The sequence below is a fragment of the Excalfactoria chinensis genome, chromosome 6 (genome assembly GCF_039878825.1).
Source record: "Excalfactoria chinensis isolate bCotChi1 chromosome 6, bCotChi1.hap2, whole genome shotgun sequence".
NCBI lineage: Eukaryota > Metazoa > Chordata > Aves > Galliformes > Phasianidae > Excalfactoria > Excalfactoria chinensis.
The window spans coordinates 4,297,562-4,369,650 of NC_092830.1; positions in this window are offsets into that span (position 1 = coordinate 4,297,562).

Consider the following 72,089-nt stretch of genomic DNA (forward strand, 5'->3'; position numbering starts at 1 on the left):
TATAAAGGTCTAGTACATGTAATGCATTTCAAGAAGCTCTCAGTAATTGCATGTGGCACTGTACAGTAGCCCACACTGTGTTGTCCACTGACAATGAAAGCATAGCCAGGAAGAGGGATGCCAGATGTCCCTGCTAATAGTAGGACTGTGATACTCCTTGCAACAGCGTGAGGCCTTCTGGAACTGGAGAGTTGGGCTCAGTTCTCTCTATTGTCATTGATTTTATCTGCCATGATGGGCAAGTCAAGTCTGTATGTCTATACCTTACTTTGTACGTATTGTAAGATGATGGTAATAGCACCTCTGTTTCCCATTCATCCCTTTTTCATGTTTGTTTTGTTGTTTAACACGTCTATTTTGAAGTTTTGTAATATGATGGGGAAAAAAAGACTATCAGGAATCTGCAGACTTCGTAGATACTGCAGAAAAAGTGTAGGTAAAGAAAAATTCTGCCTTGTAAGAACACAGTTTTTGAACAGTAGACAATTCCCGGTTGTTCCTTTGTGTTTATTTTTTCCATCACAATGACTGGTGTTCGAAGGTCTTTAGTTTTAATCCCTGCTCCTTCTGGTCAGTCTTCTTGTATGAGTTTTAAATACACAGTTGACCTATTTTTCCACGCAAAAGGAACGTGCAGCCTCTCTGAATGCCTCATACACATGGCTACATCTCTCTTTCAAGAACAGAACAAAGCACAGTTGTGTATCGCTGAGAACTGAAGTTTTAGATGTCGCTCTTTCAAGAGTCTATGTACAAAGTCCTGTGTTTCAAGAGGCTCAAATAACAAAAGAAGTGACTGTTGGGTGTATCCTTGAAATCCTAGCAGATGGCTGTATCTGGCTTGATATAATTTTGTCTTATCAGTGATTTTTGAATTATCTCAAATGCCATCATCTATGGTAAATTATATATTGCATCTGCTGTGCAGGAACAAGTGAGATCAGGACCGAAATGATATTAAGCACTCTCCCATCTGCCAAAACCAAGGGGTGCGTTTAATGAGATCTCTTTTCTTCTCTGCTTCCATTGCACCAAATGGAATTGAGGATGGCACAGAGAATTTAGTGGTTTTTTTCAGGAGATGATGCAGATTTTTAACAGTTGGGCTATAACCCTTTTTTTCAGCCACTCTCAAAATGCCCAATAAGGATGGGTCTTCTTTTCATGGAAGTTTCTGGAGTTTTTTTGTTTTTATTCTGTTTTATGTTAATTTAGAGCACAGATTATTGCATGGGATCTCTGTTATTGTCAAAAGAGATACTTGAATTTAAAATTCTTCAGTTAATCTCCAAACAGACCTGTTCCAAGCAGAAAACTGACAATATGTAATGCTTTTTATGACTTCATAATATTCCATAGGATATTGAATGAAATAACTCTAATACTAGTAATGAATATTGTGTGCCTCCAGTGGCGCACAGTGTTAGAACCGCCGCTTGCAACACTGGAGGCCCGGGTTCGAATCCCCCCTGTGGCGCAAGTGGATAACTGCTGCTCTGCTACACTAGAGGGCTCGAATCCCGGGAGTTGGACTCGATGATCTCTAAGGTCCCTTCTAACTCGCACGATACTATGATACTATGATAATATTAACAATGAAATAAAAGTATATTCATGAAATAACTCAATAGTGGTCCCCACAGAACATTAGGTACCGTGAACCTAAATAGTATTAATGGAATGCTTTGGAAGCTAACCTGTGAAATTGTGTTTTTCATTTAATTAGTACAAATAGAGGGTAGCCTAAGTTGGGAACTTCATTATCAACTGAAACATCTGAATCTCAAAAGCTATTCTAAAAATCACGGATAATTCAAGCTTGCCCTTATACCTTTTTCCTCAATGGATGTAGGGGATCTCAGAAATAGGAGATTCAACATTTTCTCACAATATTCAGGCACTGTTTTTTTCTTCCCCCAGTGAGCTCAAATACTGTCAGTAGATTTCCCTATCTAATTAAGTGGTCATTTGATCAATCCTCAGGCAGTAGTTTTTCATTTTGGAGGACCCTGTCAGGGAAAGGCTAAGTGTTCCTTTAAGGCTGAGTTAGCTTTCCTTGCCACTGTTCAGAGTTTTGCTACGGCAAAATCTATTGCAGCCAAGTTACTAAACCTCCTGATAAAAAGGAAGCTGCATTATATGTGCTCCTTCAGGAAGAATTTTGTTCTGGAAAAGAAGTTGTTGTTCTAAACCCATACATTGGCATGTCTTTGGACCAAGAAGTTAGGTAGGCTACAGTCATTTAGTGGGAAGGGACCATCAAAGATCAGCCAGTCCAACTGCCTGACCACTTCAGGGTTAGCCAAAAGTTATTGCATATTCATTGTGTCTTGAGCATCTCCCTTAGGACATGCCTTCCAGCCCTGTCACCATGTCTGGGCACTTTCAAGGACCCTAGCATCCTTTTTGTTTTGTGGTACATAGAACTGCACGCAGCACTTGAGGTAATGCCTGACACTTTATGTTCAAAGCTGCATTATTTGATAATGTCTTGAGCTGGAGCTTGGGTGTGTTGTTTTGTTTTTTAAGACACTTTGTGTAGCTTATTGCTCTGGTGACAAAGAGAAGCTTTTCAGTTTTTCTACTGAATACCAAAATTCAGTTGCTTATGGTGTGTGCCACTTAGCTCTGTAAGGACTGAATTAGGAGGCCAGATCCTTGCCTGGCAGCAGCCTGCAGTTCCTGGTCCCCATGTGGCTGCGGCAGATGCAGCGCATCTTGAGAAGATCTGTAGCACAGCGCTCAGGTGCCTGGGCAGGCTGAGCTGGGCTTGTTCTCCAGAAATATCGCACCTCTTCTTATTGTGTTCTTTGTTAGCAAGCAACTACCTAGAAATAGCAAGGTGTGCTCCTAAGTGATTGCGATCTTGTCAATTTTGTGTTAAATTTATAAAAATGATCACTATTTTCAGTTGATTCTTTTTTGTTTGTTTGTTTCTTTGAATCTGTCCTTTTTTTTCTGTGAGGACTTCCTGATTGGCACTAGTGATAGTTTTTTAGGCTCTAAAAATTGCTGCTGTCTATTTTGATTTTGCATTTTCTATCTCTTGTCATATGCCTTCTTTGGCAATGTATCTTAGTCTGCTGAACTGTGTGATTTGTCCAACATCTGCCTGCCTTCTCTCACCTGTTTGCTCTTGTAATTTCCTCATGCCTAGCTCATTTAATGCAGTCTGTGCCTATTTTCTTCTGCTTTTTCTATTTTCTTGATGTTCTTTTTCTTTGTGAACTGGCCCTTACATATCTGGTTTGATTGTTTCCTGTTTTAATATAATGTATTTATAGAATCATTCAATGGCCTGGGTTGGAAAGGGCCACATTGCTCATCCAGTTCCAACCCCCTGGTATGTGCAGGGTCGCCAACCATCAGGCCAGGCTGCACAGAGCCACATCCAGCCTGGCCTTGAATGCCTGCAGGGATGGGGCATCCACAGCCTCCTTGGGCAACCTGTTCCAGTGAGTCACCACCCTCTGGGTGAAAAACTTCCACCTAAATAGAATTAATTACTGGATGACTGGCTGTGGGTGCAGCAACAAACAGGGGAGTGAATGTGAACTTGGACCAAGCATGTGAGATTTTCTGGGGGGAGAAGTACAGTTGATGAAGGTGTCAAGACAGAAAAATCAGAACGTAGCCCCTTGGATCAGGAGTCAGTGCTGCAGACCAAGTCTCAAGTATAGGATTAGCAGCTTCGGTGCAAGAAGTGGGATTTGCAGTAAGGATTTAGGAGGATTGCAGAAACGCCTCCAAGTTAACATATTATCAAGAAGGTAACTAAGTGAAAATGGGACAGTTTCAATGGTGTACTCTTACAAATGACAAAGCAAGAGTTTTTAACTAAATATTAAGTAGAGCGGCACTAAAGGCATTTCAAGAAATACCCACAGTACATCTTGGCTTACATTGCAGATATGGTGTTTCTATGCATGAGGGAGCAGAAAAAGAGGTGACTGGAAACGCTGTGAGTTATGGGACACCAGGCACCAAGTGACAGTTGTCATTCTGCATGTTGAAGAACGCTGGCGTGACAGTGCGGTCCCATTGCTTTTCTGGCGCAAGTAACAAGTAGGTCATCTGCAAATGTGTCGCTTGGGTCTGCACTGACAATTGAAAGATGTATTTGGTTTGCACACAAGTCTCCAGGCCCCCAGAATAAACCAGGGTTTTTTAAGTGGTGGTCCCATTGTGACAGAGCTCTTATAAAGGCAGTAATATGTTTCTGGAATATGAAGCGCTGTTGGGATTAAGTGGCGTTTTCCCTGTTTAATATAACTCAGGCTGTTTCCAAGCTCCGGTGAGCACAGCAAAAATATGCAGTGGCTACTAGAAAAGGCCTGATCAGAATGGATCCATTAAAAATCTCGTGCTGGTACTGGCTATGCACACCTTTTATTTTTTATATACATATACATGTGTGTATATATGTATTCTTTTTGTCAAGAGAAATACCCGTGGCAGCTAGCTGTTATTTCTAGACATCTGGCTTAACTTGAGCACTGTGCTGGACTCATGATCTGAGAGTCAGGCCAAATACTCTGGGAGTCCATCACCAGAACTTCACAATAAAATAGGAACTGCATATACAAAGCAATTACCTTTCAGTAAGCAGTTTGCAGCCTTCCTATCTCTTCACACAGAAAAAAAACAGAGGCAGAATCTGTTATGTAGCATTAACCTTGAACCTCATGCAAACAATGCAGTACTCTTCTTAATGCTATCAGAAAATGAATGATAGCAGTAGCGTATATGATAGCTTTCCATATGAATCATAAATTCTCCCATTTGGCAGTAATAAAGGATTTCAGAAGTGTCAAATCTCAAGGAAGGATATTAATCCCTGTTTTGTTTGATGAGTCTCTGCTCTAATAGTCTTACACTCTTACCTATAGACTGAAAGTGGTTCAGTTAAGCCGTGAATATTGAATTGTCATATATACATAATATACACAAAGCAGGATTACTGCAGGGAGAAAGGAGGGCTTTTGTCCTCAATTGCCTGGAAAATCTGAAGAATTTTAAGACTTAACTTTCCTCACCACTTTTTTTATTCTTTATGTTTTTCTCTTGAGAAGATTGGTGTTGTTTGTTCTCTGTTTTCTTCATCTCCCCAAAATGTTGGCATTTGGTGATAGAATAATTCAGTTTTGTAACTTCTTTGTTGTTCATTTTTTCTAGACAGCTTTCCTCTAGCCTTTCTATTATCATAGATATTCTGGCTAATTTTGTTGGCAAGTTAGGCTCTAATACCTGTCAGTAAGAAGAAAGATGTCAGATGGTTTTGGTTAGTGGTCAGGGAGCATCTTCCAAGTAATGCTGAGGGAAGGACCCAGCACTGAAAATCTTATGTTGTTTTGTAAAAAAGGCTCCTCCCCGTGTAGTTAATAGTAATTCAGAGGTTGGATTGCATAGTTTAGACAAGATTTATAATCATTGAAAGCAACAATATTGGATCTGGAAGACTGACTCATTTTTGCAGATGCTGTTTCAGCTCTTTGTTTTTTAAGATGTGAAATAAGCTTTACATTACGTTTCCATTACATCCCCTAACTCTGTGACAGATGTTAGCTTACAGCATCAACATATACAGGTAGGAGAGCAACAAAGTTTTTTCTTGCTTTTTTCATCCCAAGTCTAGCACTACTTGGTATTTTCGTTAGTAACTTGGATAATGAAATAAAGAGTGCACTTAATAAATATGGAAATGGTAATAAGCTCTAGGGAAAGGCCTTGAGTGTTCTGAAAAAGAGAGTATGATAATTTTAAGCAATTGGTGGAATCACCTGAAGGAAGAGGAATTACAAAAGTCTGAAGGCAAATCATGGTGTTTCACTGGGAGGAACCATTTTCAGTGGCATAAAACAAGGGATGGGGTGAACAGCTTTGGAGACAGGATTTGGACAAAAATCAATGGCTTCCTACCATTACTGGAAACTCTCAGATCCCAAATACTGTAGGATATAAAACTTTGTACCCTATTAAAAACTAGTGTGAGATAAGCAAAAACCAAAATCCTTGCTATGTTACTCAGCTGTGAGAGTATCCCGGTTCGAGTGCTGGGCTGGGTTTTGAGCATCATTCCTATTGCTTTGTTATGAGTTTATTTCTAAGTACCTTCAAATGTTTCTTCTTCCCAGTGCAGTGCAAAAATTACCAGGTTCCTTTTGAGTGGGGTATTTGTCATGTTTTTGTTCAAATAAGGCTCCAGGGAGAACTCTTTGTGGCCTTCCTATACTTGGCAGGAGTGCATAAACAGGAGGGGGGACTACAGTTTACATAGGTTGATAATGACAGGACAAGAGGGAATGGTTTTGAACTGAGACAGGGGAAGTTTAGGTTTGATATTTGGAGGAAGTTTTTCACTCAGAGGGTGGTGACGCACTGGAACAGGTTGCCCAAGGAGGCTGTGGATGCCCACGTTCCTGGAGGCATACAAGGCCAGGCTGGATGTGGCTGTGGGCAGCCTGGCCTGGTGGTTGGTGATGCTGCACATAGCAGGGAGGTTGAAACCAGATGATCGTTTTGGCCCTTTACAATTGAGACCAGTGAGCTTTGAGGCAATGACATAAAAGACTTCTTACAGACCACTCTGTGATTCTATAAACAGCATAAAAAGAGGGGGTGGGTATATACATACATTAGTTAAAAGAATGAGAGATATCTTCAGATAAATGTTAATTACATTATTGTTTAGTCATATTGCATAGTAAAACTTCATTACGAAGCGAGTTCCTGTTAGCTGTAAGAGAAGCCAGTCACTGTGATTTGCAAAGCTATCAGGACTCTGGAAATGCTTGCTTTAATCAGGACTGTAATTATAAGGAAATTTGCTGCAGGAAAATTTACTCACAGAATAAAGCTTGAAAAGATCTGGGTGTCATCTATCAAAGTGCTACAATTAAGTTTTCTTTCCAAGCCTGTGAGATTGTTGTGGAAGGAAAAAGACTTTTTTCTTTTTTTTCTTTTCTTTCTTTCTTTTTTTTTTTTTTTTAAATCTGTTTTTTCCTTACAGCGGAGAAAATAAACTGCAAATGTTACAGTAATTTTCTCAGATAGCAGTCAGTGAGTGTCTATGAATGTACGTACACACATGCAGTGAGTGGATTTATTCTGCTCTCCGAGGTTGGAATTGCCTATCAATTCTGCTACCTGTAATTAACTCTCTTGTGTTAAATAATTCTCTTGGCTCAAACAAAACAAAATAGCTAATCCGAAGAGGTGCTTTTCTCATTCCCAGTGTTCCTGTATCCCACATAGCAGCCATGTGGATGCCTGTAATATATCATGTACTCGTCTATCTGACAATTGCTATGCAGCCTTCTCCTCCTCTCCTCTCCTCTCAGGAGATCAGGCTGAGATGCTGTCATCCCATTGTGAGCAACTTGCCAGAGCAGGCTGTTCAGTGAAAAACGCAGCATGTGTAAAGTGAACTATGGGACCTGAAATCCATTGAGGATAAATGATTTTAAAAAAATTAAGTCTTAGAAGATTCCTCAAATATTTTCCTGCCAAAATCTTCCTTACTGCTTTTAATGGGACTAGAGTAAACATGCATATCAAAGTCCAAGAGGAACAATAGCAACAAGAAAGTCCCATGTATAAACCTGTTACCACAGTGCAGTTAGTTGTACTTTGACAACTTAAACTTGTTTGGTTGTTTTAATACTGGAGGGTTATAAGGGCATTCTACTAAACCAGGAATTGGATGTTGTTCTCCAGTTTCAAACAGAATAATAATACAGATTTGGAGGGAAAGAAGCAACTGTCTGACATATTTGTGGTTTGTACAAACCCAGAGAAGGATAGTGATAGTGAAGATAAGATTAATAATTCCTTTACAAAAAATAGGTTCAAATACAACTTACTACAACTGCAATTTCTTGGTACTGACGGAGATGTGTCTACATTTGTTCAAACGCATGGTATGACTGAGAGAGGGGACTCGGTCATTTCCAGACCATGAACTGGATTACAGTAAAAGCTACCTTTCAGAGCTCTGACTTAAAGTGTATTGAACAGTGCGGAAACCTTGGTAATTCTATTGCTTCCTTGCCAGTGCTCTCACACAAGTTAGTGCTGAGCAGGAGGCTGTCCCTCTGACTCAGTCAGCACAATGGAGATGTGCAGGTACGTGCGTATGTTGGAGTAACTTTTTCCCCTTTATCTACAATGAGAATAGGGAAGAAGAAATCTAATTCAAGCAAGGCTGAAGTCGGACACAGGATCAGCAGAGTAGACCCAGAAATGCTGTCTAGTTATCCTGTCAGGAGGAAGAAAGAATGACCCTATGAGGCAAAATTAATCACTTTTGGAACATTAAGAAATTGCATTCCCACACTTGCTGATGCGGCTGAATCACAGGGGCACGTGTGAATGGCACAATGCAGAACAGTCACTATGTCAGCTAGAGGCTTAGTGTGATCTAATTAACCCTGCTCAGAGGCAAGGTTAATGAGCCTGGATAAGGTCCAGTACAGGAGCTTGGTGGGGTTTTTTCAGCTTGCTTGGAGCTACCCTAAGGCTCTACCGTATGAGTGCAGTATAGGCATACAAGTCATTAAAATACTAATGAGTAATGTGACTTTGGGATTTTTGTGTGGTTTAATGCAGTGCTATCTCTTAATGAAATGGCACTCATGCTTCTAGGCTGAGTGACAATCTTAGAGCTATGGCTGGGAGGAACTAGAAGATGGGAGCGAGGAGCGAGGATGAGTGACCTATGAAGACCAAATTAAAGGCAGAGGAGTGAAATGGCATGTGGAGGTTGGAGTGAGATCATTTTGCTTGCTGTTCCACTGTAGGTTATGCTGGAGACTGTTTTTGCCACAGATCTTTTCTACATGTTGCTGGCATTAACTGATGTCTCCTTTCATACCCTGATCCCAGCCTCTGATAGAAACCAAGACATCTTACAAACACTTTTACACCATGAGTCAAGAGCGTGAACTCCATGAATACAGGGGCTCTTTCTGGTATTTTCTGTACAATCTCAGACACTTCTATACTCCCTGTATTCCAGGAATGTCTGCACATTACATGTTTCTGATCGTAATCCACAAATTATTTTCCAAAAGCTAAGCAACACAGACTCCAAGTGTAGATGGTATTTTTTACACGGCGTAATGGTATTATCTCCTCCCAACAAAAGCTTTTTCCTTCTCACTATCCCCACTGCCCCATGTTCAACAATCAACTATCTCATTGCTTTTATGTCTAACCCAAAGTAGTGAAAGGACAAGAAAGCATAATATCATTTTGTTATCTTTCCCTCATAGGTGGAACATAATAGCAGGTATTGAAAATAAAATGATAGTAGTTCTGTGGCAAGTAGAATAAAATAGATAGCTTGCCTTCTCAAGTGACTAGGATTGTTTTCTTGAGGTTGTTTTATTCAAAACAATGTAATACAATTCACATCAATTAAGATGTGTGAGTAATTAATGCCAGTCTTGTAAACTGTTTCCTCATAGAATATTAAGTTGTGGTCTTTTAGACTAGTAAATAACGAATGTCAGATAAGAGTTTAGCCATAAATTTTGAGTGTGTGATGTTCTGATTAATTTCTGTCATTCTTTCTTGGCGTGTGAGGATTTCTCATTATCAATTTACTGAAATTGCAAGAAAATAATAAATAATTTGTGGACTTCTCTGTTTCCAAAATCAATGTGCTCATACTGACCACTTTTTCATGTGGGATTACCTGCAACTCATAGTCCCAGCGTTCTTCCCTCTGATTCGATGCCTTATGTCTGTTTGTTAGAGTGGGTTATATTTCGCAAAATTCACATTTCGTACATATTTGAACAAATAAAATAGTTATTGAAATGCTTGCTGAAAGTAAATACAAAAATGGATACTGGTTTGTCCAAATAGAATTTCCAGTCTGTATATTTGCTATCAATTTATCCCACCATATGCTTTCATCTATGTCATGTACTTCTTAGATTAAATGTTTTAGTACAACGTGTTGCTAAATTAGTTTGCTACTGAAATGTCATCTCAGCCTCATTATTGAAACTCATATTGGAAACTGAGAGTAGTGGTAATAATACTTAATGAAATGTCATCTTAAAAGCTAAGCGATACAGAGGTACTTAACTAAGAGAATAGGTACTATTAATTTCATTTCTAGATGGGGGAAACTGAGGCCTAAAAAGATGGTAAATTCCCTGCCCGAAGTCATTCAGGACTCTGGAAGTAAATTCAGAATTAGAATCAAGGTTCTTCCAGTTCTGTTTCTCAGCTTATTGCTACAGGGCCCACTCTTTGGCAATCCTGAGCTTCGCAAGGAGAGATACTATAGCTGCAAGTAGCCCTTTAATAATAATTATAAAAAAGATTTATCACTACAAAAATGACACTTTCCACTAGTAAAAATGTTCCTTTAGGCTTATCAGTTGTAGTGCTACTGAATCCCTTCCTTGCTTTCAACTAATTTTTTAGCATATCCACAGTATGTTATTGTAATATCGGAGTGAAAATCAAGAAATTTAAAACAAAATAATAATAATAATAAAAGAATTCAAGGCTTCTTAATCACAAATAAAAGAAAAAAAATTGAATCACAACATTTCTGAATGAGTTTTGTAATCCAGTCCATTTCCACTTGAAATTAACACTAAGCTCACCCTGCTGACAGAGAGGGAAGCTGTTCTTGCAGCTTTGCCTCCCGCTTAGGTGGTTATTTTCCCAAAATGCCAACACATACAGAAGGCTTTGTAGTAAAATTTCATTTCTTTTCATTTACGAATGTGAGAATTGATTAATTCTGTTCTTGAGTTTGAATTTAGAGTTTGGCAAGTTGTCCATTACATCATTCAGTAAATCAGAATTAGACTCAGATATCTGACAGTTAAATAGTATCTGTATTCCCGCTGTATGAAGTCCTATTTCTTCTTTTGTTTCTAATTTCTTCACATCCTGATGCTCCTTGTCTTCTCTCAAAGCAAATTCAATTCTTTCATCCCAAGAGTCAGTTAAAAGATGTTTCACATGTATAATTATTTCTTTATTTTTTACTTAGAGAGAGTTTCTGCTCCTCAAGGGGATAAAAGCAAAGTAGACTTGTTGCAAAAGCCTTTTGTTTTGTTTAATATTATGTGTGTTTTTTCTTCTTTAAAACCACAGATGAAAGAGGTGCATGCATAAGTTCAGAGCGTCTCCTGCTAGATCAGCAATCCCACAGGATACATGGATGGCAAAAAGTGGATGGGAAAAATCTGGCTGGACTCACCTCATCAGCCTGGCTAACGGGAACTAATGAAAAATAGTTCTTGTAAGTCTTATTTGTTTACTTGCTTTCATTTTTATTCTCCTCTAGGCACAAAACAAGCAAACTGAGCTCTATTTAAGAACAGAGTGTGCTCCCACACATTGTCTTTTCTTAATCAGAATTGTGGTAATTTTGCGTATAGGTTTTTTTTTTGATGAGCTTTCTCAAGGAGGGAAAAAAAATGCTGAAAGAGCACCTGGGGGAAAATCTCTGCGGCCTCACAAAAGATAGTTTTCGACACGAATGCATAAATAAGAGCAAAAATTGGTGTGCTGAACTTCTTGTCTTTGTTAGCATTGAGGCCACAATTAAGATAATGGTTTTTCCTTGGAGTTGCGCTTGTGTCTGAGCTCTTCAAAGTACTTCATCCCTGTGTGCGCACTACATGATTGTAAAATGATATCCAAAAAGAACTGGAGTAAAATGACATTGGGTCTTACCAGTGACTTCAGGCTTTAGCAAAGTGACCTGGGTTAGATCCTTTACAGCTTTCTTCAGCCAGTGAGATTGCTTGATGGGGCTGCTGATATTGCGCCTCATGGGATAGGAAAATATCTGGCCAGAGACATGGGGAAGAAACTTCCACTAAATCTGCAATTGCTTGCCACGTGTTTTATAGTTCTGATATCAGCCTGGTGAACACATACTATCTCACTAAGCAGGTCAGTTTCTGGCTTTTGAGTGGTTCTGGGCATTCTGACACTCTTCAGTTCCTTTTCATAAATGTAGTTAACAGCTGTTGGAGCTCTGGATGGCTGGGTACACCTAGCAGAGGTGCAGACTGTGTGGTCTTAACAACGCACAGGTTAGAAAAGGAACCTCATCAGAAAATGGTTCAGTGCTTGTAAGAATTGCTGTATGATGAGATTTTAATTGTTTGTAGAGCCATAATGTAATTCCCTCAAATGTAATTTCTATCCACGTTCAGTACAGCTAAGAATGCACTATCATACTAGTTATATCCTTTGCCACTATTAATTCCATTAGAGGTTTGTTAGCAGCTGTGAGTGAAGTTTGGAAATTGAGATTGATGAAGTGATTCAAATATATCAGCGGTTCTCAAGTGAAAAATCTTCTGATTTGCAGGCAGGTTTTTTACCACGTTTATTTTTAATATTTGCTGATCTTCAAAGCAAGAAGGTAACTAAGAGATCGTTCTCCCTTAGCAGCATGGGAGGTCACACAAACTGACCTTCCTGAAATTTACTCACTGGTGCTTGATAATACCTGCACCTCTCATACGTGATGAGAATCATCACATACTTTTTGCCAGTTTACTAGTTGACTCTACCAAGCCTTGGAGTAGAAGTGAAGTTGGTATGATGATTAATGCTTCTGGTGTTTGTGTGTCTTTCTCACAAGGTCCTATACTTTACATATAAACTACAGAGGCAAATCTCTGCTACGTGTTCCTCTCAGTTGGGAGATAGGGAGATATAGCCAAGGATTTTTGAATGTGGATGTCACAGCTATGAAGTTGAAAGTGGGGTGGAGCTGTATGGTCCTATCTGTGACTCACAGCCATAGCTGAAGGGGCAGAGAATTAACATCCTGTGGGAGCTGTGATGCTCAATGCTGAACTGGTTCGATCAGAGCCACATGTGTACACACAAGCAGCGCTGCTGTACTGCTTTTTTCTTTATCACCTTCCCCCTTCAAGAAACTGCTAGGAGTGTAGTGACCCTTTGCTTAAAATGGGAAGCAACAAGGGACCCATTTCACTTTGCTTCCATGGCCACTGAAGATCTGCTTACAATCCAACAAGTTTCAACCTTGTTGCTGAGACTTCTTGGTTGCTTTCAGCCTCTTTACATTTTTTTCAGGATAGGTGAAATACTGTGATCTCTAGAAAACAATGACATATTCCCCATGACCTTTTACCTCCAGTACAAACAAAAAGGGTTCTGGAAAAGACCCTTGAAAAGTGTGAGTTTAATGCTTCTATGGAGGTTTTGGCCTTTGGAACATAAGATCAGGGATTACTTGTGTTATAAGAAACTGGAGCTGGGAAAATGCTTGTGAAGAGGAAGCATTAATTCTCAACCCCTAATTTTTCTTCTTTTTACCTCCAGTGCTGTAGAATAAATCAGATCCTGCTGATGTTGACACTGAGCATCTAATGATCTTTCCATAGGGCATTCCTGAGGACAGAAATCAAAGTGTCAGTCTTAAAAATAGAAGTGCTTACTTCAAACTCTATACATAACCAGATATTCTTTGCTATCTTCATCTGTCTTAGCATTTTATACAGTGAATTTACATGGTGACATGATGCTTCTGCTACCATTCTGGAAGCTGTTCTGCAGAGAGACCCTGTGACTGATGCAAATTCATGCATCTCCTCTGTGTTCAGGGGTAAATTAGGCTTAAACAGAGTCTTTGTCTATACCAGAATGAGACTGATGTCTTGTTGTATGAGGGAGCTGACTAACTGCTGGTTGTCTGCCTCTTCCTTCAGGTGTAGGTCTGAGAACAGCACTGCTGCCTGTAGACAACATTCAGTCCCTAAACTGAACATCACAGAAAGCAGAGCCAAACAAAATCACCTGCTCTGCACGCTCTCCCCATCAGTGTTATTATGTGCACCTAATCTGGTTTAATTTCTGTGTCATCTCTTTAGGGAAGGTAATCGGAAGTAGGTAAGACTGACAGTTTAATGTGTTGTATAATGCTGTATGTGTAATGCCAGAGATGTTGTGAGAGAACATAAATGAAAAGCTGAGGCTGAGTGGTAGCTTCAGTTTTGAATGACTTGTTTTAAGGGAGGGGAGGTAATTGTGACACAGCTATCAAAAATTTGTGCCCATGTTGTGACCTCGGTTTTTAAGCAGATTTCTCTTTTGAAATCAGTGGCGTCAGGTGACACCTGGGTTTTTATCAGTGCATAACAAGTTGCTAAAGATAAATGAACATTCACCTTAACAGTTATCCTGACATCCTCTCCAGAAAGAGCAATTCCTTCATAGTTTTTCCTTCCTGTACATAAAGAAGGACGACTTTCTTCATCCATCTCTTGTAAGATAAGGTATGCTGAGATACTGGAGAGAGAGCACTAACTTAGGCACTAACAAAAGGCTATGTGTATGAGATGAAAATCTGAATGTTATATTGTCCTGACCTGCACAGACTTATAGTCATTATTGTCAAAATAAATTTCAGCATCTCACAGAAAAAACAAAGAGGAAGGACAGCTTCCATAAACAGAAAAGTAAACATCAAAGCCAAATATTCTGCCTCATTAGTCCTTATTAGGATTAGGGAGGCAGGTAATATGTCACTGGGAATGAATAATTAAGGCACAATGAATTGTCTTAACGGCACTTGCTTTTTAGTCAGGCAAAGACCACTGATAAGAGGTGGGCTCAGTCTGTGGCTCCAGTTTCCTCTGTCTTTATTATTATGGAAATGTTTTCTGCCACTGAATGTGGAGTGAAAAGTTCAGGGTATGTTTGCAGGCTGGTGGACTAATGTGGTTGAAGTTTTAAGAGGGAATAGTTTAGTCCAGTACTGTATGGAAACAAAACATGATCCTGTTTTCAGTGACTGCATCCTTCCTTTCGCTGCTTGCTCTCCTTGTATAGTGCATTCGTTCATCTCTTTCAGTGCGGAAATGGCTCCAGCTGTTAAAAAATAACATAAAAATCCCAGCTAGTAGAACAGTGGTATTGAATTCAGTCCACAGCCTTTGCACGTATCTCTGCCCAAGTCTATACTGACTTTGCGCTTCTTGAACTAAGCTTGTAACAGTACTTTGTGCTCACCTGGATAGGACTCCAGCAAATGCCAATGAGAGCTTGGGTTTTCTCAAAATTATGATTAGAGTTAATGCTTTCAGAATTAACACAACATGCAGCTCTCTAGAGATTTGTGTGGCTTAAAAGCGCTATCTTGTATGTGACCACAGTAAGACGTGTTGCAAATTAGATTAATGCTTGTTCCTGTAGATCTACATAGGAAATGCTGGTAGCCCTAAGGGACAGCGCAGTGAGGTTTCTGTTTGTGTATTCGTAGAGAAACAGTAGTAGTTAATCTGCTGGTCATTTTGTGATGAAAATCCTGCTTTGCAATGCCTTTTTCCAGTTTGGTAAGATCTTTGATGCAATAGATTATTTTGTATAACATGTTTGTCCAATGACTTCATCCCAAAGAAGAATCAGAAATTCCATGGCAACGTGATGTTCCTCTGAAATAAAGGAGTGTGCATTTGTTGTATACACTAAATATATAGCTTTTTGTTTGTTTGTTTGTTTTGTGTGTGGGTTTGATTTCCTAATGGATCAGAGGGGACTTTGTACACATTTCTCCCTTCTGGAGTATTTAAGTCAGTACACAATTAATTATGATCCAGTCTGGGGTTTTTGCATAGGTCCCTGTTTAATAGTGCTTAGCAGTGCTTTAGGAAAAGTTGAAGTTCTTTGTTGTGTATTTGTTGTGTAAAGCCATTCTCTGTGTGTACTACCTGAATGCCCACAGGTTTCTAAGCAGCAACTACATATTCAGTAGAGATGACTTTAGATTTCAGTCACAGAGCTTCACTTCAGAGTTGGCTGCCTATTATCTTTGGATAGTCAAACCCAAACATCACTGTCATTCTTTGTGTAACAAATAGCAATGGCTTGCATACAGCTCTATTTTGTTGTAACTGATTCTGGTATTATACTGCAGTAAGAGCAGTATAGAAAAGAGACTAATTTGTGGGGAAGGGAATAAAGGGAAAGGACAGTCCACATCCATATTCAGAAGTGGTGGCCCTCATTCCAAACACAAATGTTCTTTCTTCAGATGAGATATAGGTCCACTTTTAACACTGTGTCAGTTTTGCATGACTAGCAGTTGATGTTTCAAATTCAAATCACTGGGTCTCTCTAGGCTCATGCTTATCAAGGCTTCCTTTTAGGCTCTGACGTGTTCTCTGTACGATCAAAGCAACCAAACATTTTTTGCTGTGCTGACCTGTGAAACATCAGTGAGACAATATATGGGCTGAGTTCAAACACTGGATTTATCACCAGAGTACACGTTTTCTGTGTGGAGAAATTGAAGTTGTGAGTATATTCCCTCACATGGGAAAACTCTCTCTTGATACAAGCAACAGAGGTGCTATTTCATCTGTGTATTGACTGGTGGATTTATAAGTTTATTTTGTGGGTTTTATTCTTGGTTGGTTTTTGTGTTTGTTTTCTTTTAATATATTTTCAGAACAAAGAGCATGATTACATGCCATATGAAAATTGTGTTGAATCTTGAAGCAGCAATATCACAGATCATGAACTGTTGGGAGACATCTGCACGGGCTGTGGGGATATTTTTACTGCCAGCAAAGCAATTCTTACTATTTCTTATTCATTCTTACTATTCTTACCGTTGCTAGTTTTCACAGGGGGACATCAGTAATTGGTGTAAGCAGTCAGTCTTAGCACAAACCCTGGCAGTTCTCACCGTACTAATTAGAGTATTAAGCTTGTTTAGTTGAACCATATGCAATACGTTAACTTCACCCAAGGTTTTTTCATGCATGACAGACAAACAATGAGGTATGTGTAAATATTGCCTAGTGCAGAATGTCACTGAATTTTATGATAAACTTTACTGTACAATACTATGAGGACAGCACAGCTCTATTGTCATACCATGACGAATAATTTGTTGCAGAAGTAATTCCCAGTGGCTACAGTTTAGGCAAGCTAATTTTGGTAGATAAATTATTGAGGCGCATTTGTTGTTATGGTCTGTAAATGAGCAAGCTTGGAATGTAGACATTGCCTTGAAGGACCTGGTGCCACCTGTTTCTAGCCTTGAGTTACTTCTGTGGCCTTTGCTAATGTCACCACTATTCTCTTCTATCAATTTGAAGGTTTTGGCCAATTGTGACTTTAGGTCAGACTAAGGATGTCCTATTTCTTTGCTTAAGCTTTACTGTGCTACTGTAAATGATACAGTTTACTTCCTGAGTTTCGTCACCGAGAGAACCTCACTTGCAGATCAATTTAAAGGCTCCCCTGCAGGCTAGGAAGCAAAAAAGAAACAGTAAAATGCTGACATGCTGATTCTTGTCTGCATGCTGTTAATAAAGCAAGCTGCGCTGCTCCAGCAGCCATGTGGCTAACACAAAGTTTGCCTGGCATCCCATGCTATAAGTGCTTTTGATGATAAATTTGCTCTGCTGCCCTCAGCACTTTTTAGTCTCTCAGGTACACTTCCCATCTCTGCTGAAATTGAAATTTCAGTGCCATTGGGGTTGTTCTACGCCTGGAGAAGGCTGGCTGAAAGGAATGGATGTTGCAGTTTCCTAACCGTGTGTTAAGAAAAGGAAATACCAGACTCTAAAACAGCAGTGGTACTCTTCCTGGGTTCCTAAAATATTTATTAAATGGATATCTAACACCTTCAACCACAAATATACCAGTGTAGCGTGAAATTCTTTGAGATAAAGCATGCTGGCGTAATGCTGTCCCCTGTGAAATACCAGGCGATAGAGCCAAGTGATGTTTAAATTGTAAGGAAAACAAATAAGCCACTAGTGTAGAGCGCAAGGTTTCTTATAGGAAGTATAGCATAGCAAATGTGCATTTCAGGCACTAAGCTGTGTCCTGGAAGCAAAGGTACAAAAATCCACTTGAATAGTAGATACTTATCTGATGTGTTCAGAATGTGAAGAGGGATGGAAAACATTCAGTTTCCATTGGGTAGCCAAAGCTAAGTCTGATTTACACACTTTAAATAGTGACACACATGTGTCTACTTCTGAATGGTCACGTTTTCCTGCTTATTTCTTACAGTATCCATCTTAAATTATTTTCTGAAATAATTATGGATGTATATTCAAGTTTCATTTTATGCATTGCTCTCCTTTCCTGACTGGTTATTTTGTTAACCCTGTGTAAATTTGTACCTGTGATCCTTTAGCACTTGGTAGATACTGGATGATCTAAACAAGATTTGATGCAACCGGGAGTCAAAATAATGGCTGTATATATTCAGTGGAGGGGTATGAAGACTGAGAACCTAGTTGGCTGTACATGCTGGTACTGGTTCAGTGCTTTAGTTGGCCTTATGTCACGGTGAAATTTCTCTATACAGTTCCATACTAACTGGAAAGCAGAGAGGAGATAGGGAAACAGCTTCATGTAGAAGTGTTTGCAGAAGGAATTTCCTGGGTTAAGGAAAATATATGCTGAGCAAACTGATGCAATTTAAGGCCCCTTCATGTCACTTCGTTTCTAAATGCATTTGCTGACAAGCAATCTAATCTGGAAAAGAGCAATAGCAGATTATTACAGTCAAAACCTACAAAGCGGCCCCAAATGTTTAGCTCTGAACATTCTACATAGTCTGATTTTGAAATAAGGAGATGTTTTTGCAATAGGCAAGAGCATATCACTGATCTAATTAATTATTGTAAACAAGATCATAAGTCCAAGCATGAGAATGTATTATGGCCACCCAAAATTCATTTTGTTCAGAATCTCAAGAAAATAAATGCTACCTGATATCATGCCAGCAAATTGGAGTTGTGAACTAAAGCATTTTTTGGTGTTAGAAATTACCCCTTATTTCCTACCGTTAAATTTTGTAGTACAAATAAACAACCTTATGTCATTATATCTGTTTTCCTAACACAGAAGATGATTATCTGTCAGTGTTCCATCTCCTCTCCTTGGAGGATAAACCATCAGCTTCTCCCAACTGCTCTATTCTGGTGACTCCTCTTCCCTGAAGATTCTCCCTACAAAGAGCTTGAAAAAATAAGTATTTTGAAATCACACGTATGAGTATCTGCAACTTTTTCATTCACTGAGATTAAATAGCCCTCCTTTGGCTGCTTTGTCTTCTGGTAAGCTGTTGCGTTTTTGGAGTCATCTTCAGTCTTCCAGTAGCATCTCTGTTCTAGATCACATATACGTAGAAGTTGTAGTGGTAGTATTTTTATAGAATAGAACCTTTGGATTCAGAATTTACCTTCTATTTATTTATATAGTTCTATTTATAGCATCTTGAACATGTTGGTTTATACTGTTTCCGTAATTTTAAAATGAGGGCAAATGGAGTGAAATGGTCTGCTAGAGCTCCTGGCTGACTTAATTTCACTGTATTTTGTGGCTAGTGCCTCTTGCCTCTGAAGTTGACGTGGATTTTTCTACTGACTTTGGAAACAGTAGATGGTGTCCTCTTAGCTTTGCTCAGGAGCTGCCTGGATGTTAAGTGTGGTGGTATGTATTGAGATGGAGTGCATAGCAACAGACCAGGCTTACTGCTCTGAGGAGCCTGCCCCATTGATGCTACTGACAAAGGCAGATGCTGAAGGAATTAATCTCCCATCTGTATTTTCACACTGGGATATTTTCATTGGTATCTTGCTCATTGGTACTTTAATGTCACAGTCATCGCTGATTGTCTCTGGGTAAAAGAGATCATTAAAGCAAACATAAATTAGAATTAATATGATTTTCATTTTGGATTGCATCCTTATGGCTAAAGAGCTCTTTGGATTTGTATTGGATTTTTTTGCCATTGTTGTATCATTGTTATGATTACTCTGAAGGCACATACGTTTAAGGGTGTGGTTTCAATTCTATTTCCTTGTAGATGTGGCTATACACCTACAACCAATTCGAAACAAAACGTGCTTTCCTTTGTGTACTTGACAAAGTATTTCCTCTTCTATCCCTTTATTTCTGTGACACTCTGAAAGAAATAAGATATCTTGCTTTTCTTGTTAATTTATCGGTTCAGATGTGGATGCAGAGGGGTGGCAGTTTGATTCCCCTTACTGAAGTTTCATGCGTTCCCTGCCTTTGAGGAAAACTTCACCTTTCAGATAAAGCACAGCAAATGAGAGAGAGAGAGAAAAAAGGTAAGTCTTTCTGAGAGTTTATCAGCAAATGTTCATCATCTGTTGCTTTCATTCTAAAGACTACTGGAGTGAGAGAGAGACAGATTGTGAGAGTCTAAACATCCTTGCCCAACAGTTAATATCCGAGATCAAATTCAGCTCAGTGATTTGTAACATACTGTCTTTTGGGGATAAAATATAATTTGCTGATTAGCACCAATGTCATTTAAAAAACAAACAACGAAACAACAACAACAAAATACCTTACCATGCTGCTTTTAAGCACTTTCTGCTGCTTGTGGCTTTACATATCTTAAGGATGCTTGAGTATAATTCTTGAAAAAATAAAGCCACTCTCATTTGTCATGAGCAGCACCACTGATTTCAAGTATCCTCATTGATTACAGTGGAATTATGCACAGAGTCAGGGTCACCGAGTCTGTTCTTTATCATCCTATTTCTCTCCTTCATCAATCTCCGACTGGCTGCTAAGTGTGTAGTCACAGCTGAGATGAGGTTGGAAGGCGCTTCTGGAGCTTTCTTACTCCAACTCCACTGCTCAGAACTGGGTCAGCCATCCAGTTTTGAACATCTCTATGGCTGTAGACCCCTCCCCTTCTCTGACAAACTTACTGGAGTTTTAAGCCACGTATGAAGTAAAAAAAAAAAAAACAACAACGTTCTTCTTGTACTAAAATGAAATGTCCTGTATTGGAGTGTGTGCCATTGCCTCTTGTCTTGTTCTCTGGCTCTGTCTTTTTTGTGTGTTTTCGTCAGGTATTTTATGTACTGGTAAGTTCTGTCCTGAGCCTTCTCTTCATGTGACAAGTATTTCTAGACCGTAATCATCTTCATGGCCCTTCACTGGACTCATTCCTTTAATTCAGTGTCCTTTTTGTTTTGGGAACCCAGAACTGTATGCAATGCTACAGATATGCCTTGAGCAGAACTGAGCAGAGGGGAAGATGACCTCATGGCAGCACTCTACATAATGTAACCCCGGATGCTGATGGCTGCCTTTGTTACAAAGGCATGTTTCTGGTTTGTATTCATCCCGGTGCCCACCAGGACCTTCTCTACAAACCTGCCCACCATCTGGTTTGCCCACGCTGGTGCTGGTGGATGAGATTACTCCTCTCTAGATGCAAGACTTCTGTTCAGTTTCATAACATTCTCTCAGCCTCTGAGCCAATCATCTTGTGGTTATCACGTAAATCAGATATTACGATTTCCTCTTCACTAATCCATGCTGACTACTGCAACTCACCTTAACCTTGACGCTGACAACCCCACAGTTCCCCAGATCTTCCTCCTTCCCCTTCTTGAAGATAGAAGTGACATTGATTTCTTCCAGTCCTCAGGAGCCTCCCTGGATTATGACCTTTTAAAAAAGCAATTGGAAGTGACCTCACTGATGTCATCCAGCACCTTTAGCACTTGAAGATTCATCTCATCAGATCTTGAATGTCTCCTAGCATTTGCTTACCCACGAGCTGCAAGCACAAACAATTAATTCAAGGCAGATCTGTTTCAAAACAGCAAAAACCATTTTCAGCTATAATTTTCCCATTGAACACATAGTTACTTGGTCTGCTTATTTACTGAGTTATTGCCGAGTGGGATGCTATCGGGTATGTGGCTTAAAATCTTTGATAACCATAACAGAAAGACAACCATTGCTCTTACTGTGAGGAGGGAAGGAAGGCTGTATTTCCAATGTTACAGTAATAATCATCCCACTGTCATTATTCTGACTCAGGTTTCAGCATGGATTTTTAAAACTGATATGATATGCCTCCTGGGCCGGCTCTCTGAGAAGCAGAAAGAATTCTGTCTCCGTACAGACCTGCAGGGAAGAGCTGATTCAACCAGGTTAGTCGTGATTTATGGGTCTTTATCCTAATCAGCTATTCTGACATGCCTCCCATTAGAATGTCACTGGATTTGGAAGCAGACACAAAAAAAATCTACTTTTGTTTCTTGCTGAGAGATAGGAGGAAATGTTCAGTTCAGAGACTGTTCTCTGAGTACATAGTGAAAGCTGCCTCGAGTCGTAGTCAGATTTGAGAGGGGGGGACCTATTTCTAACTGCACCAGCACCTCCAAATACAGAATATAGCTTGTCTCTGGGGCAATGCTAAGGATGCTACCGAGCATTCAGGTGGCGATTCACATTTTCTAGTGAATGTTGATCTCTCTAATCTTTATTATCATTTTGAATCCAAGTTTCTGTGGTAATTACTTCTTTGTAAGGCAACAGGGGCCAAAAAAAAAAAAAAAAAAAGGAAACTGTTTGATAGGACACTCAAATCAGAGATTAAAAAGCAGAACTGGGTTCTGCTCATGCCTTTTTCCATTTTCTTTTCAAGCAGGCTATTAAAGAAAATATTCTGTCACTGCACTCTCAACAGTTGCTCTCTTTGGAGATTCTTGGCAACTGTTTTACAGAAGAAGTGCGTGAAGTGCTTCCGTGGTGTTCTGAATACTGATTCGCCACTGTCCCTAGTGGTGTTTTTTATTGCCTGATGTCCACGAGGCACATTATCTTCTGGGCCATTTTTTTTCTGGTTCCTGCAAGAGTGACATTTAGAAGGATGTAAATGTTCATGAGAAGGGAGATGTAGGTCTGATGCACTGAAGTACCTATGTATCTCTAGAGAACACTAAATTTTCTTTGTCTAGGATATTCATGAGTTTTTTTAGGATTCAGCTTTTAATATTCACTCTAGAAGAACAAATTAAAAAAAAAAAAGTTAATTACAAAGTTCAAATGGAAATGAGGAGGGCACAAGTATTCATTTGATATTTTAAGTTGAGCATTCTGGTACGGCTAGGTGTTTTGGCGGTGTGGTTTATGTAATTTGGCAAACTACAGTTTTCCTCAGGTGCATTTGGAGTCTAACCTAGAGAAACTAAGCTCAATTTGAAGGGTAACTCATATGTAGCTTTTTGTTATTTCTGAGTGTTTCATATGGACGCCACAATATTTACGTGAACACAAAGCAATGGCTCATATCAGATGCGAAGGACATCATTAGTAGTCTTGAGAATGATGGAAATTGTTCTGTGTTAGAGTTCTGTAAGCCTGAGAAATGAAGGATGGGGCCAGTAAGTTTCTCCCTGTGTCTTGCACCTCCTATAAAAAAGGTTGGAATCTTCCCCCTTCAGAAAAGCCTGAGCTTTTTAGCTCATCACACCTCCTTCCTGATGATGATGTGTGAAGCTTAAATCTGGAACGCTGGTAAAATGCCAACCCATATTTGTGGAGCAGCAGAAGTATGATCCATCCAAACTTCTGGAACTGATACTTAGAGCATCACTTCAAAATCAGCTATACCCCTTCTTTGAATCTGCATCTGAGAGTTTAGTTATTTCAAAAAGTAACTAAAAAAAATGTTTTTACTAGCTGGAACAACGTGCAAAACAGCAATAAATATCCACTTACCTGTCAAGAAAACTCAAGATAGGATTAGTTCCGATAGTCTAATGAATTTGAAGCAAACAGAATAATGAAGTACGTATGGCTGCGCTTGCAGAAAATGTATACAACATAATTTCCCTAGAAGCAATGTCCCTAATCTCCTTTGAACTCCCAGAGGGATTTCTTATTTGAGATTGCCCTTCTTTACCCTTTCATTTGCTTTCAGTTCTTATCCCGTGATGGCGTTTCCTTTGTTTTCCAAAGAGTGTAATTTCTTTTTGGTGTTTAGGTGAAACTGTATAAATGCTATAAAAATGTTTCACGGAAACAAATGACTCACAGCTCAGACAAGGATGAAGTATTTGGATTGATATCTACTTGTTTAGTACAATATGCATTTCCTCAGCTTCATGGGTACAGTGATAAAAGCATTCCACGTTCTACTAGCTTATGTAGGTGGACAGGTGTTAGGTCTCATAAGCACATTTAACAGAAAATAGGAAAGAGTTATCCTTAGGCAGTTACGTCCAAACTAATTCTACTTTCAGAATTCAGACTTATTTCACTAATGCTTTTTGTATATGAAATTTTCATTTACATTCAGACCATGCTTCCACCCACCTCTGCCCATTGTCCTACAAATAACTGGTGACTTGAGAAGTGCAAGCCATATAAGCAAACATTTATTACTGGTAAAAGCTTATATTTGCTTGATGGGAAATGTTTTTCTCTGTTATTCTCTGTAGTGAGGAGCTTTCATTTAGAAACTGATAACAAAGGAGCACTCTGCAGTCCAAGGGTTGCCTTAGGACCATCTAAATATTCATTCATTGGCAGGTATTCAAAGTATAGCTGATTTCCCAAACATAGCTCAGGAAAAATTAGCGTCCCGCATTACAAACATATTGATGTGAATATTTAATATCCCAAAATTCACGGCTGTTCAGTGCCAGAATTGTGGTTCAGTCCTAAGAAAAAAGAAGTCACGGGGAGACTGTGGTGATAGATTCATACTATATTTACATATGTATACATACTTATGCCATGATCAAGACTGATGCATGGATTTAGATAATTTAGATCTTTGTGGTTTGCCAGTGCTGTTTTGTGTTTATTATTGCCAAGCTTGAGGTGTTGTAATTTGTGCTCTCAAATGCAGTGATGTTCTGCTAGTAGATTCATTAGAGAAATTGACTACAAAATTATTAGCAATCTTCTCAATACTTCTATTCTCAGTTGAAGCAGTTATAAGAAATGTTAGTGGAAGCAACAGAATGCCTTGCATGACCTGCAGCCAGCAGCTCTGGAGGTACACCCTGGAACAGCCAGTGAGTGGCACTCCAGGGACTCACTGCCAACAGCAGGGTGGTTCTACCCAGCACGTGTCTTCATGCCTAACACTCTGTCAACTGCAGCCATGAGGCTGCATGCTGATAGACGTGTTATTATGTGCTTTTTAAGGAATCGTGCCTCTGATGAAGTCGGTGGCACAGTTCCCATTGATTTATCTGGAAAGAATTAACACTGTTTCTTACACCCATTCTAGGCACTTCCTGTGTGTATATACTGTCTCATTACTCAGGTTACCCTAAAACTTGATCTGTGCTTGCACTTGTAGTAACTGAGGCAGCTATTTCTCAATATTGTAAGATGGGATGAAGGCAAGTTGTGCTTTTGGATTTTGCACTCTTAAATCTGATCATGGTCACAAGATGTTTTTGCTCACAAGTGAGGAAAATGCTGTCGTGGTTATTTGATCCAAAGGGTAGTGAAGGGTTTTGCCCTTCACATCATCTCATAATAACCCACTGATCTGATATTTTGTGCTTCCATGATCTTTACAAATCCTCTCCAGCACGCAAATTAAATTCTCTGTAAAACACTTGAGAAATGTCACATTAAATCATGAGCAGGGGTCTCATAATTACAAAACTATCTGAAGAAAGAAAAATAAACAGAGAGTTTTCTGTACTGTAGATGGAAAATTGCTTATTGCTCGTGACTATAAATGTCTTGGTGCCTTTAGTTCAAAAACAATCCTGCAATCAGCTCTTCTTACTACTTCAAATTTTGAGATGAAGAGATGTTTTCTGGTGTGAGGGAGAACATGTGCACAGATTAACCCTTTTTCTTGCAGAATATCTTGGGGACATTACTACTACTTGTTTTGGCTAGAGAAGCATGTTCAAGTATAATGAAGCACCTTTATATGGTAGAATTATTCTCATCTTGGGTATCACAGACAGAAATCTCACTCTCTAGAATGGATATGATGATCTGAAGAAAACAGTAACGTTAATTAAAAATAACTATAAGAAGAGAGAAATATTGCTGCTGTGAAACTTGGAGATTTTCTTATGGTGTTAATTTTCTATGGTGTGTTATCGTTGCTTATGATAGCCAGTCAGGGAAGGTAGCTTTGGTGAGGCTTTATGTGTGCTAGCAGAACACTAAGCTGTATTGGGGCCAGTGTGACTAGTAATAGAGTAAAGCTTTTGTTGATAAGGTGCTGATGTTGATAGAACATGCCTGAAGGATGGTGGTGGCACAGAAATCATTTGTCAAAACCTGATACAAACCTTCCATGGGATTTTTATCCTATTCTATTACTTAGGCGGTGAGGCTGCTCTGGATAGTGTTCTCATCAAATCAGCAGTGGGATACCCTGCATTTTTGGTCTCAAAAAGTCAGGTGAGTTTTGCTCTAACAGTTAATGTCCTGGAAATTCAACTTTATCTCTGCTCAGCTAGGGGACTCTTACTAAATGAGGCATTCATGCTCATAAAGATTTGGGGATCTGTCTGTGCTAGCATTATATTTCTACTGTTTTTCAAAGTAAAATAGGCTCTGGGTTTGTTTCCACATCTCAGTTAGAGATGTATGCTTAGCTTGACCCACTAACTTGACAAGGCTGTGAAAGGGAACTGAATTTTAGATGATATGCAAAGGGATCTCACTAGAGGGTTGAAACTCAGTGAATCTACCAACTTTTTAGCTTTACAGGGACTGTCATCATCCCTGATTATTGAAACACTCAACCTCTGAGCCGAATTGCTCTGTTCTTCACAAAACGGCTCCTATCCTGGAAGCAAACCTGCCCATCTGCTGCCTTACAATAACCCCAAATGTAATTTTCAGATCTTCTCTGTCTGTATGTCCTGCAGTGAGCCCACAGGAATGAGTTCCCTAGTATCAGAAGTACAGTATGAAATAAAAGGGAAACACACAGAAGAGCATATATCTTTATGGGACAGCTTCAAGTGCAATATTTATCTAACCCAGAAAAACAAGCTGAAGGCCACTGGGAGCAGAGAACGGTGTTTGCCATGGCAGCCAAACTGAAAAAGACTAATAGCCTGAGTAAGGCTTTTCATCTACTAAAGGAAACTCTCATGAAGATCAGGTGAATATATTTTCTCTCCTTTCCATTTTACATGGAAAATCACAGAAAAAGACATGAATGTCAGAGAAGTACTGAAATAGATAGATTTAATACTGCTGCAATGCAAGCATTTGTAGTTTTTGAGGGAGCATTTGTGGGTTTTAGTAGTTTCTTGCATGTTTATGTGTTCATTTTGTGGATGAATGTTTGTTTGTTTTTCTCAGACCCCCTGACTTGTAGTTGATTTTGGGGAGGGATTGTTTTCTGTGTTGGATTTTATTTCTTTTTGGACAGAAGTTAAACCTATGTGAATTTAACTGTACCTTAACAGTTGTATGAGTCATAAGTTAGCAGTTAAACCAAAATGAAACATTACATCTACAGTGGTGTTTATTAACTTAATGCTTAATAGGGACAGCTGTCCCGGCAACAGCAACTTAGTTAAGTTCTCGTACAATACTGATAATGAACCATGAACAGCATTCCATCCAAAATTAAGCTTGACACTGAAAATGAAATACACTGAGGAATTCAGTGACACGCCGTTGCTTCAGAAGCACTTCTGTGTCAGACTGCCCCTCTGCTGCACTCTGCCATGTGGCAACCACACATAATTGGAATATTGTCGGGACAGTTCTACCTCTACTGCCATGCCACCAATATCTGCTTCAGATGAAATAAAGTAGGAGGTATTACTTTAGGGGAAGCCCTCATGTTAATGACTGTGTAATCAATTGGGCCAGTTGGTTGTGCATTTTGTGGAGAAAAATTTTTCTTTGGGAGATTAAAAGCAGTATTTTATGGAGAAAATGTCTCTTTGTTGGGATCAAGAGAGATAATTAATAGAGAACATGTTTTATTTCTGGGATAAATAGTGATATTCATGGGAAAAAATGTCTCATTTTTAGCATAAATTGGTATTGAGTGGAGTAATTGTCATATTTTGGAGACAGACAAGGGTATTTTGGGGAGAAAGCATCATATTGTGCAAAAAAAGTGGCACTTTGTGGCCAAGAATTCATATTTTGGGGATGAAAAGCAGTATTTTGGGGAGAAAATGTCTTTTTGGTTGGATAAATTATGATAATTAAGAGAACTTTTTTTATTTCTGGGATAAATAGTGATATTTGTGGGAAAGATGTCTAATTTTTGGCACAAACTGATATTAAGTGGAAAATGCGTGAGAGGTGGGTGAAAATGGAATTGAACAAAACCTTAAGATGTGAGAGTTTGCAGAAAGAATCTTGTTGATTTTTAAAATAGATGGTTATAAACATTAGTGGCAATGATAGAAGGATTAGAATACAGGATAGTCAACTCAGAAAAAAGAAGCAAAACTGCTTTAGAAAATATAATCCAGATGTTAACTGTCCTCTTGGAGCGGTATGTAAACAAGTTGCGTGGGTGGAGGGTTACTAGATAAGGGAGAGTGGAGTGGATGTTGAAACAAGTTTCTAAGTGATAGAACACCACAAATGACCAGAGATTTTGAGTAGTACCATTGTTGAGTGCTTTAGAGTAGGAATTGATTGTTCATGTTGACTTGCCTTCTGTATGGCAATGTCTGAAAAACTGCACAAACATCAGCACCAAAAGTGGGGAGGGGGGTGAGGTTAGGAGAAACAAACTGCTATGGGAAAGATTAAACACATTAGTTGTGTTTGTTTTTTTGGTTTTTTTTTGTAAAAATGAAGAGAGAAATTAAAATGCAACATTCTTGATTGCATATGCAGCAAATGGTGAGGATGGGACGTGGGGGAATGAGTGACACGGCTTTAAAAATTCTGAGTCTCTTGGTGAGGAGAAAGAAATAGGAGAACATTAAGCAAAGAAAAATCCTGCTTTTAGGAAAAATTCTTGATGCTGACACAGTAATGATTAATTACTTGGATTTCAGGGAAGTTTATGGTGCTATGTGTTTTCTAATCACATACAAAGATTTTTCAGAGTGCGATATCACAAAGGCAGACATTAGCTGAAATAGCACAGGCATCCAAGATAACAGAGCACTCAGAAGAGGTCATGGGGTTTTAAATGACTGCAGCGTCTGGCCTCCTCCCAAGGCATTTCAGTGTGGTTAAGGTTTGTTTTTATGCCCAAGCACATCTCTATTCATTTTATGGGAAAGTGAAGGATTACTGAAGGCAGACTTCTGCTGGTGTTGGGTTGTTTTACATTCTTTTTTTATGGTGTTCTAAAGGGAAAATATCAGAAACATACGGTCATGTTAGTTAAATTAAGGTTTTGCATCACGTGAAGATAACAAAAAGCCACCAGCTCTTTCTTCTAAGTGTGCGGATGTGTTGCTGTTATAGGTTATGACGGTCTGTACATAGTGAGGCAGCTTGTAAGCCCTTCTACACAGTGAAGTCAGGAAAGAGGGTGATTATCCATGCACTCAATATGAGAAAGGTGAAGTACTTGTGCAGTTGTTTAGCAGAACTGATGTCACTGTTTTTTTTCTAGGACACCATTTTCCTAATGCTTCTTCATTCAGATCCAAGGTCTCTTAGAAATAGCCAGTGATTTACCTTTTCTTACTTACCCTTGAGAAATTCATTGTCGTTTCCCAAAGAAAAGTTGATTCTTGATGTTTTTTTCACTGTGGTGTATAACTGATTTATCATATAAGGTGGAGAATCCTAAGCATGTTTATAAAGTGATGCAATTGTTTTCTAGCGCATTGAGTTGTACCAATTCTGGCCATCACATTACTCTTTCCAGAGGTTTACAAGAACAATCATAGCTTGAAGACCTTCTAATTTTTCTTGTATACAAGCAAATTTAGACACCAACCAAACCTAATTTGCCCCTGTCAGCAATTTATCTTTCTCTCTCAAAATAAAAGCCTCCCTATATTTGGGACTGCTCTATAGCACAGAACAAATCAGTTCATCTTCTGTGGTTCCTGTGTTGACCCACTAAAAACATGAATCAATTTCTCAAATATCTTGTACACTAACACTAGGAATCCCAGGATTTCAGTCTCTTGTTTCATTATGCTGCAACTGTTACCTGTGCCTTAGCAGGCTTATATATTGACTGTATCCTTAAAGCAAGACTTTTTAGAATATACTATGACAAGATTCAGAATAAGGTGATCCTAATCTCAGGATATTATATATATATTTATTTTTAATCTCAAGATATAGTTACATAGGAAGTTCTGTTTAAACATAAGAACACGCTTTTTTTTACTGTGAGGATGATTGAATACTGGTAGAGGCTGCCCAGAGAGGTTGCAGGGTCTCTATGCTTAGATGTGCTCAGAACCTCGTTGGATAGAATCCTGGGCATCCTGTTGTAGGATGCCATGTTCCTACCAGAGAAGGTTGTTCTAGATGATCCGCAGAGGTCCCTGCTGACAGCTCTGTGAAGATGTCAGGCATTTCCAGCAGCTAGATATTTTGCTATACCAGTTATAGTACTCATAGTTTCTGTATGGACTCTGGTGTAGGTCCCTATTACATTTTACTTTAAAAAGTTGCTGACCGTACTATCTGAAGACATAACGTTTTGTAAGTGGTTACTTACCGGCATTGCTTTCACAGAAGGGAGGAGTCAGAGCTGTTCATCATGCAGGTCAGAGAAGATAAGCAACAGTATTTAAAAGATAAAGTATGTGATTCTTTGGTAGTTTTGGGTACATCATACATGAAATCACAGATATTTAAAATGGTATAGCATCCACTGAGACGAGTGGGGCTATGCCTGCTCCCTGGACTTAGGTGGAGAAGTGAATAAAATAGATCTCCGTTAGTGTCTCTACTCAGCTCTTTTCAGGTTCAGCAATTCATGCCTGAATAAATTATGATCCTAAGAAAACCTTTATGAAAATTTCTAGACAACAGAATCCAAAGAAGTGAAAGATCTCTGTGGATTGTCCGGCAGTGAGAGAACAGGGAATGCCTAATTCACAATGAATTATCCCCTCTCTATTCTGTTCCTTATGCTATTGCCCAGAACTTGCCTGGCTTTGGATTCAAACAAGCTTTATTTCAGTGAATTTAGGGGACTTCAGTTGGCTGAGAGAATCTATGCAGGCCAGCCTTATTCTTAATCCTTTTCAGTGTCTCAAGAAATAATAGATTATTCAGTCTCATTAATGTTTTATTTCAGTGAAATCCATTTTAGCTTATGGCCCTGAACCAAATTATGAGAACTGTTTCAAGGAAGAGCTGCTTATAATGAATGAGCCACTCATAAGCACTGCAGACTTGATTCCTTTTGTTTGTAACCCTTTTTTCCTATCTGTTTGGAACTAACTTGCCCCGTCTGTAGACTCAGTAAATATGGAATTAATTTAGTTTTTGTTGACTTAAATGATTATACTTTGAGGTAATATTAAAGTCAATCTCTTGCTTATATTAGCTTCAAAACATAATGGCTTTGGTGTGGGGGTCTTGTATTTCAACTAAAAACATTCTCAAGTAACTCGTTAAGACAGAATTCCCAAAGGAAAGGTTGAGCACTGAGTTGAATGTGCGTCTGGGACTCCAAGCTGCACATAGTACATTTAGAACTTGTTTGCCAAGGCATATGCAGAGTATACATGAAAGCTGCCAGTATCAGCCAGGAAGGAGGCTCTGGCTGGCATGTTATCGTATGATGCATTGTATATGCTGAGTTCTGTCTGGTGCAAATTTATTGAGGAAGCAGGAAGAAGCTGGGTTTCCTGCAGCAAGTGATGGAAGGAATGGAAAAAGCATACACAAACATAGGCTTAGTTGGTCTTACTGCGTTGGTACCTCTTGCCTAATGTGTTTATCTTGATTTCATCCTGAGAACTAAGGGATGATATTCCCATTTTATGGGTGGTGGACTTGTAGGCACAGTTGGGTAAAATCACCTCACCAGACTTCACTGGTTGTGTTACAAAGCAGGGGACTTAACCCATGTCTTCAAAGTGCCAGATTACTGTCATAACCTCTTAACAGACCTCTGAATAATTCCCATGGAAACAACTTTTTGGCCACAGGCTGGAGTTTCAGCTGCCATTCAGATCTGGGCTGATAGAGACCTAAAAATATCGATGCAAATTGTCTTTCTGGAAAACAATTGGATTTTTAACTGGGGATTGTTAACTTCTCTTGAAGGATGAGTTTGTCCACTTAATCTATTGCTAGTGCACTATTGGTACTCCATTGTCTGCTGGAGACTTATGAGCAAGTTAATGGAAAAGGTCATTCAGCACTTATTAACATTAAAATCTCATTTAGAACTGCTGGGCCCCCTTGAGGGTGCTTTGGTTCTCACAGCACACTGGGTTTTATACTGCTTTCCAGTGTTTGGAAGCTGGGGTATTTCATTGCTCCTTCTGAAAGCTAATATCAGCTATAAAGGGGTGAGTTAGGTGACATGGTACATGTAGATCATTGCTGCTGCATCTGAACTGCTGTTGAACCCGATGCTACAATCTTCTTCTCATAGTCTTTTAACTTAATGCAAGTTCTCTAAAAATGTGGAAGAGCTGGGAAAAGGGGTTTGGTGTGGCTTCAGCACAACATTGCTTCATTCCCATTTTGCAAAGGCACGGAGCTCCACCATGAACAACATCCAGATACGCCATGTGGCATTCCTTGCAGTCAGCTATCCAAAACCACCTGAGGGGCAGGGATCGAGGGGAAATACGATCTGATTAAGTTGACATTGTTTTTACTTCTATTGCTGAATGAGTTTCTCATCAATACTTTTGTGAATGTTCAGTATGGAAGATTCAAATGTGATGCTGTGTACTAATAATAGCATAGTGACACAATTATCCAGGCAACTTTGTTACTTGACATGAATTTCACAACCTGTTGTTGATTAAAAATAACAGGAATCTCTGTTCTGCTTCCAGTAGAGCAGAAATGTACTGGTTTGTTATAATAAATGGTCATACAGAGAAACATATGACTAGAAATTGGTAGAACTTCTCTGTGCATCTCTACAACGTATAGCACTGCTGTATAAAAAAACTCTTCAGCATACTTCTATGCCATTAATACACTGACTAAAAAATGAATTCAGAAGAGTTAAAGTAAGGCACTGCCTATTTGGGGCCAACAAACAAAATACAGTCTCTGACGTATGTATCAGCCTATTTCTCATTTCCTTTCAAACATGCCCCACACAGCTCTTCTAATCATACATAATCTAAAAGCAAATTGATGAAAGATAAATCTTTGATTCTTTCTTTTTCCATACCATGGTTTTTGTAAGAGTGCTTTGATTTATTTTCACATGAGGAATTAGGGTCTTAGTCGCAATTAACATACTTGGGTGTTGTGTTAAATGCTAATATGAGGGTTGTCTTTCTGAATATTTTAGGGGATAAAACTCAGCTACCTAATAAGACAAGGCACAATTTCTGCAGTTTGCTTTGCTGAAATTACAGGTTAATGTCATCTGAATTTGCAAATTGATTTGAATTTAAGCTGTGTGAAATGTTTGCTGTAGAACTTGAAGCTGAAAATACATCTGGTCTGGGTGTTTGAAGAAAATACTTAGTCTACGTGCACTCTTTTTCAGATAGACCTGAGTTGAAACACACACTTGCATACTCAAAGTGTTTACCTGATGCATAACATAAAGGCGAGTTCCAACACATCTAATATATTTCATTTGGAGCTTTGGAACATGTCTGAAACAAATCTCAGTTGGCTTAGTCTGGTCTTGTTCCCCGTGCAGTCACTGTTTACAATGAAAAATTGGAACTTTATTTGTTTGTATCAGCTGAGAGAGTGGTCCAGCATATTGAGAACTGCAGTCATGGAAATACGTGCACGTGTGTTGATGTGTAAATATCTGACAAAATTTCCTCCGTAATTCTCCTGAAACGTAAACTATGGGTAAATTCAGGTTTCCTTCACAAGGAAAGCTTAAAATGCTTTAAAAAGGTACGTTTTTTCCACTGGGGATGCTTAGAAGAAACATTCTCCCAAAGTTACCATACTACAGATGGAACTGAACCACCCAGTGCAGCCACCCACCAGCCATGCCAGCACCTCCTGGCCTGGAGGAAGAGGCAAGCTGAGAGGCATGGCTGCCTGCAGCCAGAAGCCATGTGGGCTGATGTTCCTGCTCCCAAGCTGCTTATTAGAAGTGGGTTGCAGATCTTCCATGATCCTGATACTCCCTCACGCACGAAGATGGGAAAAGATAAATGGCCTCGTCTCCCACGTTATGCACAGCAGAATATGACAGCCGGACCAGCAGTGCCAAAGTCCTCTTGGGAACTGTTTAAAAGCTGTTCTTCATAAATCTGCTGATACCTTAATCATCAAGGCTGGCTGCAATGACACACCAAGGGGACTGTTAGTAAATAATGAAAACGTCTTGCAGTGTATGCTGGACTTGAAATTCCCTACATCCTCTGTTACACCTAAACAGAGCTTCTCTGCACAAGGAATCATTTTGAAGATATTTCTTCTCCTGACTCCCTCTTCACCATATCATCATTCTTCTGGCACAGTGGCTGGGCACTGAGAAAGCCTTTTAGTTTCCAAGAAGCCTTTGGGGAAAATATATCCCAGACAGAGAGCTGCAACTTTCCATGTTATCAAAGCTAACTCAGAGTCTTCAGGCTCTGCACATGCTCACGTTCATCTTACAGTTAGACAAAGGGGAATAATCAGCAACTAAAGAAGACATTACACTGGATCTGTTTACATTGAAAGGCTATCAAGACACCAAGTCCCACTTTGCTGTCCAGAGGCAATGTGGCACTCTGCTGAATTACTTTCAAGAGCATGAGATGGGACACAGCATCCTTACTTTAGCAGGTAAATGCAATATATTTAACCCAGTTTATTTTGAGAAATGCATCACTGAATATGTTGTTCCTTTCTGGAGTCATTCAAGTAACTCACAAAAGGCCAGAAATAAAACGCTTAATTAAAAATAACAGTTTGTGCTGGAGACCATTTGCATATGGTAATTTAAGAGTTAAAATAAATGGCAAATAGATGTTACAAACTCAATATAGGTGGTTATGAGGAACATGAGTAATTCTCTTTTGTACATAATTATAAAAATTGCCAACAAATCTTGGGCGGTTTCTTGACTGAGCTTATAGAGATTTTTCACATGGGCTTGGTTGGGTAGGCTTTAGTGCTACTTTTGAAAATGAAGTTCATTTAGTTCTGATATAGAGCAAATGGTCTTAGCTAACAGATAACAAAAGCAATTCCAAAAAGAGAAAACTGTCCTTCAAAGGGTTTTAACAAGAGATTAATGCACAAAAGCCTGGAATTTCAAAAACCGTGGACTGCTCTTGGCCAAGGACTTGCATACAGTTCTGTTTTGCGGCCTGACTGACTTGTAAACTTTTGAGTCCTTGGTAGTGTCAAGACTTCAAATGTTTTCATTGCAAAATTCCATAGCAGCTTTACTCTGCAGCAGACTGAATCATCTCTGCGTAATGAAGACTCTATTCAGTACGCTAATGAAGCAAACTCGGGATAGAGGAAAAAAGGATGGAGATATTAGCCAACAGGTCAGCTGTGCTGAAATACCTGAAGATAGTTCTTCTTTATTATGTGAGTTACGCACTGCTGCGCTTTCTCAGCTAATACTGGTACTTCTCAAAATAGCAGGAACAGAATAATAGTCCTCTCTACTCTTCATCATGCATTTCCTTTGTGTTTTGGTTTTTTTTCTTTTTTCTATTGGGCTGTGTAGCATTCTTTGGGTACTGAATGAATCTGCCTGCCCTACTGGTGTACGGAAATTTCTATCTGGACAGCTATATTTGACCATATGAAAGGAGTTCACTACGAACTTTGAAAATATCTTCAGTCTTTTCTTTTAATGATGCCACAGATCAATTTTTATTATCAGAATATATCACTTCAGGCTCTACTTTGTTCCTTCATAATTTCAGTTTTTTGCAGACGAGTCTTCATGGATCCGCACTGTGTGTTTCATTCCAGCCTAGATATCTGATTGCAACCAAGCAGCAAGTCCCTCGATATATGAACCTTCCATCCCCTGGTATTCCTGTCCTCAAACTTCTTTTGAAGCACTTGCAAACTTTGCCAGTGTACAAAATCAAATTACAGTTGTCATGTCCTTCTCATTAGCCTGTGTCCCAAAACAGTTCAGAGTATTAATAGAAATGTTGACAGCTCAAATTAAGGTAAAGGTTTAATCTGAGTAATTTTTGAATTGCTTTCCTGGCAAACAGGACTGAAATAAGCCAGGACTGATTTCTTCCATTTGAACAAGCCTGTTCCCTCCAGGATGGTTTTGTTTTTTGAGCAGTTCTATCCCTAATTTGTATGTCAGTCTCCAGAAACAAACGTTGGGCCAAACTTGATACCTGCCTTTGTTTTCAGCTATCTTTATTTCTAGCAGGCAGCCAATTTTGCTTGCTTGCTTGACTTCACTAGCAATCCTGCCAGGATCTCAGGCTTTAAGTTTCGCAGGAGTCACTTAAGGTTTCTGCATGTGTTGGAAAATAGTATTTGCTGAATGCTTCCTGAGTCCATACCTCCATCTGCTTAGATTTGCTGTTATTTTTAATTCATGTGAAGTGAAGGCACATTTCTCTGCAGAAACGTCTGACCTTAAACTAGGTTGATGTGGGACCATGATGTGCTGATGGATGTCTACCATTGAACTTGTGTTCAAGTGCGAGGACAAGGTTTGCTTGCAGAATGACTTGATCACTGAGGTTTCTACTCAGCTATGTCTTCTATGGAAAGCTTTTTGATATCACCAGAATACAGAATGCTTTTTTTGCAAATGACCCTTGACTTAGAATTGCCAGAATATAGGGGCAGATAGTCCTATCCCGTGTCCCAGAGGGTGTCATTCCCTTTAGCTAAATAGAAGAATAGTTCCTTTGAATAGATGAATGAATGATAAATAAAAATAAAAATAAAAATAAAAATAAAAATAAAAATAAAAATAAAATGAAACACAAACTAGCAAAACCTGGCAACGTTTGTTGGAATTTCAAAGGCATTTGTGCTTACTCTGAACTCATCTAAATCCAACCTGCCCTTCATGCTCACCAGGGGACTGAGCTTTAAATTCTCTGTTTTTATCATTCCAACTGTGGGTAATCGAATTAACATCACAAGTGTGACAGAGTTTCTTGGGCTGAAAGAAGTAACCTAAATATTGGTTTTATCAATTTGTTTTGGAAAATGGAAACACTAATTATTTATGGGGTTGTGCAATACTTCATGACAAGCAATTTCGTTTCTGACAGGTCACAATTATATAACAGAGGGTAAGATTTGCAAATCCGGGGTATAAAGCCAAGCCCCTTGTACTGTAAGCTTGGATAATTCTTAATGATAGAGTTTGATGTTTCCGTTTTTGAGCTCCTCTCATCAGTTTTGATGAATTATAGATTAGACCTTGCATGTGCAGAAGTGTAAGAAAGTGTAAATTTCTTCAGCCATTTTCATGATGACTTTCATTTAAATGACCTCTGTGTTGGAGATTTTCAAGGGTGGTAAAACCGCAAACTTTCCATAAATCCCATATAAAGCATGGAAGTTATTTTAATTTTTATACAATTATTCTTTCCCATTTCAACAATTCTGACTTCAGCTGGAGTTTCTACTTTCTTTTCAATGTCTAAGTATTCTTTATTTGAAAGATGCTATTGGTTAGCTGCAAAACCAGCATGTGAAAATGTTATCTAATAGAAACAGGTATCACAAAACAATATGCCACCGAGCACCGTAGAAACAATTTCATATGACTATATTTTTTCTTACATAAAATGATAGCTGGTATGATTTAAATGACTCTATCATTTCTTCCATTTCTGTTAAATGTGATCTGTCTGAACTGATGCAGTATCTTGTCCCAAGGTAAAAACAAAAAAACATAGAGTGAGAATGTTATCTTTCTAAAGGTCACGTCTCTTATGATTAATGTGTTGTTTTGAACACAAATATCACTTAGCAATTATAATGCGAACACTACCAAAGTTTTAAGAGAGAGAGGGCTTGCTTACATATTTATTTAGACATATGCTACCCACAGCCGTTTGGAAAATGAATGTCTCCCAGAGGTAGGCACACTTCATTCACAAATCAACCCAATACATTTTAAGGGCCACTGAGTTCTTTTACATTGCCACGCTGCAACCTGTGATTCCAACCTGACCTTTCTAGTCTGCCTCAGCTGGGTGGCTTCTGTGTTAGTTTCTATTCTATTCTGAAATAAATGGTTAATAATGTGGAAGGTGAAGGTTGCAGGGGCAGTGCTCCCAGAATATGGATGAAGGTCGAAGAAGCTTTGTGTCTTTGGTGATCATAATTGCTTTTTTTTTTTTTTCATTTCCTCTTTTCTTCCCCTCCTACAGCCTGGAAGTGCTGCACAGACTGTCCTGAAATGCCAACTGTCTGTCACCGTCATCCGTCAAGGGCAGATCAAGGTTCACTCTGACAGAAATCTATGGCTTAAAAGTAATCCGCCTTAAATTTCATAAATTGAATTAACACTTGCTATAAATTGAGACACTTAAGACCAATGTGGAATGCAAGTTAACCGTTGTTTTAATTCCTATTAATTTTATGGCTACCATATTTACTCTGTCTATTATACATACAGGTGAAATGAATGATGGTTCTTGCCCTTTGTAGATCACTTAAACTGCCTGTGCAATTAGAGCGTGTGTCACCTGGCATGACAGCAGGCTGCAGTGATATAAATGTTACTGATATTAGTAGTCAAAGGAGCACATGCTTTAAACTCTAGCATCACTGCTCTGTTCCTGTCTCCAGGTGACATTAAATACCTTTTGGGTTGGGACCTTACTGTCCCTTAGCTGGAGCAGAGATCCAGGGTACATCTAGCTGGAGTAGAGAGATCTCTACATCATTTGGAGAACTGTGGTTTAGAAGTTGGGCTTTGTTTATCTTTTCCTGTTTCACCAACTATCATAAAACAGTGTTATGTCGGTAATACACTTAAAAATAAGAGTATTCATACATGGGCTGGAAGGATGAGTATGTTTCTTTTAATGCTAGTGCTTTTAATGCTATTGTGCTAGTACTTATGATTGCACAGTGCATTTTTCCATAAAGGCTGGATATGAAATACCATTTGACAACTTCTTACATATATGGTAAAATAAAGCCTATTTATCAGGGAGGTTCTCGTGAGGTTTATCTACTGTTCTAAATATTCACTGTTTCTGTCCAGCATGGTGAATTTTTAAGGACTTTGTATAAGTTATCTCATTGCCAACTTGTAGAAAGAAAAGCAGGGTTTACATGATCCATACTTACGTGGAGTCTCCAGCTTGTATTAACTGTAGAGACAGTCAAACACATCTAGTCTCTACGAGGTGTTGCACTTTTTCATCTGGATGATTTTGAACACATTATGGTGTTACTCTTCCTCCTTAGGAAGCTTAGAAAAGAAATGTATGGGATCTACCTACATATATCTGCCTGCAGAGTTAATTTTGAGATCACAATCTTAACATATTGAGCTATCAGGTTCTCTATCTTTAGTGAACCTTGCATATTATACTGCTCTTCTTGAGCAAAAATGGAGCCCAAATTCAGATTGATGCATCATGCTACTAAACAAATCACTTCTGCTTCACTTCAGTGTTAGAAGTGCATCCCACCTTTCTAAAACAAGTACTACAGGCAGTACTAAGTTGGTCAGTAAAAAAGATCCTAATAAATATAAAATAGATGAATAAAAATCTAACAGTACAATTTGACAAGTTAACTTCTGTATTACAATAGTTGATAAAGTTTTTGTTATTAAAAATTGATCTTCTCATGTGAATGTAAATGCTCACTAACATTATTCTGCTTTCTCAATCTGGATGATTTTTAAAGCAATCAGGAATAATTAAGGATGACTTTATAATCACTGCTGTGCTGATGCAAGGTATTGGGAGCATCTATTCAGCAAACAGAGGAGCAAGCAATAAGAGTCCCCTGCATTGAAAGCTCAACTGCACCTACTGATTGCTGAGATTTTCAGCCAGGAGACCTGGTCAAAACGTTTTCCTGTGGCAAGGAGGAGCTCTTGAGGTAGGAAGACTTTTTTTCTGATGCAATTATTTGGAGTTGATTTGAAGACTAAGGATACCTTTTCTTGTCTTTCTTTAATGGTTTGTTTCAGATACAGTCATACCTGCCTGTAGTCTTTTTGAATTCCCTTCTGCTTTGCTGAGGGCAGTTGACTTGTTTGTTTGATGTGATTCCTATGGTTACCAAAGGGAAGGTAACTTCTAACTGCGAGCATAATTCAAGTTCTGTTAGGGAAGTGTCTTGGCTTCCTTTCGGTTCCACTTTACTTTTCTCAGAAGTTTGAGGCTGTGGTAAAGAATGTGACTTCATGTTCTCTGTTTTGTCCTCTTAACCACCTTGGAACTCTACTGGTCTGTGAGGAAAAATGGAAGGAACTGGATTTTAGCCTGAAGAAATGACAGATGAATGTTCAAATATTTCAGATGTTTCTGCAAAAAGGAACAAACTTTTCTCTTATCTAAGTTATGATACAGAAAATAATATGCTTAAATTGGAACAAAACTAGATCTGGGAATGTAATGTTAAAGCACCAGTGGTTCTTCACAAGGTTACCAGTCAAGAAGAAAGTACATGGAGGAAAATTAATATCTATGAGTTTAACAGGGAGGGACTCAGTAGAGACAGCTGGCCACTAGAGTCTCTGCCCCAGAAGATATGGGTGGTGACAGGCCAGCAAGATGTCCACTTCCTTAGTATTATGGCCACACATAACAGTTAGAGATAATAAAGCATTTTCTATCAGGATAAGCAAGGTCATTCACAGAAAGCAGGGAGCCTTGGTTTCAGCTGCATTTTTCTAGCTATGTGCAGAAACTACAGACAGTTTACTTGTGTTCCTCAGCTGACATAAGCCCATTCTTATGGGCTAGTTAGCTGTTCAGGACATGATCTGTATTTTTCTACACAAGGAACAACTTAGTCATTGAAGCTTTCTTCCTAGAAAGGTAATAAAGGACTAGAACAGTGTATGTGCATCTTGTTAGCTGTGGGCAACCTCGTACAGCATGTAAAGAAAAGGAGTATAGTGCCAGCCTGGTCTGAACTGCAGAGAAACAGAACACAAGGTATCAAAAGCAGTCAGGAATACTTTTCACACAACACAAATAGGGAAAGTGATTGGTGCAAGATATTAAGGAAAAGGGGCTTACTTATGTACTTCCCTTGTTTTTCCCCTAGGCTAGCTGATCCCAATGGGAAAGATGGAATTGCAGTGCTACATAGCGTCAATTAGAAGTAACTATTTCAGGCTGCTAAGGTCAGTTATTCTCTGTCACCTTCCCATTAGGCATTTGGAGCTGATACATGTTAGATCCTTGACTTAACAATAGCAAGGAGGGCTTTTCTTAGGGTATTTGTTGGTGTATGGTTTTGACTTGCAATGTGTCGGTTTGGAAAGGATGGAATGGTGCACATCTGTGTTCATTTGAGGAATGGAATAGAATCTCAGATAGTATGGCTTTTTTTTTTTTTTAATTATTATTATTTGAGCAACAAAATTACCAGTCAGGGTAGAGGGTTAATCTTGTTTGCTCTTCTTATGAGTAGCAAACAAATCGTAACGGGAGGTGAAGGGGTTACTCTGTATAATTGGAGTAAGTCACACAGTGTTAATTTAAAAAGTTAATTTCGTTCATTTCACTAGCAAATATTCCGCCTCCAGGAATTATCCTTTCTTTGGAAACAGTTCTGACTGTTTTCTATTGTCTGTTAACATGATGCTTTGGGGATATTTTCTGCGGGAGTGTTCAGGCTTAGAGCTGTGCCCACCTGCAACGTTATAACTGGCAAAGCAAATTGCATTATCTTCTCAGTAAGCATTTTAGATCTTTATTGTTTTAACCTGAGTTCCTGTAAATCAGCCAGAGCAATCAGTTTTAATGAGTCCTCTAAGAGAAAAACAAACAACAGTGGAAGAGCTGTGGGTTGTTTTTTTGTTTTTGGTGGTTTTTTTGGTTTTTTTTTTCCCAGTATAATCCAGAGGAAAAAAAAAGAGGTGCTGTGTTTTCCCTCATCAGAACTCCTGGTGCGTAGCAAATTCTCATTGCTTGAGTACCAGAGCTGAGGGTGTTTTTCAGTGTTTGCTGCAAGCAGCACTCATGCAGCAATCTGCTCAAAGGGCAGTTCCATCAGTAGGGAATGAGATGGTTGTGGTCATCAGTGTTCTGCTTCTGGTCACCATGTGCTCAGTGGTCCTCGAAGAAGTTTGTATTGATATAGAGGGGAACTTTTTTGCACTGAAAACCACTGTGTGATTGCTGAGCTTATTTCAACTGAGTCATCCTTTCCGCCAACCACCTCTACAAAAATACATGTCTTTGAGGTGCTTTGACTTCAAGAGGTGAGATAAATGGGAAATTGGGTTACAGAGTAAGGCAGGCAGCCTTATTCAGTAGTGTCAGTCAGTGCATACTATTGCTTCTCAATCAGAACTGTCTTGAAGCCAGTTTGCTTTCAGATTTTGCTGTCTCTGCTTTCTCAGCCTTCTCCCCAGCAATACTCCAAGCCCCACCAGAGAGACAGCAGCTCTGCAGCTGCTCCTAATATATGCACATGCTAATTGGCAGCTAATGTCTGCCAAATAAGCTCCAAGGACTGAAGCATTTGTGCCTAGCCCTCAGCTGCTGCGTGAAGCTGTTCATTTATGGGTCTTCACAACATCCGAGGAACAGCAGGGGCTAGGCAGAGATGATAGACGGGTGGTTGGGTAAGCTTTGTTTCTAGAGGGCACCCGAGTAAAAAGTTTTCACGAACAGCATTTTCTCCTAAAAGTTCAGTGTCAGCACTGGATCGCAGTTGCTGTACGAAATCTGTATTCCCTACCAATATGGTGTTTGACGGAAACCTGGAACAGTTCTACTGCTGGTGAACTGAAAGAAGTTTCAGTGATCAGACAGATCAGTTTTGAATGATGGTCCTTTTTTTTTTTTTCCCCCTAATGGTTTTTTGATTATGATGTAAAGGAGCTAAATCAGGTGTTGGGGACCCAAGAACTATCCCAGGAAGCAGGCATGTAACTGCTGTGATATATCGTTGCTGATATGCACAGTTCATCTCTGCATTTTGATCTCTCCAGGAGGACCTGGGATCATAGCAGTTGATGTTGAGCACTGGTGGGGCTGAGTTCTGGTAATTAGCTGTTTGGTTAAGTCTCCCTACCTTCACATCTCTCTACATGAGTTTGCTGTTAGTAAGGAGGAAATGCTTCTGATCTTAATGGGAGTACAGCAGCATCCATAGCACAATGACAGCCAGGCAGGGGAGCCCAGCAGCAAGAGAGTTGGCAGCACAGTCAAGAATGATGAGAACTGGGGACAGGCAACCTGCCAAAAGTAGAAGCTGACTAGGAGACTTTTTCTGGTGCTTAGAAGACTGTGCAGTCTGGCAAAACCCAGAAAGTGACTGCATTGGGTTTAAATTGAGTCCAAAGAGGGTTTATCCTCCACTAGTGCTCTAAGACCTTCATTTACAGGTGCTCTTAGTTTTATTGCTTGTTCTTCATTCTAGCAGTTTGCTTTTGGGAGCCTTTTGAGCACTTATAGATGACTCAGGATGACTGGTGTTGAGATTTTATAAGAGTGACTTTCCTATCTCTCCTTGTGCATCTTCTCAAAACAATTTGATGCAAGTATTTTCGTCAGTTCCTCAAATTAACTTTTTTACCACCCTTGAAAACCCATTCATCTAATAATTAGACTTGGAATCTGCTGTCTGAAGGTTAAAAACAGTTTCACATGAACAGTTCCGTGAATTGTCATGTTTTCTTTAACTATATTTTCAATTGGTTACCTGGGAGACTTCAATACTGTGTATATGGGTGTATTGTGTTACTGATTCCTTTGGGATGGCTAACGCAGCCTCAAAAAGTTTGTATGAAGGAATTCCTTATATAAGCAATAAATTCCAACCTACCCCAGTAAAAGTTACTGGCCAAATACCATACCTACTGTAAAGACAGGTGAGTGATGCTTAGTCATCTCCATGTTATATTGTTATAGAGGACAGGAAACTGCTTTGTTCAACTTCCTTATTTTAAGAGAGCTCAATCAGCAAAATTATATAGTAAAATGCAAGTACAAATTGTCGGAAGGGACTGGAAAGACAGCTCAGTTTTCTGAAAAGCTTCTGTTTTTTACTGTGTTGGGGCCCATTTAGGTTCAATTTACATTGTGTTTCCTTCACATTTTATGGAGCTTTTACTTCCATGGCTCTAAACAGCCTCTCTGTCAAAATCTACATCATGGAGTTAGGCCTGTGGAGGCATTTTATGGTGTCTTCCCCTGGATAGCTTTAAAAAGAAGAGAGTAACCTCAGATCAGCCAGGCAGCATTCTGTTGTTAAAGCAGTCATGCTGCTGTACATAAAGGGATCCAGTGTTCTCCTCAAAGCTCTATGTCAAAAGTGAAGACTTCCCTCATCTATTTTAAAGGGCCAAGAGATTTAAGAAGATATACTTACATATTTATCTGTGGACTCTGTTATTTGACTTGTGAAGACATTAAAGATTTCCTATCTGTGGCCTGTTTAATACATAATGTATTTTTATAGGCAAAATGTTAATAACTGAAAAGACAAAAATGTCCCGCTCTTGCGCAGTGAGATACATTTGAAGTAATTCTTCTAGGCTTTGTAATGTAACCTTGCCTGTAAACAACGCGTAGTGTAAAACAAAAATATGTGATGAAACATAAAATAAGAAAACAATGGAGACACAAGGTTTGCCTGCATCGAGATGGTGAAAGGAATTAATTACTTGGTCTCCTCTATCTCTTTTGAGCCGCATGTTGTTCTTAGGCATATAAATGGGCTGATAACTTAAGCTTTGTTGCTTTGCAATTGCATGGCTTTAAACCAGTAGGTGAGCAAACACTGCCTTGCAGTGATGTGATTACATCCACTTAATTTATTTACTTATTGTCTCTATTTTCTCCTACAGTAGCTACCGTTCCAAATTGGAAGGTTTGATGCATTTAAATGGGAAATCTTTCTAGAGAGAGCTGTCTAACCTAGGCCTCAGGAGGACTAGCCAAGGCAAGAAGGCTACTCAGCAAGAGCTTGATGTAGATTATGACAGATATTGGCATTCTGTCTGAAAATGTGTTTGAAGTGAAACATTTTAACCACAGTAGACTGAAATCTGTCACTGTTACCTGAGCTTGTGAAATAGTCTCTAGGCACTCTTTAGAGTAAAATGGTTTAGTTGCAGAAGGCATATTTTCCTGAAAGCCAAATATTTTAGTAAAAGAGACTGGGCAAACTGAGTAGAGGTGGAAAATGCAATCCCACCTCTCTCCGACTGCTAAGTAGCAGCTTACAATTAAGCCACAGTTCCAAATGGGAAAATAATGTAATGGCCTTGCTTGATCTTCCTCTCTCGGTTCTCTCACCTTTATTCTATCTACCTTAAATTAGTTACTCAGTCAGCTTGGATCTGGGGTCAGGACTGATGGTAGTCACATTAGGAGACTGCGAATAAAATACTTTTCTGCTTTAAAGTTAGTTTAGCTGTAGGCAAGATGCATATGGATTCATAACAGAGAATTTAAAACTTGGATGTGTGGGTTATGCGGCCCATGAGGCGCAGGGTAGAATGCATCGGGTAGAATGTGCAATGTTAACGTAAGAAGCATGTGTGTATGTATACATGAAGCTCTATTAGATTAGTATGACCGAATTTATCATGGTGGCCACTACACCAAAGAATAATGTTTCTGTACGTCATGATACCAGAAAGGCATCATCTCCAAGAGCATACGCATTTCTTTGACTGGTCTCTGCCCAAGTAGATGTGAATTCGCACTGCATACAGTTTTTGTTAAAGTTTACTTGGATCAATACATCATCAATAGTACTTCAAGTAAGATAACATGTTTAGTAGACCAGATCTTTCCTCCTGGTTGTGGCACTGGAGAAGAATTATGGTTTTCTATTAGCAAACCTATTGCTAGGGGCAGAACAGATGTAAATGTTTCACATCTCTGTGAGATTTCTTAGGTGAAAAAGAATCAAGAAAGCCTTTAGCCTGAATATGAGAAAATGCATTATTTACTTCATTATTATATATGTATATATATAGATATAGATATAGATATAAAGTTGTTACTTAAAAAGTAAACTAAAACAGCAATTAGGTAAGTTCTAGAACATTTTCTTGTCAGAATGCTTGTTACATTAAAACTGTTAGAGATCACTCCCTGAGTTACCAAAATGATTTGTCTTCTTTCAAAATAGAGCCCTTTTAAAGAGGTTATCTTATTTTAATCAGAACACTCTTTGGTGAAAAAATAAAGTTGCAGCTCAGTCATGTGTTCTTAGGCTTGTTTGCTTTGTCCTACGAAAAAGATTTGGTGTCATTTGGAGATTTTCAGTGAAGCTTTGAGCCGTTCGTATTCCATCTATTACTTTTCTCCATTGTATCCATTTTCATTAATCTCTCGCCAGGACGCCAGATATAAAATGGAGAAATAATTGTAGCTTGAGTTGATCTTTATAAACATATTCACAGTGCATGTAAAATAAGGTTTTGGTTCTCAATAGGACAGGTTTTCTGCTCGCTGGTCACTCTGGTCCTCTACTGTTTGTTACATTTTCAAAGTCAGTGTCATGCGAAGTTAGAAATGTTAAGTGTTTTAAATAGATCCTTTACAATATGGCACTGTTAAAGATTGGATTTTTGTCACAGATGAATACTTAATCATAGCTTGATCAACAAACTATAAGTATTGAAATTAGCTGATGATCAAAACACAATATTCTCTAATGGATTCATCTAATGGATTAGATTTGCATGGGAAGACCAGCAAGTCAAAAGATCCCAGCTGGGATCAGAATCAACTTTTCTTCCTGTTTTCCAGACAGAAGTAGCATTAATGGCAGTTCAGCAGCCTCTGCTCCCGAGGAAAATTTGGAAGAAGATGAAAGGAAAAAAATGGCTCGTAGAAAATAGCTGCTAATATGAGGTGTGCTACTTTGAATGTGCCAATTTAATCAAGACTGCAAGTGGGGGGCCATAGGGAGAGACCATCAAAGAACTAGCTTCTTGCAGTGTCTTTTTCTTGCCTCGTACATAAAAAGAACCTGTTAAGTTACGTGCAATGCAAGGAGGGAGACTGGCCATCCTGGTGGGTGAAATATCTCTGACAGGTGTGCAGAGCATCAGATACAACTTTATCGAGCTGAAATGTTTTGACCCTGGACCTAAATATCTCAGATTGCTAAGGCTCGTGTGTGCCCTCACAGATGTTCAGAAATGACCCAGCCTTGACTTCACAGTCAGATAAAACTCACAGGGTACAGACTCATGAAATGCTTTGTCATCAGTCACTGGAGAAGTAAGGATACATATTTTCTTTGTGTAAAGTAACTAAAGGCATATTTACAGTTTATTTTCATGCATTGGGGATAGAGAGTATTATTGCAGACCATCCCCCTTCCGGTCATGTTTGACATAAAATAATTATTTTTCTCTTAAGAACACATCCAGTAGAATAAAATGAAAATGAAAAAGCTGTCAAGCATGCCATTGTAAAGAAGCAGTGTGAAAAGCTGTAAAGAGAAAAAGATGGCGTATTGAGAGAGACATCTAATTTCTGAATCCTGAAGTTTAATATTGCTGCTCTTGGCACTCATAACAACAATAGAAGGGAGAGAGGAAGATAAATAAGACAGAATTCGTATGTGCATCTCAGAATTGAGAGGAAGTAAAGACTAAGCAGCGTGAAGCCAGGGAAACCAGTTTTTCTCATGCAGAAGTAAAGTAGCTTCTCGCTCAGATTCTCAGTCTGATTTTGTGTTGTATTATTCCTAAAAGCAGCATCCATATCTTGCCGGTGTGTGATGAGATGTAATCCAGCAGCCAAGTAAAAGGAGGCTACAAATTTTCAGGTCTGTGTTCTGTCATTTTTCAAGGTGCAGGCAGTTGAATGCAGTACAGCATCACCTTCTAAGCATACTGCAAAACATGGCCTATTGCAAAATAAATTGGTTAGCCTGCTCCTTTGGAAAAAAAAATAATAATAATAAAAATGCTAGGAACATTGCTAGACAGGAAAATAAAAAGGGGAATTAACTGAAGGCAAAGGTATGAGGTGAGAAAAAAAGAATAAATTATCTGTTAACTGAGGAGAAGGAAGTCATCTGCTGTGCCACCTGTATCTTTCCCAGATGAACAGACAGGGAATTTGGAATATTGTGTGTTGTTTTGTTTTGTTTTTAACCAATTTGGGTGTCTCCAATTTTGTACTGTGTGTGTTGCTACAAAGATCCTCAAAAATTCACTAGGCATTATTATTTTGCGGAGATATATCCATCATAAAGCACATTTTCTTTTTTCTTCTTTCTCTTTGCATTTCACCCTGTTTGCTTAAGATGTTGTTTGATTTTTGTTGTTGTTATTATTTTTCAGATGGGAGTGGAGAGGGCAGTTCTTTGTGTTTTGTTTTTCCCCAAGTGGCTACATGTAGATATCCTGGTGACATGGATGTTTTATAAACAATCTGCTTCTGCCTAGCAACTGTATCAAGATTTCAAGGACGGTAAATGATTTACAGCTCATAATGTAGAGCAAACCTCACAGGCTGTGCGAGCACCTGAGCTATCCTTGAGAGAACTCATTTGCAGAGAAAGTTGTTCCACTAAGGATCTTTCTGACTCTCAGGTCACTCTTTCTGTTGACAGCTTAATGTTCTAGCTTGGAAAACACCAGGCACACCATCATCCCTCTATTGTAAAGTTTTAACTGTGAGGTCTATAGCTGAAATATTTGCCAAGCAGTCACACAAGGATTAAGTTTTTAAAGAAAAAAATAAATTGGTATACAAAGTTACATAGCAGGATAAACTCAAGCAATTGTGTTTGGTTGTATTAATTCTAGAGTGCTATAGTAACCATCACGGGTGTTTGGTTTAGCAAGGATATGGAAGTGGAATAGATCTATTCAAAGTGGATTTTTTTGTGTCATCCTAACTTGTAGAAGAATAGTATATATCAGAATGATCAAGGCAATGACAGGAATCTAGGCTGTAATGCATTTTGAGGTTGACTACTGATTATTTCTTTACCCTTTTAATTTGACTCTGCTGGTTGTATCATTTCTGTCATGGTGATTTCCTTCGAGGGCTGTCTCCATTCTCATCCCAGCTCTCAGAATGCTGTGTTTGTCTGTGTATTGAATAGGCTTTGAGACTTCAGTACCTTCAGAAAGCTTTACGTACAAATTAGCTGCTCAATTACAATGATTTCATGTAAATTATTAAGATGGTAATGAGACTGACAATATGTCTGAAAATTCCAGAAGGGAATAAATAAATAACATGAGGTTTTTATATTTGTTGTTTTTCTGCAATGAAGGTGGGAGAGGGAATTAGGTTATCTTGAAAGACTGGAGTGAATCTGTGTCAGGGAGGGTCAAGTTGGGTGTTAAGTAAAGGTTCATCAGCAGAGGGTGATGGAATAGCTCACCAGGGCAGTGCTCAAGGCTCCAAGCTGCTGGTGGAGCTGAAAGAGTGTTTTGACAGCTCTCTCAGGCATTGAGCTTGTTTTGGGGCAGTCCTATGTGAAATCAGGGGTTGTCTCAATGAAGCCTTCCACATGAGGTTATAATAAATGTGAATAAACACTTCACTCATAGGGAAACCAAACAAAACACCCGAGCAGGTTGAGAATGCCGTTGAATTAAGATCATTTGATTTTAAGAAGCTCTTATACAAATAGTTCTAATCAACATGTCTCACTTGAACAGAGGTTTGAATGATGAGCTGTAGGAGCTGTAAGCATTTGTTTTTCCCTGACATTAAACTGATCCTGGGGCATGGCCCCTGTATTTCTATGCTATAGGCCTTGTCTGGAAGATGAGTGGCTTATGGCATTCATATTAAAGGCCAGTCATATCTAAAGATTACAGGGCTTGTATCTTAGAGAGCCAGTCAGAAGCTGGATCAAACTCATGATAAAAGTTGATCAAATTTACAAATGAACAACAATTAAATAAAACTTAAAGCCCCAAATCAGTATGATCTGACTTTGAGCAGGAAATTCTTCGAGTTAGTGTGGAACAGTTGGATGCCAATGGATAATCAACACTACGATTCTCTTCATAAAGAGTTTTGGAAAAGCAGCCATTGAATCTGACTAGGCAGTAGAAATTGAGGTTTGTGGTGAGCAAATTGGATAAGGCTGAGTGCAACAGAATCTTGCATAGTGTACACTTCCAGCTTTCATTATTATCATCACCATCGCTTTTTTAGTTACACTAAACTTAGGCGCAGATGTTTAAAAATTGTGATTAGAGATCCAGTAGTTGGCAGAGAAAATGTGGTAATGGAGCTGTGTCGGATACATCATTGTCATTTAGATTTCATGCAGCGTTCACAGGGAGTCTCTTGGAAAAAGAATCCGTTAAATGAAATTGTATTCTAAAAGTTATATGACAAAACTTGATGGTACCCTGTGGCTTTATACTAGCTAAGAATATGCATTATTACATGGAAAGAAATCACAGTTGCATTCTTAAGGCATCTTCTTCCAAAAATTGCTGAATGTCTATGACCTCATTAGAAAAATAGGTACCTTCCTTTCCCCCCAAGCCTGTCAATAGGTAAACACTTCATTTAGTATCTGTGTAGCGCTGTGCCTCACAAACTTTGAGAATCGAGGGAAAGGTTTCAAGTGATTCCAGTCAGTGGTGCCTAAAAGGAGTCACAATGCTGATGTGGTGCTTAGTCTTCCAAGCAAAGCCATTTGCAGGCTTATGGAGGGTTTGGGCTGATGTCTGTGACTGCTTCTCTCAAGAGATCCAGGATGATCTCTCAGGAGATCCAATGATGTTACTGTAGCTTTATCTGACAAACTAGGAGCTGACACACAGCTTCAGTGAAGTTTAGAGGGTAGCATGTGCACCGTTTAACCTGCAAACAACATATAATTTTAAACTTACAATTAGGATTCAATTTGGCTTATCTTTTGCAGTAGAGACCTTCATCAGTAATTTCCCCTGTCAAGGAGATCATGCCCTAGCAGAATCCCTGTATTGGCAGATTTGAAGTGAGAAGGACTTGGCTAAAACAGAGTTGAGCATAGGTGAGGTCTCTCTCTCTGTGAGCAGTAATCTCTTAATGCTCTCAAATGTTTGTTTCAAACCATCTAACCTACAAATGAGGTTGCTGCTGCTACATTTCTTAGCTTGTCATTGTCACCATAGATGCCGCTGCTAGATAGAGAAGGTCTTTCAAAGGGAAAATATGTATCAGATTTTGAAATCATTCCCCCTGCATTTCTCAGCAGCCAGATTAACTTCTTTACAGCTATCTTGTAGATTGACAACAGTAGACAAAAAAAAATCCATGTTTTCAGAAGGCTTTGGAGTATGAGCAGGCTCAAGGCTCCTAGTTTGTGTTGTTCCTGGTGCCTCCTCTCAAAGCTCCTGAAAGTAACAATCCAAATGTTTACTGCATGCAAATACTCCTTAGCTTTGGAGAAAATCATTGCTGTGCCAGATGCATTTGTTTGCTACTCTGGGGTACCAGACTTTCAGCGTCTGGGATAATAGCAGCAGGAGGAATGGAGGGAGGATATAGAACATCCCTCCTGAAACACAACGAGTTTTGTGTTACCTATTCTGTGAAGGAACGGGTTTTGTGCAAAGGAATGGTTCTTGCATCGTGGGTTCCCTTCAGTGTTCCTAAGGCTGGCAGTAATGCTTCAGCTTCCCTGTTCACGGAGTCCTTTGTCACTCTAATATGCCTACTGCTGAGGCAGTGCCAGAAACATTCCCTTACTCATCTTACCAGTTAGGAAAACAGAAGAAGAAGCGGAGCAGATAAATCTGCCCTCATTGCATAAAGATATTTGGGAGGGAAGGGAGAAGAGTTATGGTGCTGATTCTATTGAACCTGAGAGATTGCTGCAAAATTGAGGACAATTTCAGCTTTTCTAAGGATTCTCTGCCATGTATAACTCAAGAATGTTGAGCAATTATACTGACCAGTGTGCTGTTTTCCCATTCTACATAAATTTTGTTGCAAGTCACAAAATAATTCATCTTAGCTTAAAACCTGTTTCCTGGAGTGGTGTTTTTATTCAGAATTTCAGTCTTGTTTGTTCTGATGTTCTTTCAAGGTTTTAATGATATGATTGAAATGTTATAAATTAATAAAGGCTAAAGGCAGTATAAAATCAGGGAAAATGAGTAAAATACTCCGGTCATAAGCTTCTTGTGGGACTGAGAAAAATCGTGATGTAAAACTTTTGGACTTTTCATGAAAGCTATTTGAGAACTATGCATGACTGTTGCTACATTTTTCCCTTCCTACATTATGTTTTTGAAGCTAGGTAGGCTTCTTCAGTGCAGTGAAACTTGATTGTTGTTTAAGAATAGCATTTTGTGCTGTGATGGCAAGAAGCGCTAAAGAGCAGGGGGGCATTTGACCGCTAATCAGTAATCACTGGAAACTTTTATTCTTAAACTTCTCATGCAAATAAGGAAATACTTTATCTTCAGTCCTAAAAAAACAATAATGGACTTACCTAACGCAACAATGTTAAGGTGTGTTTTCTCTGCTGCTGAAGACCGCAGGACTGAAATAGTGGAGTTATTGATGGTTAAGAAAGAATAGAGTTTCTCCAAGTCGGTACGTGAGATTTGTTCACATTGAGAACAGGGTGCATACTCAAATCAGTGAGTAAAAGCTTGGGCAGAAGCTGATGCAATAGAAGTGAGGCCATAGAGTCTCTGAAACAAGCTGCTGGAATCACTGTCGTTGTTCCAGGCCTAGTTAGGCACCCAACAAAGCTGCACCTGCTGGAGCCATGAAGCTGACAGGTACAAATCACCAGGCATCGAGGAGAAAACCATGAAACAGGCGACAACTGGCTCTGACTCTAGGGTGTAATTAGCTAGCTCAGAGCTTTAGGCAGCAGTATCTGAAAGGAAGCAGGTGGACCAACAGGGAACCCTCTACATTGTTCAATTTTTTATTTATTTATTTAGTTGCTTCTGAGTACTACAGTAGCCAAGCAACGCAAAGGCACTCTGCAAAGCGCTTGCTGAGGAGAGCCTCCCAAGGGCCTGACAAATCCATCGTGCTCTCTTCTTGCTTAACACCTCTTTCAAAGGTCTGGTCTACTTCACAGAGTTTTTCTGCTTGTATTTTGAAACTAAATGCATTTTGCCTATTATAGAAATACGCCGAGTATAAATTCAAAGACGGAGTACATGTGCGATGTTGAGCAGCCAGAGCTTTAGTTTGGTGATTTGTCTAATTAGGTAGCTTATTTAGTGGGTGCATCATATAGGCTCATTAGAAGAGTCTGGCTCGTAGCCAGGCTACTGCTTCCTTAAGGATGTGGTGGTGGTATCTCTCCAGATTGACTGGAATGGGTTCAGCTTTTGGGTCCACTTTGAGAATTAATAAGTGCCACAGGTGGCAGAATCTGAGTGCAGAAACTTACCTGCCTTGTTGATGAAGACAAACTATCAATCCCAAGTGAATGATACTGGTACTTGTCACAAGTCAGTTCCTCGCTGATTATCAGAGACATTTTAGCAAAATGTCCAGCAAAGCTGCAATCAGCCTAATTGCATTAAAATTGCAATCACAGGCTGGTCTGGCCTTTCTGGAAGCAGAGCGGCTATTTGTTATATAGCTGCGGGTAGGTTTGCAAATGCCCTGGCACTATCAAATTTGTAAGTGAACCATGTGGTTTGCTGAAAAGCTGTCTAGAGGTCAGGAGTTAACATATGGGCAGAGCCACGTGAGATCTGCTTTAGTGGAGCTTGGTGAGACGCAGAGCAGTATCTGGACAAATCCCAGCATCTTGGAGGCACAGGGTCAAGGAAGATTTTTTTGACTGCAGTCTTTGGAGCTGTTTTCCCTGTAGGTACGTCATGCTTATTGCCTCCCTTTTAGGCACGTCACTGCGACACTGGATAACAAATTAGAACTTTTATTTCCTTCGTTGTCTGCATCATCGCACAAATGCTACAGAGCAGTGTACAATAATGGCTAAACATGAGAAGAGTTAGGTGAAAATTGTTTCTCAAAAGACAGGATTTTCACTGACTGTGAGTCCAGTGAAATGTCCAGAGCAGGAGCCTAATATTTCCTGTGTGCAAACTGGGCTGAATGGGGGAATAAAACAAGCGTAACCAGCAGGTGGAGGGAGATGATCCTGCCCTTCTACTCTTTGCTGGTGAAATCTTACCTGGCATACTGCATCCAGATGTGGAGCCCTCAGTGCAAGAGAGTTGGGGATCATGTCCAGAGGACAGCCACAAAAATGATCCAAGGGATGGAACACTTCCCCTGTGAGGACAGGCTGAGAGAGCTGGGTGTATTCAGCCTGCGAAAGAGAAGACGCCAGGGAGACCTGAGAGCAGCCTTTTGGTATCTGAAGGGAGGCTATAAGAAGGAAGGGGACTGGTAAGAAGGAACAAGTTTTTTACTGTAAGGGTGGCAAGGCAGTGGCATAGGTTGCCCAGAGGGGTGGTGAAAGCCCCATCCTTGGAGACATCAAAGGTCAGGCTGGACCAGGCTCTGAATAACCTGATGGAGCTGTAGATGTCCCTGTTCATAGCAGGGGAGATAGATGAGATGACCTTCAAGGGTCCTTTCTAACTCAAAAGAATCTATGATTCTGTAACTATTTCTCTGTCAGCAGGCATTTATAGCCTTTCTGTCGCTTGTAGTCCCAGATGCTGACTGCGTGACTTCTAGTCCTGAGCCTGGTGCTGGATTACTGGAATATGCACATACATCAGCCAAGTCCTAAGGTCCATTTGAGAAGCCAAATGGAGATGTAAGAGCTACCAGGTTGACTGAGCTTGGCTTGACAGAGGTGGGGCTAAATAGACAGGACTTGCAATGACAGAATCAGTGTGTGGGCAGTGTTGCTCCCAGGTTCAAGGGAGAACTGGGGTGGGAGAAGAGGTCAGTTTCTGCAGGTGTGCTCCTGGACTGCTCACAGTTGCCCGGCCAGGATGGTTGCCCTTAGCAGTGCTTTCCTCCTGTGTCCAGCAGGCTGACTCTGCCCCTGCTGCCCTTGTTGTTCATTGCCTTCCACTTCCCGTGTTTCGTGCTTGTTATAATTTGTTGTTTTTTCCACCTAGCTTCCTTCCTCATTGGAGATGTTCTCTGTAAAACTGCAGAACTGAATCAGATAAATGTTTGGTGTTGAACTGGGGCTTGGGCAATGCTGTGGCCTGGGCTGCAAGCCCTGCATGTGAAGGCTGTGGGGCCATGTACACTTCTGGTGAGAGCAGACAGAAGGTGTCACCTACTGCTTTTAACTACCATCATGGGGCACAGTATGCAGGTCCAAGTGTGAAAAGCATGGGTGGTTGTCCTCTGCTTATCATCTGCACTGTGTCTCAAGTAGGTGTGTGCATGGCTGTGACAGTGGGGAATAGCTCTATGGCCTCCAGCCCTGCTCCCTGCAGCACAGCCTGGACTAAAGAGGGGCAGAGCTGCAGGAACATGCACTTCTCTTTTCTGGAAAGGCAGAGGGAAGGTGTTGCTATGTAAAGGAGTCAAGGTGGCTGCCTCTGCATCTCTGTTGCTGGGTCAGAGGAAGGATGGGGCAGCTGCTGGCACCCGGGCTACCTTCATCAGCTTGTAGCAAAATGTGGACATGGGGGCAGTGAAGGGGCAAGAGAGAATGTTTGCCCTTTCCCAGAAACACGGGTGCTCAGGATTTATCTCATGAGTTTTTCTAAGAAGCTTGTGGTGTCCTTGGCCTTGCCTGGAGAACTATGGGATTGCCTGTAGGTGGAAGTGAAACCCTTTTTCAGATTTCACATGCACAAGATTTTGAAGGGGAGGTTTTGTGATAGTCCAGCTGCCAGGCTGAAACAGTCAAAATCTCATCAGCAGCTGCTGAATGGGGGCAGCTCTTGATGCAGAGCCAGAGGCAGCAGGGCTCAACTTCACCCTGCTGGCTCCAAGAAAAGGGTTGGGGGGAGCAGAGCAGCAGGTGAGAATGCTGAGCCTGTACGTGTGTGCAAGAGGCTCAAAGCTGGGGCTGGGGAGGAGGCGACAACAAGGACAGATTGCACAGGCAATGGGAGCCGAAAGCTAATCTTTAGAGAGTCTGCAGCGTGGATGAACATTAGCAGCTTTGGCAGGGGCTGCTGCCCTATTCCCTAGAAGGAAAATAAATCAAATGCTTGCAGGCTGGCCTCATGTTATTGTGAAGGGAGGTTTCACAAAGTTGTTGCCTTTGTGTTAGTCCTTGCTCCAAGACGGGGGTAACTGTTAACTGATCTCTCATGTCACTGGCTTCTCACATTGCTTCCTGATCCAAAAGGACTGAGGAGGTGAGCTGTCGCATGTGGGGAAAAATATGTGGATCCTCAGCCTGCACTAGGTAGAAATCAGTATTTGGGGAGGGATGAAATAGCGTATTATGTTTCTATTCACTGGGAACTTCATGATGCAGCTTCTACAGCTCCATTTTATTTTCAAATTATTGCAAATTAAGATATTTTTCAAAGACTGATGCTTGGGCCTTTGATCAACTAATCCCGTGAAGGAAGCAGAATGAATTTCTGTCTCAGAATACATAAAATTAGCTATATTTCATTTTTTGCTGCTATGCTGCTAATGATTGTTGTGAATTCAGGAGTCCAAACCTTGATTTTTTTTTAACCCTACAAAATAAGAAGCACTGACAACGCTTTAGATGGAGGTAAAAGCAAGGGTGTGTGGATTTACAAGAACGAGTTGCAGAGGATAAATGGTACAGTGAATTATGATTCACACAGCAACACAGATTGGTACTTGTCTTATGCAAGGAATCTTCAGGAAGCAACAAGCAATTAAAGATGAACCCAGGGCATGCCTGAAATTTTAATGGCAGGAGCCAATCCTCAGTAGGCATGTTTATTTGTTATAGTGAGAATGCTGAGCTCACTTTGGATACTGCTGCCTGGAGAACTTTGTTCTCTTCCTCTCTGGCTCTATCCTAAGTGCCTAAGACAGTAATCTTCCACAAAACTTAATATTTCAGGCAGTGTTTATCCAGTTTGAATGATGTTAACGGAGCGTTTTGGCACATGTGGGCCTGCTAACAGATTGCACAGCCACACAGAGCGCCAAGGCAAAGAAGCTCTTCCTTCAGACCCTTTCCATTAGCTGATGTGGGCCAGACTGCTTGCATCTCTTCCCAGGGCCTGGCTGGATTTCCATTTGCCTCCTGCATACAGGGTGGGCATACAGCTCCTCAGTTGAACCATAGAACGGGAGCACAAGTCTAGCTTCTCTCCCTGCAAGCTTTGTCCTGTTGCCTCCTTTCGCAAGACTCCTGTAATCCTTCCTGCAGAAGCCAAGATTAAGTAGATTTGAAGTCTTATAATTCTTTGAAAGGCCCTACGAACCGGGGAGCACCAAAACAATTGAGGACTTCAGTAATTAGTCGGGGAATGTTTTTCGTGGTGGTGGTGGTGGTTGTTTTTTCTTTTCCCATCTGTGAACAGGGTCAGTGCTCATGGGGTATTCTCAGCATGTAACAGCTGCCAGCACTGAGCCCAGCTGTGGCAGCATGCCATACCTTGGGACCACTCTGCGCTTCCAGGGAGGCGCCGTGCACGTACAGACGTACCCAGGGACCTGTGCTATGTGCTTTGTTGACCAGGGCTGCTCACTGCTACTGTGACAGATATGGTACCCAGAATGAATTTGAATGAGCAGCAGTGGAGAAGTGGTGTTTCAGAAAAACATTCATTTCAAGAAATCTGACATCAGGGAGTGCTTTCTCCAGGCAGAAAATTCCAGTAGCAGAGGGAGCTTGGTTATGCTGGGTAGTTTTTTTTTTTCCTATCTGTTTCAGAGCTCGTTTGTTTCATACTGATTAAAAGCAAGAGCTTTGAAACCAGCAGATATAATTTACAGTTTTGTTCTTTAGAATAGTAAAATCAATCAAAATATTTTTAAAATAGAAGATAATAACTGTAGCTGTTCATCAAGATTTAGGACTTACTGCAGGCTTGATCAAGGACTTGAAAATAAAAGCCACTTTTATTTTTCATGTAGGCATGTGCAAAGCACAACATGATAATTATCAAGCTGAATTGCCACTGAAAAATGGCTTAACTGAATCTCTGTAGTAGATAAAACCAGAATGTCTTCTCCTGCTGTAAATCTCTACAGCAAATGTTCACTGTGTCTTAGGGCTGCTATCGCCCTGTGTGAGGATGCTTCCACTTCAGAAACCTTGCAAGGCAGAGGCTGTGCCTGTACTTGTATTTCAGCAGAAATACTGCGTTTTACTCCAGATGATGAATTGGCCCTATACTCATTTTTCATTAATCCATTTCCATGGATCGAGGACCTGCTGAGAACTGGTTTTAGCTAGCGGTAGTCCTCACGCTTGGTGGAAAGAGAATCAAGCGTAAGTCAATTATTTAAAAGAAAAGTAGAAGTTTAGTTGCCTACCAAGTAATTGTGTTGTCCATCGGTGAAAGTCCAAAATTAGCTCTTTCATTCTGCTGACTTTAAATTTATACTGAATTATTATAAAGTCATGTCAGAGTGGTTTAAGTATTTTCATAATATGAAATCGTTGCCCTTTTTGAACAAAATTTACTCTTGCTTCCTAACCAAGAAATGCTTTTAAATAGCAAAACATTGAACTTCTCATCTTAGACAGTCATCAAACTAAGCATCTGCAATTGAGATGCTTATGTCCAAGAGGTTCTTCCAGAAACAATCCGATCGGTTCGTAACAACAGCAAAGCTCTTTCATCAGTCCAAATATCTGGTGTTATGTTATTCTTCATAGGAAAGAATCTGAAAATATTTTCTCCAGTTCACATGGTTCAAGCAGCCAGTACTTCGTTATCCTCCTGTGACCTCCAGGTCCAGGATAGCACAGTCTCTTTCATTTAGGACCAAGCTTCTTCTAAATAGAGACTGCCAAACCTAGGGCTGCTTGATGAACCATAAAGTACTTTAGCCATCAAAGGGAGAGGAAACTTTTTTCCATTTACTGAAGAATTAATAAGCAAAGTGCAGTGAAGGATACGATTTAAGAGGCAGGAGCACAGCCTAGGTTGCTTGGGAACAGGAGGATGCCTTTGGGAAGCTGCACCAGGCAGGCCTCATGCAGCCCAATGCCCATCTTATCCATTTTGGAAGCACTCCTCTCCTTGCGCTTCATCAAGGCTCTAGTTCCAAGATTCATTTAGCCTTTACCACTGATCTCGATGGGAGGATATATCACGTGCTGTCTTCTAATTAGAGATGGACCTCAATCAAGGTCCCACATGCAGACTTTGAAGAAACAAGCCAACATTCGGATTTATAGCCGCTCCTTTACTTGGACTGCTGTCCAAACTGCTTGGGAGTGCTCAAACCTGCATCATGTAGCAGGCAGGTCTCACCAGAAGCCATGTGCAGAGTAGGGCTGAAAAGCTGCCTTTCATCTTAACAAAGCTGGTTTAAAGAGGTTTGCATAAAATCTGTTTCATGTCTGCAGAAAAACTGGTACCAAATCCTGCCCTGTTGCAGGAGAGCTGAAGTTACCCCCTTCATTAACACCACCACTGCATTTAATTTTCACACAGTTTTCCATGCAAATTCAGCAGAAGCAAAACCACGTAAATAATATCCCTGGAATTAAGACCTCTGTGGTGCTCAGGGATATGATTTAGCAGATGGTTGTTAGAGTTGGGCTACTATGGTTAGGCTGCAGTTGGACTTGATGATCTTCAAGGTCTTTTCCAACCCGAGTAATTCGGTGATTCTATGATTCTATGAATGAGACTCTGGTATTCGCCTAATATCCAATGAGTATGTTCTTATTGAGCAGAAGCTGTTAGAAACCAGGTTGATAGGAAGCTCAAGATATTTTTAAGCCTTGCAGTTATCTTGTGACCGCGATCCTAGGTGGATCCAGAAACAGCTCCGTGCAGAGCAGTTCCCAGTCCCAGAAGCGCCAAGCTGACCAGCATGGCTTGGCTGAGTCCCATCTCTGGTCTCCTGTATGTGTACTAAGTTCTGGGGATACAAATCCTTCCCTCCCAGAGATGAAGGAGAAATCATGCAGCTCTTCCCTGCGGGTAGTGCCCTGCTTGATTTTAGTGCAGGAACCATGTGCTGCAAAGCCAAAAGTGCACACAGAGCTGTTGGACTGCAAGGGGAAACTGTGAAGGAAGCACAGATATCCCAGATTTCACAACCACAGACCTCTGAATGTGATGACTTAGCTTCAGAAAGCATCAAGAATTTGATTGAGTGCTTGGGTGAGGAACTCGAAGTCCAATTTGGTGAGGGTGTTTGTCTTCTGACATTTTTTGTGCATGCTGCAAATAAGGGTGGAAAATGCTCTGCCTTGAGAGATGCTTTCTGCCTAAAGCTCAGTGTTTCCAGCTTCTGAATATCAAAGTGAACGTGTTAAGAGCAGCCTATGTCAGAGTCCCCAGGTGTGGGAGGAGATGGGGTGTTCGTACGCAAGTGAGGAAGAGACTGCTTTTGAGGGCAAAAGCTTATAGATTCAAGATACTGGCCTTAAGCACCTGCTATTTGTTTGAACCTTTTATTATCAGTGGTCCCCCCCCTGCATAAGATGGAGATAATGCATTTTTCCTAGGACTATTGTGACAGCTAGTGCTTTACCAATTGATTTCACGCCTTTGAAGGAAAAAAATACCGTCTGCCTAAATTTAGAATGACAAGAGCATTGTGAATCAGGTGCAGGTGGCTTTGACCAGATTCCTGTAGAGCCCTTTATTGTCTGAGGGATGGCTGTTCTATCAAATGCAGCTTCCCTTCACTCCCAGCCTCCCGAAATGCCACAGCGTCACCCCCCAGATGTGACGTTTTTGCTAAGAATTGTTTGTCCTTGCCTTAACTACTCCTTTGTGCACTGAGGAATAGGAATATTTCATGAGAGTCTTTGCGCCTTGTAATTTTATCAGCTCTTATCAGGTTGCAGTGAAAGAAATGGCAGTAAATTGGATGTCTTACCTTGAAAATCTTTCAAAAGGAAAACGTGACACAGTGAATAGATGCCTGGAGGGTAGGGTTTTTTCTTCTCGGGTTATGGGAACGCAGACAGGTCAGTATGAGAGAGTTATGTTGGTATTCATGAGCCGGCTCTCCCTTTGCCTTGAGAGCTTGCCATAATGGCCAGAGAAACACGCTCTTCTGTGTCTAAATAGCAGATTGCACCCAGCCCCAGAGGCTGGGGGAGCGGTGACAGGCCCTGAATACCAATTGGGAGGGAGCTGATGATTGCTGCAATTTTCCAGTGGCTGTGAAGTGCCCAAGATAGATGGTGTTTAGTGGAATGCATGGAGAATGCTGCCTGACAGCTTGGCAGGTAAATAAGTTCCTCATGGCATTGGGTCACGTGGCACCAGGACTTGTGGCAGATAAGAGAAATGTTCCAACTGCAGCAAAAATACCCCAGAACCTTAACATGGTCCTTCCCAAACAAATAAATGAAACTTGGTGTTATCAACCCAAAGAAGTAAGTGGGGGAGAGGGCAAACTTGGACCTCCATTTCATTATCTTTCTTAGTTTTTCTTCCAGTGAGGCCAGCACTTTGGTTGGTGTAAATCAGTGTCACCAGGCTTGGGAGTGCAGCAGCAGCTGAGGGCCAGGAGCTTGGTAGCCATGGGTCCATTTATGTGTAGCCCTACATTTAGTCTGCTGTTTGTGGTTGCTTTTCCCTGTATTGCTTTCGCTGTGCCTGTAAGGGAGATGTCTTTCTGAACACCAAAGACGTAAGCCTCTCATGCTTGATATGGACACACTGTTGGCTATTTCTGTAGTTCCTCATAATCTGAGGAGCTCACAACAGACTTCATGCTGCCATAGCTTGGCAGGTTGAGGCTTGTGTGCCAGTGGTTATGCTTGCTGAGGCAGCATCCCAGTCAGTGCTGGCAGCAAGCACAAAGGTGGTAGCATTGATCTCAGCCTGCTTTGTACACTGCTTGTGCCCATATCAAGCCTTCCATCCTGCAGTAAGGCAGTGCTTGCTGTTCTTAATTGATGTATCGGGAAACAGAGCCCAGAAAGAGCTATCTAGCTTGATCCTCTTTGTAGCCTCCCTACAGATAGGGAGTTTAACTGCTTTGCTGATGGAGTAATTTAGCGACTGGCAGAACCAAAAAGGAGGCACCTGCTTCAAACCAGAAGCAGTACATGCAGAGCAGCATGCATGAACTAACTATGGATTGGTTCCAGTTTTGCCTTATTTAAATTGCATGGTATTGGAGATCTTGGGTGAATTCAGTGAGTTTTGTGTGAGGTACAGGGAAAATGCACTGAGCCACTGTTCTCCTTGCCAGATGAGGGATGGGAATTGTGTTCCAGCTGCCGTGGGAGTGCTTTGATGGTCATGAGCAGCTCACAGGTGTTGTCTTCCCAGTTAGATGTATTATTGTGGCACAAATTATGCAGTCGGGTGACTAAAACTTAATGTGTCTCCACAAAGAGAGCCATGTGTTGCTCCAAACCTGGAGGTAGATACTGCAGGCAGATTTCATAAGGGAAAAACACTCTGACTGCTGCCGGATACTTGGTAATGCCTTCAGCCATATCGCAGGTGAGGCTGGCACGCAGAGAAATGCCACATAGTGGGCAAGGGAGCTGCCTGTCTCAGGGAAGGCAGGTGTCGGTCCTTTGTGGGGGGTACCCTGTATCACAGGGACACCTGCTGGAGCCAAACCTCAGTAACATCTGGAGGAAGTCAGCCCGCTGCTCTGCACAGTGATTATGGTTTGAAATACAAATGGGATCTCATTTAACTGCAACTAAGGTCTTCTTATTTTCTTTTGGTTTTTCACTTAATTGTACTGCTCTGCGTCTCTGTGAAATTTCCTAGGCATGAGCATGTGTGAGCAGATGATTACAAATTCGCTTAGTGATGACAGGGAGGGCTGACCTTGTGCTGCACCATGGCACCTGCAGAAATGCTGCTTCTGTCAGAGTCTGCTGTTCCTTGGAAGAGCCCTGCCACAGTCTTTAGGGAGCTTCGGGGCTTCCTGCTCCTCTCTGACCAAAATGTTATCTGGAGTGACACTATAGAAGAGCCCTGGGAAAGGCATGTGTTGTGTGCTCTAGCCCGCGAGTTGAGCAGCGTGCTCCTTGCAGACTGTTTTGTTTGGAGTCAGAGAGATAAAGCTGTGAGAGGCAATATCCTATCTCCTGAGGAAGGTGATAGTGTAAAAACAGTGGTGTTTATCTTGGAGAAAAGGGCAAATAACATCTCGGGTCTGTAATTCTGCAGGATCTGTAGGCAGCGCAAGTGCTTTCACTACTCTTTCAAAAGCTAGCTTTCAACTATTCCAGAGCTACTAATGCATCTTCAAAAGCAAGCGTGAGATTCTCTAAACTAGTGCTCTTAGTGCCTCTTACTGTGATGCAAGAACTAGAAATGTGGGGCTTGGGGTAATGGGGCTTTCAGCCTCCGTAAAGAAATTTGATGTGCCTAGGGGATGTTTGCTATCTTACCTTGGGGAACTTGGTGAAAAATCCACTTCTGCTCTTTTGTTGTAGTACAAAGGTGAGGCTGGCAGCTGAGAATTGTGGACATCTTTCTCTGACAAGAAATAGATGTAGATAGATGTCTATTAATGTACATGTATCAAGTGAAGGTAAAATCCATCACATTTTAACTAGAAGGAATTCATAGAATTATATAATAGTCTGGGTTGAAAAGAACTGTAAGGATCATCTAGTTTCAGCCCCCCCCTGTTTTGTGCAGGGTTGCCAGTCACCAGACCAGGCTGCCCAGAGCCACATCCAGCCTGGCCTTGAATGCCTTCATTCTCTTCCTGTTTTACTTTCCATCCATATTGTAGATTGAGAATAGCGAAGCCTTTTATACCATTGAGTTCTGCTGACACAGCTTCAAGTGTTGATTATCAGTCATTATAACTTAGATTAGCTCTCAAGTCCATGCAAAAACAAATCCAACCCTCTTTTTTGTCATCACTATTGATGAGCACCAGTCAGAAGATTCCCTTTCTTTATTACATAATTCTGGATGTTTGTTTTGAGCTTTCATGATGCAGCATGGGAAATGACAGCTGGTGCAGGTTGGTTGTGCAGCACTGTGTTGGTTTGAACAGGAATTCTGTAATCAACACCTGAGCACAGCATTTTCTTAGTACTCTCTCCTGTAATAAATATAGGTAAAACTGAAGATGATGACGTACTAATATTTGCTGATGTAATACAACTATTTATAATTGATGTTATCAGTTCAGGAAGACACCTGCCTTTGTTGCTGTTGCTAAATCCGACAGTGTGATCAGCAGCTGCACAATACAAAGTTGTATGTACAAGCAGGTAAACAAACAGAAGAAGTGGATGCTTTATCAGGCTTGCAAAGCATAGCCTCAGCTCTGTATGTGGCAAAATTCCAAAGGTTTATGCAAATAAGCAAATTGGGGTAGCACAGAGACCCCAGAACTCATAATTGGCATCAGTTCAATGGCTTGTGGTTCTCCTGGTGCAGCAGAAATTTTAACAGTATATGTAGCTGTGTGTTCAGGGAATCTAGAGCTTTTTGTATTGAGAAACAGAGACTTCATAACCAGGATCTCTGGCAAAAGTAATTTCTCGTATCTATTGGTCATTTGGAGGACTAGGACATAATGTCACGGAACATCACATTTCACGCAGCGTTTACAGGACATCCAGCAAAAAATTCCAGCGTGCTACATGGAAACTCAGTAGTAGCAATGCTTTTTTTCTGTGTCTGCTGGGGATGTGTCTGTAGTACTGTAATTTTCCATGGGCTGCGTTTTAAACCCCTACCTATAGTGGCCATATAGCTGGAACAGTGCTCGTTGTATCCTGACTGTATTGTTTTCACTTCTGCCACTGCTGACTTAATCTAACTGGCAAGGGCTGTTGCTCTGTATGCTCGTGTCTGACTCCAGCAGTAAGCCCCCTCCAATGCTTTCTCTCTGTAGGTGTTCTCAACTAATTTGTCTGCCATGTTCCCAAACTGATGGGTGACAATCAGCTCTCCTGAAACTACAGCGTCATGTTCTCATTTCCCGCAGTCTCCTTCTTAGCTGGCAAAATTTATGATGTTTTTCTACGGCAGTTGCTTTAAGTGCACACAAACGTTGCTGTTCCAAAAGTTTAATATCATATTTATCATCAGGTAGGGCAGCGTATCTAGTATGCCAATCTATCATGGATGGGAAGAGTAGACTGAGAAGTTTTTTCAGGTACAGAGGAGCAGCTGTAGTAAGATCCGGATGTGTCTGTGTTTGGCAGTAACATACAGCAGATGCATGTGGAGAGACTTGTCCACAATTAAGTTTGGATCTTTGTTATGTTTTCTTTCTCTCACAAGAGTTGAGAGAATGCTATTTGCTGACTTTCTGCAAGAGATGGGAAACTTGAGTTTAAGCACAGAGAAGGTGAAAGCTTGAAGTTATTAAAGAGAGAAGAGTGGCAATCCATTATTCGAGGCATCTTCACCCATACATATATTTGTTTGTGTATATATCCCAATAGTTTTATGATGTTGTTGCTCTCTCCTTTTTTTGTGTGTTGTTTTAATCAATATATCAGAATTAAAATGATCTTTGTGACTTATATATGTTAGCTATATTACATATGGTTACAGGGGCTTCAAGTAATACCTCCTTTTGTTTTTTGTTGGTCCACAACATCAGAGGCAGATGTTGGTAGTATGGCAGCGGAGGCTGGACTTTGCACCAACATCCTCACTACATTGTTGCTGTGTGACAGATGGCAGCAGAGAGGTGTTTCTGACAGAATGGCATATGATACAGAATGCATATGAGGCAAAGCTGCGTCACTGAATTCCTCCATGCAGAAAAAATGGCATCCATTGATATCAATCAACACTTGTAAATGTTCATGGATACCAAACAGTGGATGTGCGCACACTGAGTGGGTGATGTGTTTCAGCGGTGGCGACAATGACAGTGGGTCACCTCCCCTGGTACAGATTTTGGGAGCACAGCATGCAGGCACTTGTTTGTCAAAGGCAAAAATGCACATGGTGGTGACTGTGTTGATTAACAGTGTTTTGTAGCTGAGAGGTTTGCTCTGTCAAGTACGGTTACTGTTCTCACTGTATGTGTTGTGATTTCCATGGAAATAAATAGGAGGCATTACTACTACCAAGACAATTCCTCTTCACTCGTTGTGGCCTGGGCACACCAAAAGGTTGGGCACCCACGCTTTGAGTTTTGTACATGCTATTTCATGGTGGTTTTGGGTAGAGAACGAACTTGCCTGAGAGGAGGGGGAACATGCAGTACCACCCTTCTCCATATTATAGGAACTGAAATTCATTTCTGTGGATGAACCAGCCTGCAGTGAGCGTGGTCAGCCCTGCTGAAATGAAGCCCCCGAGCCCTCCATCTGCAGATAAGTGCTTTTAGTGACGGTATTAAGAAGACATCCAGATGCTCTTCTTAGTTTGCATTTTCAGGCTGCTGCCAAACCAACTGGGAAGCCATATTGTACAGATGAGGCAATTCATCTCATGTGTAAATTTGCATGTAATTCACAGCCCATGCTTTTATCTTCTAGCAAACTCTCTCTTAAAGGTCAGACCAGAAATTTGGGAAGGCATTTTGCATCTCTGGGAGACAAAATGCAGCCTCATCTTGGTTATGGCACCCAGTAGCTTCTGCAGAGTGTTAAGCTGGATCCTCTTGAAGAAGAAATGTTCAGCAGGAGAGAGTTTAGGAGTAATTAGTAACAGGGGAAGTAAAAAATCTAGCTTTAGTCTAAGAAGAAAGCAGACCATGCTAATGATTAGCTGGAGAGATGATGCGTAACTGGAAAAAAGAATTGTCAGTTTATCAAGATAAACAAGAAGATAGTTAAAGTTAAGGAGAATAGAGGAAGAGATGATTAAAATTTGGTATTGCCAAATCTAATGCCAAAAATTGCAGTAATTAGATGTTTGGTTTTTAACAGAGCCCAGCTGAGCAATTGAGGTAATGCAAAGTATTGGTAAAGAGCTCCTAAAAGAACAGTGAGGCATCGCTATAAAGGTGTCCTTGTGGACATGTTTTCTCCATCCATAAACAAAACTGTTTTCTTTCTATTTTACCATCAGCATAGAAAATGACAGAATGTCTATATTCGTCTGCATATTAACAGGATCAGGATGTGTTGCTGGTTTAAGTCAGGAGTAAGGAAACTTTTGTGCACTCCATCTAAGTAGTGTGAAACTTGTTCCAGTACACAGTATGACTGATGAACAGAAAGTATATCAAGTGAGGTATATGAATCCGATGAACGTTATTGTGTGCTGTGCTACAAGGTATAAGCAAAGGAGCTGGGAAGTGGAGAGCAGTCACTGAGGGATCAGTATCATTATTGTGATTTGTTATTGTGATTTATAGGTTTCTAAGTATATCTTAAGTGATGGTGTGTTTATAATTTTGGCATGGCTATCTATTGCCTGTGAAATTTAATAACTCCTATATTTCCAAGCAGCGAGATTAGTAAAGAGTTACAAACAGGGAAACAAGCAACAGAAATCCAGATTCTCAGTAGTTTTTTATGAAAAACCTGTGCTATACCATTGCTTATAACCTGCATTGTATGGGAAAAGATGTTTGTAGGTGGGGAAGAGCCTGCAATAATTCACTCTCCCTGACAAAAGACCACATTTTCAGCAGATGTAATTTCATATATCTCTCTTAACTTGAAGGCTTTTAAGCTATGGTCTTCTCTGAAGGAAATATGCAGTGATCAGCTCAGCAAAGATGGCTACAGTGCTGCATTTGCAGCAGCCAAAGGACTGAATTGGAAATGCTTTGCTGACAGACCATGCCCTGAATGTGGGGTACTTGGAAGGTCCAGGTGGTATGAGATGGTATGGTATGTGTGCAGGGGTTGAGTAACACTTCTGTAGTCAACAGAGCTTCCTACCGGTGCTAAGAACAACAGTGAAGTTGCTGACCCTTTTTTATCCGAGTATGCCAGTTTGTGTCATGCATGGCTGTGTGTTCAGCACACAAGAATATTCCAGGACAGAACCAGAGAGTTTGTATGTCTACCTCAAGAACTTGGTCTGAGGTAAATATGGGAAATATCACCCCCATTTCATGGACTGAGAAAGGTGACCTGAGTGAAATGAGATGGGCTGTTTGTGGTTACTCTATTGGCCTCTGACACAATGGGCAGTGGTAGTTATGTTCTCGGTGCTCCCCTCGAAGTTGCGCTGCGATGACAAGCAATGGAATTGCAAATGTTTCCTGTGGTCTCAGAGGTTCCCTCTTCCTGTCTCCAATACTGAGAATGTGTGGTTAGTTTTCAGGTTTGTAAGAGTTCGCATGAACATGACAGGGAACTTCCTGCAAAACAACCTATATCTACATGGATGCTTGAATTTTATCTACAGGGTGTTCCTCTGTAGGATGCTTTTGAAATTGTTAACAAATTTAAAAGGGAGAAAATGTGTCTGTAGATGATGGTAGAGTGTAAGGGTCAGAAGTATCTGCCATGCCAGCCTTCGTGGCTAACAGGAGCGTGGAACGTGATTTAGAACAAATAGAAAACTGCCCTACTCATTGTTTGTGTGCCAGCAACCACCCTGTGAACAGGCAAAGCATAAAAGATGTGTCCCTCCTAGCAGCAGTGTGCCTGCTCTCCCCATATCCGGCAACCTGCCCTAGCAATGCTTCCAAGGCAGAACTTTAATGGGAAGCTGAAAACTTTCCAGAATTTGGTTTATGTTCATTTCTAGCATTTAGCTTTCAATAAAACTCATTGAAGGACATATGCTGTTATAATTTTTTTATTTTTTTATTTTTTTTTTATGCTGTGGGTCCCAATGAAAAGGAAATCATTTTTCCCTGGGTGACAGATCCTTTCCAAACCTTGTTTCGCTGCAGCAGGCACTGCCATACTGAGACCGAAAATGATTAAGATCTATAGTAGGTGACAGATTTGAGGAAAAATAGTGTTTTCATTATTTGAAAACTAATAATGGAGGGGTTTTCTGCTTTAGATGCTAATATGTGTCAGCAGCAAGGTAAAAGATGTCTTAGATAGAGCTTTTTCCATAGATGAATGTATTGTAAGAAAATGTGCTTTCTCATGTTTCCAGACTAAGTGAAAGACGCACTGTAACATCGTTAACGTTTATAGAGCATTTTTTCATTCTGTAAGAGGAAGAGCTGATTACGGATTGCCTTGAGCAGGAGAATCGTGCTGCCCAGCCCAGAGGGGTGCTCATCCTAAAAACCTAGCAGCATGCAGCCCAGCACAGCAAATAAAAGCCTGGGGTACTCTATGCAGGCAAGGATGCTGTGTGCAGTCTAAAACCAAGCCCGTAGACTGAAACCACAAATCCAGATTATAATCACCTTCTTCTATCTACAACTAAACACAGCCGTGGCTAAACACAAAACTTGAATCACTGCTTTTTCACAGATGCACTGCAACACTTCTTACTGGGTGCTGCACAGCACTTCCCCACAGAAAGGAGAAGCAGCAGGCAGTAAAGATGAGAGCACAACTGAACCAAAGCCTAAAAGTGGGGCATTGTGGTTCAAGTGCAGATCAGGGACTGTGTCACTGGAAAGGAGATAAGGCTGTTTCTTTCATGCATTTTTATTATCACTTCCTTTTTCCTTTGTTCACCTCCTATTATATCTCCTTATATACTTCATTTCATGCAGGGGTTGCAGATACTCTTTTTCTAGTGTTGAACTGCATAGTAGTGATGTCTGGGATATCCTCCTCAGGTAGAATACTCAAAGCCAGGTCAGCTGTCACCAAAGAGATGTGCCCCCTGGTCGAGAGAAGCATCAAAAGTGGCATCTTGAGTATTCGTTGTGTTTGGTTGTTTAGGCCAGAATTCTACAGGCCACATTTTCTGATGCTCAGGTGATCGATATGTAGTTTTACTGCTTTTTCGATAGTAATAAAGCACAAGGTATTTGTAGCAGGAGGAAGGTTTCAGCTGGAATTAACAGATGTTTCTAACAATAAAAGGCACCTGAGTTGTTTAGAATTATTTATGTAGATGATACTGCTCGATATTTTCTAGGTAGTCACATAAAAATTCTGCAATTCTAAAATGCCTGGCTAATTGCAAAGGCAGTTTTATGCTTTCACGGCCTCTGGCTGCTTGGTGCCAGCGAGGGCTGCTGTGCCAGGTCAGAGCTGCAGGCAGCCTCTGAGTTTTGGCTATACCCATCTTTTTTCCAGCACTGGATCTGATGTGAAAAAAATATTACTGTTCTTTCACATGCTGGAAGTTAAAATGAGTGACTGTGCCCCGTTCCCCAAAAAGAATGCTCTGTGACGGCAAAGATGTGCTATACTTGACATCTTTTTCTTTCCTTGTAATCACTGCCCACATCTCCTTCATTAGCTGTCATTTCTAGTAATGACAAAGTAATTTTCAGCGATGCCCAAACTTTGCGGATCTTCAAATGTGCTCGCTTCAAGTGTGCCAAAATTCTTAGCCAAAACACATGTTGTAAATGACTTCTAAAAAGTCATATAGGAAATCAATGGCGCAGTCAGGAACAGAGAAAATACCTGACTCATTTGTTACTTTCCTGGTGTGCTCCTTGCTGATAGACGCTCCCAGCCACAATAAACTGCTCCCTATCCTCACTGCCGTGTGCTTCCTTCAGGCAGCTGCATATTTAGGTTCTTTCAGTTCCACTTTAGTATACGCAAAGTGTAATCAAATTCAAGCTAATATCTGTCAGGATGGAATAAAATGAGAATTACAGCCAGGTACTCAATTTACAATAATTTGTGTCATTACTGCTGCGCTTACTGTCTCCCAGTATGTGGTTCTATCTCCAAGAAATTGAAAGCTTTGTTTGTTATTTTCCTTGTTTTAGTTCTAATAGGAATAAATGCATTGCCTGTAGGTAATGAGTTTTCAAATAGTTTAGGAATACTTGATTTTGTTAAATCCCGCTCTGAAAAGATAAAATTAATGCACCAAACATTGGTAGAAGGTACAAAGGTAGAAGTTTTAAATCTCGCTCCCAAAGTTCTTAACTTTCTTCAACCATGTTTGGATATTTTCTTGCTTTGGTATAACTATGATAAATAAGGAATAAAATGTCAATTTCTTGGCCTTACTGACATCACTGCCTGCATTGAAAATTACCTCTATGTGGGGAATAGAGAAGAAACAAAAGGCATCACATTATCTTCTAGAGTAGATTGCAGTCTTGGTGCGGATGTCACCATTGCAAGTGACTCATGTGGAGCTACTTAGCAAAACTAGTTTTCTCTTCCTTCCTAGGAAATCCAAACCCGATCCTGATAAAATATCCTCTCCATAAAGCAAAGCTTTTCATTCCTTTTTCATGAAAAATTGTGCCAAAATATGGCTGGCGGCTTAGCATCTTCCTTAGCAGGAACTTGTGGGAGATAGTTCTGTGCTTTCAGCGCTGAATAGATGTAACGCAATTCCTGCTGTGTGGTACCGGGGATGGCAGGTAAGCTGTCACCACTTTGAGGAGGTTACTTGGTGTTTTTGGTTCAATGTACAGTCAGAAGATTCCATAGCAATTATTGAATTGTTCTTACTTGTAATTCCTCTCTGAACAACTACAGAAGTTTCCTCCTGCTGCTTTTCTCATCCTTTTGCATTTGTGGGGCTTGGTTCATTTTGTTTTCTCAACATTAGTGCTGCTGCACCTCGCATACCAAAGCAAATTTGTACTCAGCAGCCACCAAGGAGGCAATTCTGGGTTCCGTTCAAATTCTGAGTCTGTGGGATAAACATAAACGAGGGTAGTAGTTTGAGGTTTGTCATTTCTGTTTTGACATGATTGGTTTTGACAGACCCTCCACAACTTCTGTTTTGCTGTAGCTGTTGCACCTTTTCTTCTGCACTGTACTTTTAAAGGTGCGTGTAAGTGTTATTGAGGGTTATTCAAACGGACCATTTAATAGAAGTGTTCACTGCAAGTTATCAAGCTGTCTGGTCAGCGTATCCAGAGGACTTAGAAAACAGCCTAATTAAAGATCCATTGTATTCCTGTAGCATGTGAGAGTCCTCATCGAGTGATGAGCAACACCAGGAATAGCAGACCCTGTTGAGGTCTGTGTTATAAAATTTGAAGTCCTAGAGACAGGCCATTGACAATACTCTTCTTTGTAAGAAGAGAACTTAGTGGATTCCTTTTAATTAAGGGAGGTTTGGTTAGGTTTGAATGTTTTCTACCTGTAAGATAGTAGTTCCTCATCTC